Source organism: Heloderma suspectum, chromosome 5 (genome assembly GCF_057233095.1).
Source record: "Heloderma suspectum isolate Gila_16-S chromosome 5, 16-S_ref, whole genome shotgun sequence".
Lineage (NCBI taxonomy): Eukaryota > Metazoa > Chordata > Lepidosauria > Squamata > Helodermatidae > Heloderma > Heloderma suspectum.
In genome coordinates, this window is record NC_139462.1 from 163,051,672 (window position 1) to 163,123,760 (window position 72,089).

Sequence of the window (72,089 nt, forward strand, 5' to 3'; positions counted from 1 at the left end):
CAGCCAGCCACCCCCTGACTATGAAGTATTTTCTTTTAATGCCTGGGCTGGCCCAGGTGCTGATACCAGGCCCGTCTGCTGCTGCCTTGCTCACCTGCCGTTCTCTGGGTGGTCATTTGGGGACTTCCTGTGAGTCCCTGGATGTTGGCTCCAAGGAGCATCCCTAGTTGCTTGCAACAGGTCAGGGCCCATTTATATATGCTTGTGGTGCTACTGCTGGGGGGACATCATTCTCTGGACAGCAGATTGAGGACCAGAAGTACATTTCACTGTTTCACCCAAGCCCTCCACACATGGTCAGTCTGACCTGGCCGTAAGGACTTTGCACTTATAGAGCACATATGCTCGGAACTGACCATGGGATACATTGAGTGGAGGGCCAAAGGCCGCTGGGAGACGGTACCTCCTCCCTCCCAAGAAGAACACAATTAGGGGAAGGAGAAGACCAGCCTGTGGAACTCCCTCCCAGGGGAAGCTGGGTTCGCTCCCTTTTGGCTGTCCTTCTGCCGGCAAGCAAAGACCGCTGTATTCAGGAAGGCCTTTGGCCTGTAGGTGAGTTTGTTGGCTTGAATGCTGTTTTTTATTCTTTATTTTTTTAATTCCCCCGCAGGGTCCTGCGGTGACTATTATGTTTTTATTGTATTTTATTGTATTGTTTATAGTTTTAATCAATTTTAATTAGGTAAGCCACTGTGAGTGCCATTTTTTGGTACAAAGGTGGGGAACTGATGATGATGATGATAAAAAAACCTGCTCCCAGCCATTAGCAGCTGCAGGGAGCTTTGTTTCAGCCTACCCTACCAGGAGGTGAAGGAAAGGACCTCTGTTGCTGGCCAGAGGAGCAATTCTACTAGGAATGAATATAGGAACATAAGAAGTCCTACATGTGATCTTGCTGCAGGTCTTGATTGCTACACAGGCCCCAACAGTCTGTAGGGCAGGGGCATTCAATCTCTTTCAGCTGAAGGCCAAATTCCAATTCTGAGATGCTTTGGGGGCTGCATTCCTGCGATGGTCAGGGCCAAAGGCAAAAAGGTGGGAACAAATACCCCCCAAATACCAGCATATTGTAGCTTAAAGTTCTTCCTGCCAGTAACTAAGCCTTAGGAGAGGCATTTCAACCTTTTAAAATGAGGGGAAAACTGCACAAAAGCTGGGAAAATACCAAATGGCTGGTGGTAGGGCTAAAAGGGATGGGCCCAGGGGAAGGATGCGTGGCCATCTGGGGAACCTCAGAGGGTCTGATTGGTACTCCTGGGACAGTGGAGGCTCCGATGTCAGTGGGGTGGTGAATCCACTCTGGGTTACAGTCAGAACCAGTGAGAATTCTAAAGGAGCTATCCAAGGTGTGAAGAACGTTAGAGTTCGGACTGGTTCTGACTGAAACCTGGAGCGGATTCAACACTGCACTGACATTGGAGCCACCAGCCAACATTGCCCTGGAAGTTGAGGTTCCCTACCCCTGCTATAGAGTGTGGAGCGCACATAAAGGAGCAGCTCTTTGGCATGGAGTCTATGCTGCTCAGAAGCCTCCCAGTGGGTCTTCTAGCATTTTGGAGTGGGGGTGGTGGTTCAAAGAGGAGTGGCAAGGCCTTCCACTTGTTTTTAAATGATTCCTTTGTATTTATTTATTTTACTTCAGAAATTTCTTTGTCACCCATCAATATCAGGGTGTTTTCAGGGTGGTTTACAAATGAAATTAGTTTTTAAATTACATGAATACAAAACATCAGAAAAAAGCCATATTTAAAAAAACTCAGATCTCGCTACTGCAGCTCCATCGCTGCAAACAGCTATGGAGCGATAAGTAAAAGAAAGAATAAACACCAAAACAGCTACTGCTGCTGCTGCCGCTTGTCACAGCAAGGCCCGTCCCCCAGGGCCTGAAAAGTGTTGGAATTTCTCCCGTGCCTCAGGAACATCCCTGAAAATGACACTCCACGGTTGCAGCCTGAGAATGAATGGGGCCTTGTGACTACAACAGCGTTTTTGGCTCAGGTATGTGACCCAGAATGGCTACTGTCACATCTAGTTTGATCCTCAGTTGGATGACTCTGTCCCTTGTCGCAACAACTTATCTACTTCCTTTATTTATATACTTATTTAAAAGATTTATAAGCCAGCTTTTAGGGTAAACCATAAACCCTCCCAAGGCAGCATACAACAAAAGTCCTGACTCAATGATAGGCCAAGATAAACAGGTGCATCTCTAGGACCAGTATGAAGGCCTGTAATAATGGGGCCTGGTGGATATAAATTGGTATAGAACAAAAAAATAGGGCCACAGTTGTAGAGAACCAAACTATAGAACTGCAATTAGCGCACAACTGAAAACTGGTCTAGGTATAATAATCAAATAATATAACAATAGAAACACACTTACAGTCGTTTATAACATTTGCAGATTTATCTTTTAGTGAAAATAATTAGTGCTTAAACAGAGATAATATAAATGTGAAAAAACAATGTAAATGTAATATTATACATACAATAGTAGAAAATTTCAACATCTATTTTAAAAAGTATATTCAACGAAGTCTTTCTGAAAATCTTTTTCCAGGAATCTAGGGCCACTACTAAGAAGGCCCTATCCCTTCTGCCCACCAGCCTAGTTTCTCTCACAGGCAGGCACACAAGTAGGGCCTCCGATGCTAATCACAGAGTGAGGGCAGATTAGTATGGATTAAGCCAGACAGTCCTTCAAGTAACTGGGGCCCAAACCACTTAGGGCTGTCCCTGGTCCTGCAGATTCTCCTTCTGACCCTGCCTCTGTCTTAGCAGTTTGCTGCAATGCATCTTATTCTCTGAACAACCCATCATTTGCTCTCAAAACTTGTGTCCAGCTATGTGATACTGTGGCTGGCCATCCTCCTGGCTGTGGTAGCCCATCCCCTTAGGGCTCTGTCCAGTGTCTCAGTGGCACTGCAGCCTACTGGAACAGGACAGGGCGGGATGATCAAGTTACTTTTTGCTGCTGCTTGATGTGTGTGAGGAAAAGAGACAGAGCTGGGAACTATTTGTCCATGTATGTTAACTACTTGAATAGTGTTATACTTTGAAATGTTATGCTACATCCAAATATGTATGCATGTATGTATGTATGCATTCAATAAAAAGGTGTACCTAAATATTTGCAGATAATTACTGATAATATTCACTGATAATTACAGATAATTACTTTCAGTTTATATACCCTATTTTGGGGGGAATACCTTTTGGATAAAGCAAGCTCAATCAGGATATGGCTGATTCTTTATATTTTCATTTCCCGCTCCCCTCATCATTTGAAATATCCTGCCATGTTACTATGGTAACAACTATTGCCAAGATTTTCTGCAAATGAAAGGGAGGGACAGGGGAGAGGAGAGGCAAAGTAGCCATAAAATGGATGCTGTTCATATGTATACTTGCCCTAGAGGCAGTACTATCTCAGCTATCTATGAGACCTGACATACACATTGCTGCATTATATACATGGCAGAAATGTTGAAATAACTGTGTGCCAGCCTCTGGACAATTGGATTAAGTATTAGATTACAAAAATATTTCAGAACATTTCACAGTGGAGAAGTTGTGGCCAATTTAATCATTTCTCTTGCTTTACTTATGTCACATGATTGAACATCCCCTCTCCTCTTTAAACAAAAAACAATCCCCCCCATATCGAAATCTAGACAAAAGCCTTCTGGTTAGGGTGGCCAGTTATGCATTGCCAAAAAAAGATGACACAATTTGTATAAAAGTTGCATATGCTCATTTATATGTATATATGCACATTTAGGAAGAATTACTATAATTGAAATTGAAATAAAATATAGACTGTGACTAAGTGATATGTGTGTCTGCTCAGTCTGCTGTCCAAGTGCCAAGTGGGCAACTTCAAGGCCCAGCTCTCCTTTCTTATGGTTCTTTATCTTCAAACAGAGGATGGTTCTCTGACAGCCGTTTAAAGAGAGGACTATCATCTGTAAAGCAGGGGACATGGCCATCCTACTTCTGATTTTCTATGTGGAGGGAAAGTTTTGCATGACTTTAATCATGCGAGCCCACCCCTGCATTTTCATGTGGTACAGCCCAGACAGAGGCATGCCGCCTTAGCAAGAGGACTAGGCCATGGAGCCATGCAGGAAGCAGCAACCAGAAGAATCGGTTATAAGAACAGTTTACAAGACTATAGTTTCAGAATTTATCATTACAGAAAGACACAGCAAGCTGTGTATTAGAATTAGGGGAATGGATTATTGAGAATTTGATTGCAATTAAGTTTAGCAGAAGTACTTAAGAAATTGCTCAAGTAACATACTGATAGTATGATTGGCTGACCAACTGTTTATGCAAATATACTTGTTTGTGATAGAAACTGTAATGAAAATGGATCTTTGAGATCACAGGGTTGACCTTTGCAAACATGAGGTAAACATCTCCTTCTGTTTGCCTGCATGGAAGGAAAACCTAACATCTGTAGCTTCCAAAACAAGAGCTGAACCTTTTTCTATCCACTAATTGTTGTGATTGCTTTTCCATGCAAGAGGGATATGGAGGCAGTCCTGAGCTTATAGGCAGCCCATCTGCAACCCCACATCCGTCAATGAGGAGTCAGGCACTGTAGTAAAAAGAAATCAGAGCCCTTGCGCTGACAGAGTAAGAAAGACTTACTTAGCTGTTAGCTACATCTTCAAAGTAATGTGTAGCTTGGCCTCAGTCATTTGCACCACATGAATGGCTGTGGGGACTGTTGGATTGCCCCCAGAGAGGCAATGCATCACAACAGAAGAGGACAGCAATTCGCATAGCATTTGCCTGTGCTAATTTATGTGTATAAATGCAAAGTTAGAAATAATAATGATCATTTAAATAGAAATACAGTACATCTCTCCATAGTGTGGAAGACTGTGACCAGGTCACCAGTGCACCTGCCTCTTCAGCCTGCTGTCCAGGTGCTAATTGCTGATGGGCAACAGCTCTTATGATTCTTTATTTTAAACTGGACTTAGACTGGACAGCCCTTCAAACAGAGGATGACTTCAAACAGAGGACAGTGTTCTGGCAGCCCTTCAAATGGAGGACTGTCCTCTGTAAAACAGGACACCTGGCCATCCTAGCTGGGATGAGGATGAATGGACCTAACTGCTCCGGGCATGAGCAGGCTGCATAGGCTGTCAAGAGGGGATTTGGGTCACTGGATCCTTACTAGCAATGAATGGACAGGGGTTGGATGTGCAGTGATTTGCTGCATTGGGCTATGCCTCACAGGGGGGTGTCTGTGTTTTACACATGAACACACCCACACGCATGCTCCTCTGAAGCATATTCTGTCTACTACTGCTGGTAATTGCCATGGCAAAACTCCATTGTCTGGGCATACCTGAAGCCCTGATATGCTTCCGTTTTCAGTGGGGATGAGGATGCCCTTTCTTGGCTCAGGATAGGGATGTTTGAGAAATACCCAATGGATTCAAATGAATTTACTATGAATTCAATCTGCAGATTCTGCAACAGACTGGCTTTTTCCAAATCAGGCAGATTCCATGGACTTGTGGACTGTTTTTTCACTTTGGGAGGGGTTTGTACTAATTCTCATTAGCGCTAATGCACATTAGCACAAGTATGCATTTGCACTAATGCAATTTAGCACTAATGTGAATTAGCGCAAGTAGAACGAAATTCTGGTTAAAAAAGTCTGATTCCATCAATGAGCGCATGATGAAATGAAAAATGCCTGATAATCCTTGAAACACAGATGGAACAGATATAACAAAATCTGTACACCTCTAGCTCAGGACCCTGGTAAGAGGAGGATCTCTTTCTGCTGCTTGATGGTGGGCTGTCTGAAGTGCCTCGTGGGTCCCCTCCCCCTTTCCTTTTTTTGGTGTGAGTTTAGGGTGGATGAAATATCTTATTGTTCAGTCTCCTAATATGAACTGTTTAGTGAATTGTTTAATGTTTAATCTTTGTAACCTGTCCAGAGAGCTTCGGCTATTGGGCGGTATAGAAACATTAATAATAATAATAATAATAATAATAATGCAAATATAATGTTGATATAATTGGTACTGGATATGGTTAACCGACCTATTGGTATGTCTTGTGCTTATTTAAATGTTTGATGTGTTGAAATGAATGGTCACTGAGTTAATATTGTATTATAATTATAGCTATTGTATATGTTTTTGTTGAAGTGCTTTGAGCACAATGTATTGTGGCTCATGCAGTATACAAATAAATGGACTGTGACTATGCAAGGAGCCAGTGAGCACCCTGCCCAGTGAAGGCGGGTGGGATCATGGCCTTCCTTCCAAGTAAAGGCACTTAGACTACCCAGTAAATACATGCAAAGACAACTGCTCTTCAAAGAAGACATTTCATAGTCCAATTTATAGTGGAGGTTGCTGGGCTCGAGAATCCCACCAAGAAAGAATGGAGACTAACTCTCACCCATTTTTCCTTTCTTCAGAACATGCCCCTGACTGTAAGGCTTCAGCATGAAACATTTGCGTCAAACAGTGTGAAAAAATAATTATTCCATTCATTTCAAGGGAAGGATAATTCTCTGAGTTTGCCATCTTGCATTGCCAAGTTTCCTCAGTGGAGGAAAGCTGACTGACTGCTGTTTTGAAACTGCACCAGCTTTAAAGTCCTTTTTATGACTCTTCCCACCACCCATGATTTATTAAAGTTTCATTACAGAAGGGGGGGGGGATCTACTGATTTATGGCAATTTTTAGAGTTATGATTGGAATGTTCAAATTCATGAACAAGAAAAATGCTCAAGCTGTGCAAAAACATATTGCTTTCCAAGGAATTATTAATAATACATCTGTTGATGCTGAGATCTGCTGTACCTTTGGAGAGAGAGGATATGGCTGTAATATGCTTACAAGGATGGCTGATAAAAATCACACCAGTATATTCTCCATGCTGTAATGCTAAACTTCTGAAGTTGCCTGACAGGTCCAAAAACTCTGATGATCACTCAATGATTTCAGCAGACATCATATTGTCCACACACACCCATCAGAACAGTGGTTTCAGAGGTCTACAACCATGATTTTCAAACATTTCTGGGGGAACTTATTTATCCCTTTTCTGTATTTTATTTAGAGACCTGATTTCCCACCTCCCACTCCTCAAAGTGGCTTACAAATTGAGATCTGAAATAGACATGTCTAAGACATAAAAAAATTAATATATACAAAAGCAAACAAGAAATTAAAAAAAAACTGTATGAAAGCAGCATAAAATAGGAAGAGCAGTACTAAAAATAAATCGCCATCCAGTTAAAAGCACAAACAAATATAATCAGTTAATTAAGAGAGCAATCCCATGTCCCCTAGACAGCGTGGGGCGGGGGAGAGGATAGGTTGGATTCCTGGATTGAGGTCAGAGACAGCACTCCGACCTTGGACCCAGGAGTCTGAGTTCCCCTCCCCCTCTTGCTCACAGTCAGTGCAGAAAAACACGGCACCAGCAGCCTCTCCAAGGCTGCAAAAGCGACCTCGGAGAGGAGGAAAAGGGTGCGATTCTGTGGGCTGGGAGGTGAGGGGACAGGGGGAGTGGGGATATGAGCTATCCCCAGCCCTACCAAGCCTCCTCCCCTTCCCCTTCCTCTCAGCAGAGCCCCAGCTAGATGGGCAAAAATGCCTGTCCAGCAAAAATGAAGAGAGAGAGAAGCATGGAGGTGATGATCACCTCCATGCTACTCCCTCTCCACAAAGGATGCCCATCCACCTTTGAGTTTGATGGCTGATGGGCATCTGGACAAGACTGCACCCTATAGCACTTAAAACTAAACAGAGTTGGGCACCAGGCAAACGTCACTTGAGGGAATTCTACAACTGGGGTACCTTCACTGAAAAATGCCTGTCCAACAGTAGCCAACTGCCTTCCCCAGCCTTCCCCAACCTGCTACCCTCCAGATGTTTTGGACTACAGCTCCCAGAGTTCCTGACCATTGGCCATGCTGGCTGAGGTTGATAGGTGTTGAAGTCCAAAACATCTGGAGGGCACCAGGTTTGGGAAAACTGGCCTACGCTCTGAAGGTGGGGGCACCCATATCAGGAGTTCTTTAGGCAGCTGTGCCCAAGCTTCCAGGAAAAACCAAATGCTTGCTCACCAGAACTTATATTCTCCATGCAATGCGCAGCCACAAGGGAATGTTGGGTGCACTCTCAGTAGGGTAGAGATGAAGCCCAACATGCCTAGGTTGTATGAGAATTTCAGTTTGCAAATCTTCTGAACATCCCAGTTTGCAACCTCAGACGTGAGCAGGAGCACATAGTTTTGGAAAAATGTTCGCATATTCCTGAACTTGTGATTGTGTTTGAAAAATTCATGTCTTTTTAATGCACACTTTGAAATGAATATTTTTCAAGAAATATATATTGTCAATGGGGGGAAAGTGTGCACTTCTGAGAAATGCACCCAGAAATGCACACTTAGTTACTCCAGTTGCTGGGGAAATTGGGCGGAACGGTGCTGTTACACTCATGTTCTGCTTTTAGGTTCCCATGGGCAGCAGGTTGGCCACTGTGTGAACAGAATGCTGGACTAGATGGGCCCTGATCCAGCATGGCTCTTCTTATGTTCTTATGTTCTCAAACACTTTTTTTGTTTGAAATGTGTGCTTTTCCCATTTGAAGTGAAGTTCAGAGAATTTTGGCAAGCTCAAACATCTCAGGTTCTCCCATCCCTAAATATGCCTGGGCTTGGCAGCACCTCACATGAACCTCAAATACACTAAAACGAGGCTGTACATCCTTCCCCAGCCTGGTGCCCTCCAGATGCTTTGGACTTCAACTCCCATCAGACCCAAGAGCCAGCATGGCCAATGTTCAAGAATTAAAACAATAATTTTAAATAAGCTGCATGTTTATATGCTGATAAAGATCCCACAGCCCATTCAGTTGGACTTATATTTAATTGTTGATTCTTCTGAAGTAAGTGTTATTGTTTCTTATTACAGAAATCATGATTAGGCGCTCATTGCTTAGCTGGATAATATGCCAATACAGAGACAAGTTGACTTGAAATGCAAATAATTTGCATCATAAAAGCATTAGTGGACATGCATGCAAATTACTTGATGAATGTGACCTTGTTTACTGGCAGCTGAATGTGTCAGCGACTCCATTGAAAAACATTGCACTAGGCGTGATAACAGGAAGATATGAAGTCCCTATCTGGGGCATAATATCTGTGATGGCCCATTCACACATGCAAGTATCACTGTAGCCTTCTTTAGGCATTACAAATACATACCAGTGAAGGGCAGATCAGAACCTAGGGTCCAGCCATGCTCCCTCCACAACCTGTATTGACAGGGAAAGTCTAAAGAAAAAGGGTAACGGCATTCGGCTCAACACGGTTACAGTACACTTTGGGATCAGGAACCCTGCACAATCAGTAGGGATGGTATGGGTGGCTGATTGGGTCCAAGAGTCCGGTGGACTCCCCCCTGCCCATGCCCCTGAGCTGTGCCCACCAGGCCCCTGCCCCTGTTTGATCCCCGTCATGCTCACCGAGCTGCCCGCACTCACCAGGGACCCATCTGCAAGCACTGTGAGTGCCATATTGAAAAAAAAAAAATGATGACCGCGAAATATGCGCACATCTAGACTTCCACTTAATGGCACTGTGAATGCTACATATATCCAAGATCACAGGCATAAATGGCCCATTTTTGGCCATCTTACGTATCTTAATCTTACATATATGGGCCATTCACGGTGACATTTTGCAGAAGTCTAGATGTGCGCATATTTTGCGATGGTCATTTTTTTTTCTCAAAATGGCACTTGCGGATGGGTCCCTGGTGAGCATGGGTGGCTCAGTGAGCATGTTGAGGATGGTTGAGTGTGGGTCCAGAGGTGTATGAGTGGGGACAGGGGCTTGGCAGTGCCCAGAGAACCTGGATGGGTGGGCACATCCATCCCTAACAATCAGGTTTCCCATTAATGTGGCCTCAGACAGCAGATAGTGGGAAGCGGCAGCAAGTTGTGTGAGGAGAGAGAGCTGTGGGCCACATCGCCTGCCCTGTGCCCCCTAAGCTAGCTTGCTGCCTTCATTTGTGGTGGATGATGCTGTCCCATTGCCAGTGTCAAAGAAACATTCAACTGCCAGTCCAATCAGCTTTTCTACATGGAACAGGTGGGGCGCCATCTTGTCCTTTGCCTCAGGCAGCAAAAAGTCATGGGCTAGGCCTGTGGAGTACTGTATTTAGCATTTAGCCAAATGTGGTTACACTTCTTCAGACCTTCCCCCTCAACACAGGGAGGTCAAGGTGGAGGGGTCAGGGATAGAACATGAGTCCCCATCTCCCCTCCACACATTTTATTTCCAAACTCCTGAAGAGGAGCTTTAATGTCACAATCAGCAAGTGTCTATTATGTGGGGCTGTGCGTGGACCCCCTGCTCCGCTTCTGGTGTTGCTTTGGATATTCCTAATATATCCTAAGCTTTCCGTCTCTCACCCCCAAGAGGCTTAGGCAGCGGATAGTGACCTCTATCCACCTCGGACCGATTCGGTCCCCCTCTGCTTCAACTCACATCCGAATCTGAAGCGAGATTTGGATATCCAGATCACCCGTTTTGGGCATTTTCCCATTGACATGCATGGGAAAACACAAACAGCCATACCTTTTTCAGTTTTTAAGATACATACATGAAATTTGGGGACCTTGCAGTCCCCCAGAGGGGACTCCAACTGCCAAATTTCAGACAGTTTGGCCCAGGGGTTTTAGTGGTAGGTGCAAGTGAATTTTGATGTTTTCCACAAAAACTCTCAAAGCAAAGAGCTATAACTTTTCCCTGTTTCTGCAGAAAAGCGTGAAACCTTTGCCCCTCCCAGCCCTCTTTGAGGGCATCTCACCAGCCAAATTCCAGGCAATTTGGCCCATTGGCTTGTGTGCTAGGCATAGGTTGAATGTGATATTCCCAGAAACTCAAACCAAACTCAAAAGGGAAAGTGTGTTGAAGCAGAGCTCGCTATCCCTAATCTCTGCTGCAGGTTTCTCTGAAGTGCAAAACAACCCTTATTCAGAAGAATCACCAGCTCAGTCTCTCTATGGCTGAATACACACATTACCTGGCAGGCAGGCTGGAAGAGGCTATTTTTTATCTGCGTTTGTTTATTTCCAGCACACACTGAATGGGTATTTTGAAGTGGTCGGTACCTAGCCCGGAAAGGCCTCTGATTTTTGAACAATGGAAATAGGGATGGCAGAGAATTCCACCACGGATCTCGATGAGGCCGAATGCCAGTGCATTTGGCCCCCCAAAATCTGTGGCGGAACGGCCTGCCACCCCCCTGTGCCCCCGCGGATCCCCCCCCGGGATGAGAATTACCTGGGGTGGATCTTCTGGGCGGCGGAGGCTCCGGCGGCAGCTTTGGCGGCGGCTGCGGTGGCTGGTCTTCTGACCGGCTGCCGCCATTTGCAGTTTTTTTTTTTTTTTACAGAGACGTGATAGGCTACGTAAGTTTTTATGTAGCCTAAAACGTCTGGGTAAAAAAAAAAAAAAAAGGCGTACTCAAATGGTGGCAGCTACGGCTGCTGCCATTTGCGTTCCTTATTTTGGGCTGTCTTAGTCTATGTAAATATTTACGTAGACTAAGACGGCGAAAATAAGGGGAACGCAAATAGCATCCGCTACGCTATTTGTGTTTCCCTTATTTTTGCCGTCTTAGTCTATGTAAATATTTACGTAGACTAAGATGGCAAAGTAAGGAACGCAAATGGCGGCGGCCGTAGCTGCTGCCATTTGCGTACGCAGCCCCCCCCCCCAGAGCCCTCCGCGGTTGGAAATCTGGCTGCAGACGGCTCTGGCCTGGCTGGCCCTGGCCGGCTGCTCTGCGGAGCTGTTGTGGAGCACAGCTGGCCGTGGAGGATTCTGGGGGGGAGGAATGGAGCGTCTCCCCCCTGTCGAGGATTCTGGGGGAGGGATGGAACGCCTCCCCCCCCATCAACATAATCCGCGAAAGGTAAGTGAGTTTCGTACATCCCTAAATGGAAACCTCCACCTGGTGGACCCATACTTTCCCTACCCCATTTCCTCTGTGGTGGCCTGCCTAAGCCTCTTGGGGGCGAGAGACGGAGAGCTTGCAGGAGTTCTGGAGGCACTACCAGCCTTATGCTTGCCCCTGCTGCCGGCCTGCTGGGACTTGGGGGCCTCTTCCCCAAGCAAGACCCATTGGTGCTGCCTCCTCGAGTGCAGGAGCAGGCTGCTGGTGCTGTAGTGCCCTGGCTGTTTCCCCTGCTCAGAGACGCCTTGCAGTGGCGGCACACAGCAGTGCTGGGATCAGCTCCAACTCAAAGTGGTCCCTCACAATGCTGCCCTGATGTTTCGGGGGAGGTGGAGATGCAGACTGCCTGCCTTGACTTTGAGGGGACACCACACGAATAGGGGAACAATGGAAGAAGGGCCAGGTGCTGGAGCCTCTGCCTGCTGCTCCTCCTCCAACACACCCTGGGGGATCTCCACTGTCCACCACGCTGAGGACATCAGACACCTCTGACCTAATGTCCCGTAGTGGAAGAGCTCCCCTATTCCACTACAGGAGGAGATGCTGCTCCGCCTTGGGCAAGAGTGCGACTACTGCACCTTCCCATGCCAGCCTCCTCGAACAGTGACCTCCGAGCACTGCAACTGGCCTCCGCGCTCTGCTGCCCTGCTGCACTGGGGTGCCCTATCTGGACTAGGGGACAGACAGCTCGCCTAGCAGTGCTGCTAGTGACAGCAGCACCTTGCCCACCTCTGCTCCTGCCAACACTCCAAAGATGCCTCATATTGCACTGGATTGCTTTGCCACACAGTGGAGCGTTATTGGAATAAGAAGGTGATTAATATTTGGATTTGTATAGGGATGGCAGAGAATTCTGCCATGGAATCCAGTGATTCCATGGATTCCTGGGATCCATAGCGGAATGGCCTCCTGCCCCCCCGGGCCCCCGTGGAATCCCCCCGGGACAGCACTTACCTGGGGCGGATGCGGCTGATTCGGCGGTGGCGGCTGGTCTCCTGGCCAGCCGTGGCCGGGCTGCTGCCGCCACCATTGCCATCCTTGCAGCTGTGATAAGCTACGTAAGAATTTACGTAGCCTATCAAAGCTAACCCCCCCCAAAACCCAGCGTATGCAAATGGCGGCAGCTACAGCGGCCGCCATTTGCGTTCCCTATTTTTCGCTGATTTATCTTACGTAAATATTTACGTAAGATAAAACGGGGAAAAAAGGGGAATGCAAAAAGTGTAGTGGGCGCTATTTGCATTCCTTTATTTTTTGCCGTTCTAGCCTACGTAAATATTTACGTAAGATAAATTGGCAAAAAATAGGGAATGCAAATGGCGGCCTCCGTAGCCGCCACCATTTGCGTACGCTGGGTTTTTTTGGGGGGGGTTAGCCGTGATAGGCTACATAAATTCTTACATAGCCTATCACAGCTGCCTGGCTGGATGCAAATGGCGGCCGCTACGGCGGCGGCCATTTGCGTCCGCAGCAGCCCGTCCGCGGCTGGAAATCTGGCTGCGGATGGCTCTGGCCGGCTGCGCCACAGCATGGCCGCAGAGTGGAGCCAGCTGTCGAAGATTCCAGGGGGGAGGACCGGATCGCCTCCCCCCCGTCGAGGATTCCAGGGGGAGGGACGGAGTGCCTTCCCCCCCACCGCGAAAGATTCCGCAAAAAGGTAAGTGAGTTTCGTACATCCCTAGATGTGTAGCATTGGTGGAGCAACAACCTAGCATGCGCACAAAAACACATACACACAGACACACACACACACGGACACAGATACACAAGAGCAAAAGAAAAGCAGAACTACCTAAGCAAATGACGGGTATCTTTAATTTACTGTTTTATATTTCATGTTCTTTTATGGAAGACAGGTTAAGTTCAAGAAATACAGGAGGAAAGCGGAGGCTATAAGATCAGAGCCAAGAGCAAGCAAACAATAAAAATAGAAACCCTTCTGTTTTGGGAGGATCAACACATAGAAGACACAGATGGTTCACTTCAGCATGGGGGGAGGAGGGATCCAAACACTACATGCATAGGTTGCTATAATATGCCTTTCTTTAAGAATTTAGAAAGCAAGAAAAAATGAATTGTGGGGAGAGGGGGAGGAACATGCCCAGGTCAATGTTTGTTTTTAAAACTGAAATATGATTGGGTTTTTAAAAATCTAGAAGAGAAAGAGTTGAAAGACAAAGACAAGGACATAGAATGGAGAAAGCAGAAGTGAGGGTCAACCTTGAAAAACAAACCCAGCCTTTGCTGGAGTCCACAAGTGACATGAACAATGGAATGGTGGAGGATGGGGGAGCGTAGCGGCAATGAGTGAAGAAAAGCTGTTGGTTTGAAAAAATATTGAGAGGAGAGATGAATATACAAAGAACAAATGAATCAGAGGTAGAAAGAAATAGGAGAAGGTGGCTGCAACGGGTGCAAAGACACAGTCCCAAAGGGGCAGCTTGCATGAGGGAACGATCCCACTACAACCTAGCTGTTTGTTTCCTTTTAATTTAAATATTGAGGAGAGCCTAATGGCGATAGAGAATGAAGAAATAGAAGGAGCAACTGCAAGGAATGCACATGCGCACACACATACCAGATCATAACTATACACCAGCCCTCTCCCAAAGACACAGCTAGCGCAATAACCAAACACAGCCTTTTGTTGAAGTATACCCCTTCCTCCACCACTCTCTCTGATTGGAGACTGCTGGCATCAGTTCTGGCTGAGAGTTCCTATTCACCAAAGCACACTCCCTCCTCCACCTATGCTCGCCTTCCCGCCTCCCCCCACCTCCCTCCTCCACTCGCCTTCCCCTTCCCTCCTTCTCCTCCTTCATGTGAGCTTTCAGAAGGTGATACATTTTGAAGACAGCCTGTCTTGACTGCTCAGGCATTAAGTAGAGCTCCAAATATACGAGGTGGAGGAAGTGCTTCATGGGGAGGCGCTTTGCCTCGGGGTGCCTCAGTTCTGCTCTGGCCTGCTTCGTTTCATGAGGAGGCTGCTCCAAATCATCCCGCTTTGCCTTATTATTCAGGCTTCATAACAAGGCGGTGCACAGCCCTACTGTCATGCATGTGTGAACCAGGTCAAGCCTGCTTAGGTCTTGGGCTGTAACATATGATCAACTACTCTTTCCAAAAACATGTTGCTGCTTTTGTAATACCTCTCTGGAAGAGTGAGGCATTATTCCTGTGACTTTTTTCAATGTGGCAAACTTTATGCACATTGTCTTTGTCCAGTGTATTCTTGTACATGCTGAAAGTGTGTGTTTGTGAACAACTGTTCATCACGTGTCTAGATTGCTAGTTGACATCTCTTGAAATAGCTTGCAAAATTGAATTGAGCCAGGACACATTGTGACCCAGTTCTGGTTGTTGTGTGTTGAGCCATTCACAGGATCAGTGCAATGTATGCAAATCCACTGGAAATGTAAGCTCATGGTAAGTTCAGTGGATGTGTTAATCTTGCACAAGACTCTGTGGGAGGAAGAACAGCACCTTAAAAACTATTATTGTAATGTAAGTTTTTATGGGCCAAAGCTCACACACAGATACTCAACGTTCTGTGGCTTTTGGAGACCACTGAGCATACCCAGTCCTCATTGGACAATTTTATGCTGTGTGGGTTTTTTGCTCCCTTCCATTTTTGAAAAAAATATTTTGTATTGTTGCATACCTCGGGACCCATTTTGTCTCTAGTCCTGTTGGCACTCAACCACCTGAGTTTGCTATTAGAGGGAATGATACATAAATGGATACAGACAATGAAGAGAGTGGAATGCTATTACAAAAGGAAGAAGAACAGCATTCTAAGAAGAGGGCAAACCAGCTTCTCTGCTATAATGCAGCAAAGACATTCTACAAGCTAGTTTTGATCTATGAACTATTGGTTGAAAGCCAACAGAAATCTTCAAGATCCTTGTTTAAACTCCTGTAAAAAAGGAGTTTAAAGAGCAAAGAATCAAAGCATGATCTTCTTGATTTCCATTAACAGGTCCTTTGCCTGTTTTGGGCCTTCAAAGTCCTCTGCTCTTCAACATTTTAACAACAATGGCTGCATATTAATCATCAGTACCCTCTGCAATGGGAAGCTCTGTCAGCATGAGCCTGCAGTCACTGCAGAACTCTCAAACAGCCATGGCTTCAAAAACTGTAGAATCTATTGCACAACCGGTGTTATGCCTCCTGCAGGGAACTCAGCTTCAAAGAATGAATCCCACCCCCCCAACAAACACATAGAGAACCAGAAGTTAGAAGCACCAGGAGAGTCTCGGAAATAGACTCCAAGAGCAAGGAGGATTCAGAAAAGCTTGGATTTAAACGGGGAGACTTATAACTTTTCTCAAAATTGTCTTGAGTTTCATGCCGTTTATTGGAGACCTACAGCCTCTAATATTCTTTGAGTTCTTGTGGAAAGTACAAATAAGATGTGACATGAAGTCTTTTGGGAGTGTCGAGTGTGTGAATTTTGAAGTTCTCTCGAGCACTTCTGCAATGATTCATAGCTCCAAATGACTCTTTATATCATGCTGTTTCATCCTATATTCTGAGCAAGGCAGTTGAACACTTGTTAGCAGCATGGGAGACCTCCAGGCTGAAAGTGGCGGTGAGATTCAAGTCTATGGAACTATCTATTAAGAACCATCACAGCAGATGGTTATGAAATTTTGCCTGTAATTGCAGGACACACTTAAAGCCAGATGTGTTCAGAACTGCATGGAGAAAACCCCGAGTTATGCACCATGAAAAAAGGTGAAATGCTGGATTAATAATAACAGAGTGCGCACATCAATACAATCTGTGCAGATTTGCTCATTTTGTGTTGATTTACTCCATTGCTGTACTATTTGAGATTTTGGAACTTTGGGGATGAAGAGAACGCTAAGTGGAGGGTGGTGGAATAATGTGGGATAGCTACACTAGTGACAACAGATGGGGACACTGCAGGGTAACAGAAGCTTACTGATATCTTTCTCTGATTCATTATGCATATAAATCACTCCAGGGCTGGCCCTACCATTAGGCTGAATAAGCTGTCGGACAGCAGATACTGGAAAGTTCTAAGCTGTTAGACAGAGCCCCATCCCTAGTGTTAATGTAAGATTCAATTGCCAGTCTTCTGTACATGGAATGAAGGGGCATTTTGTCCTTTGCCTCAGACAGCAAAATGTCTTGGGACAGCCTTGAATCCTTCCCATATTATGTTTCCTGGCAGCGGAGTAGCTTGTGAGAGCACATTCACTGTCATTAAGTCATTATGTGGGGAGCAGCTCCAATTCCTCTATATATATCACATTCTATATGTGCCCTGTGCAGAATTTCTAACTAGGGATGTCAGAGAAATATGCAATGGAATCAAATGAGTTTGGATTTCTATGAATCCACCCTGCAGATTCCAGAACAGACAGGCTTTTCCTGAGTTGCACAGATTCTGTGGACTTGTGGACCTTTTTTAAAAAAAACTTTCTGGACTTTTACAGAAATTTAGTCATAGAAATGTACATAAAATACAATGAACACCAGCCCATAGGCTAAGCATGAAAATGCACATTTTTTTGGGGGATTCGCACATTGGGGGTGGTTGTGCATTTTCACAAGTTCAAGTTTGCACCAATGCAAATTTGTGCAAATTTGGGAAATTGTGGGGGGGGGGGAATGATTCCGAACAAAAAGCACCTGACAATCTGAAATGCAGACAGAACAGTTTTCACAAAATCTGTACATTCCTAGTTCTAACTGTGTGTAAGCTCTATGTGCAAGGTGGGGGAAGAGGAACGAATGCACTAGCCCCACCCCTCTTCATTGCTGCTTTCATCGCCCTCTGCGCGAGGAGGGCAGCTGTGTGCACTGGAAAGAATCCTCGACCTATGGAAGCTCTCCCTGAGATATAGAACCCTGGAGAATCAGGGCAATGAGAACGGCAACGGAGGAGAGCAGAGCTAGCGTGCTTGGCCCCGCCCCCTTTCATTATGTGTAATGCTTCCACACCATTAGACACTTGCATAGAGCTTATACAGGCGCTTCCTATGGACAGTTACTTATATCTGATAAAACCAATGTGCTGTAGACATCAGTGACTAAGGACATATTTATAGTGAAGCTTATATCCATTTTTGCATTGTCTGCATCCGTCCACACTGGCTGGAATGTGCATTCAATTTTAAAACAGCTCTCCTTCACTTCCTGTTCTGAAGTGATTGCATTCACACATGCAGTGGGAGAGAGGTTCAAAGGTATGAAAATGCCCTCCAGCTACTGCTTATGCAAATCTTACACTGGATAATGCATTTGCACTTATATATCTGGCATAAGATAAATTTATTGTACCGCTATGGTTCCTAGCACAAGGAAGACATATCTGCTGTGGTGAATGCAAGTGTATGGAGAATATTACAGAAAGCTACCGTTTCTCATTAATCTTGAAAGAGCTTTGCTTTGGATCTTTATAAAAGTGAGCATAAATGAGCATAAAAGTGAAGACACTGTCTGTCAAGATAACTATCAAAGTACACTGAGACGCTATGGATAGATGCAGTGGATTTGCCTGTCTGCTGACAAAATGAACCAACACCATCATGTAAGAGTTGATTGGCTTTTAATCCTAAATTCACCAACAGGGTTTTAAAACATTTATTTATTTATTGCATTTATACCCCGCCTTTTTTCCTCTTGCGAGGAACCCAAGGCGGCTTACATTATCCTCCTCCTCTCCATTTTATCCTCACAACAACAACCCTGTAAGGTGGGTTGGGCTGAGAGTGTGTGACTGGCCCAAAGTCACCCAGTGAGCTTCTATGGCCAAGTGGGGACTAGAACCCGGATCTCCCAGCTCCTAGTCCAACACTCTCGCCACTACACCACACTGGCTCTCATGGTCTGCAAATCTGTAGTCTCAGCCCTGTTTTAATAGCCTATTTCTGTGCATATTTTGCCAAGGCTGCAAGAATTGTGATAGCGCTTCTGAAATGCACCTGTGGTTTTAAAGTAATGTTGAAGACAGTTCACAACCATTAAAATCAATTGGGTCTTTTTTGTCAATGGTCGCATTGGGTCTGTATTCTACCCTGTGTCTGTGACCCAGGAGAGTGCATGCACAATATGCCAGATATGTGTACTGCATACATGCATCCTGGCTTTTAATTCTTTTTCTGCATGGCAGCTTACCCCTGCATGCTGCACCATAAGTCATTTTTGATGGTTTTTGGTGCAGTGCAATGCTCAGGAGGCCACTGCTGCACAAAATTAAATAAATAAACAAAGAAACAAGTAAGTAAGTAAGTAAGTAAGTAAATATGTTTAAAGGCTAGCTCTATATTTGTGTAATCTTTTGTCTGCTCATTGTTGTGCGTACACAGGATGTTTCTTTAAAGCTACAGCTCATTTGGTGTAAATGCAATAAAATCATGGAAATTCACGGTCAGATTCACCATTACATTAAGTATGGTATAGAGCAGGGGTAAGCAACCTTTTTGGGCCATGGGCACATTTAGCAATTTCAGAAACTGTCCTGGGCACCACCACAAAATGGCTGCCATGGGAGTATGGGCAAAATCATGGCTGTAAATAGTGCAATCTGCACTAAATTGCACACGTAAATGACCAGGATGCCTGCAATTTTGTGAATGTTGTGCTACTTATGGCTGCAATTTTGTGGAAATCATGATTTCCATAAATATTTATGCCTGTGATTTTGCGCAAATTGCAATTTGCACACATTTTAAAAAGTGGAAACGCATGAGCTTGCCTGACTTGGCACACATCGAATCGGGCCAGCCTAGAGATCCATGAGCTGGAGTCTGGGTGGCTGAGCTGGTGAAGACATGCTGAGCTCTACTCCTCTAACTGTAGTCCTCCAACATCCCTAGTCAGACTGTGGGTCCATCTAGCCCAGTATTGTCAACACTGGCTGGCACTGGCTTCCCAAAGTTTCAGGCAGGATTCTTTTCCAGCTCTATCTGGAGATGCCGGGGATCAAACCTGGGACCTACTGCATGCAAAGCAGGTGCTCTATCACACTGATCTACAGGTCATCCAATGACGCTGACTGACAGGAGATTCAGGACAGATAAAGGAACTACTTCTTCACACAGGACATAATTAATTTACGCAGTTATCTGCCACAAGACATGGTAATGGCCACTAGCTTAGATGGGTTAACACATTCATGGAGGATGGGGCTATCAGTGGCTATCATGGTGGCCATATGCTTCCCCCAGGTTCAGAAGATGATGCCTCTGAATGCCAGTTGCCCAGGACCAACATTGGGGGAGGGATATTTCCCTCACATTCTGCTTGTGACCTTCCCAAAAGGCAACTGATCAACCATTGTGGGAAACAGGATGTGGGATTAGAAAGGCCTTTTATCTGATCCAGCAGGGCTCTTCTTATGTCCTTATGTTGTTTTACCACACAACGATGAAGCTGTGGCCTTGTTTCAATTGTGGGGATAAATTAAAAAAAGGTCCAGGTTACAGACATCTGTGGCAGATTAGAGGAGTGGAACTAGAAAGACAGTAAAAGTGTACAGTCTTGAGTGGCGGCCAAGGAGAGAATGGAATAAGACATCTCTGAAAACTACAACAACATGGACAACATGGCCTTCTTACGTTCTTCAGTCTGGCAATGATCAGATTTTATTCAAACATTTTTCACAAACAGAGTTCAACCATGTGTACATAGCAGGGATATTCATGGATGAAAAACCCTTAGCTAGGAAAGAAGGAAAATATTGTGCTTAATATGGAAACATTTATGGGAAATAGAATATGTCTTGTGAATTAAGGCAAATCCCCTTCTTCAAGGGCAAAGAAATTTGAGATAGCATGCTTTTAATAAATCACCACAACGAATAGGGTGGCCAGGTTTCCTGCGTTACAAAAGACAGTCCTCTATTTGAAGGGCTGTCAGAGGATAGTCCTCTATTTAAAGGACTATGCCCTTTGAAGGACTGTCTAGGCCAAATGTGGTATAAAGATAAAGAACACATAGAAGAGAGAGTAGAAGAGCGAAAGTGGCACTAAAGTTGCTCATCAGAAGTTAGCATCTGGACAAGAGATAGGCACACAGGTCATTGTCTGCTCTACTATGGAGTGATGTATTTTATTTGTAGTAATTATTACAAAATTTGCATCTATACATATACATTAGCAGATGCAATTTTATGCAAACCTGTATCCTCTTTTATCCTCTTTCTGTGATAATGCATTAAGAGGCCACCCTAACAAGTGGAATAGAAGTTTCTTTGCCCCTGGAAAAGGTGATATGCCAAAATGCACCGGATACTTTGCATTTCTCACAAATATTTCTACTTTGAGTACTATTTTGTGGCTTTGACTCAGGGTTGTTGTTGGGTTTTTTGGCTGCCTCCTTTTTCTGTTCAGAAAAAACTCTTAAATACAGCATTGCATTATGAACAACAGGCTTTGAATTCAGATGTGCGACAATCCTAACTCCAAATATTATGCTCATTGAACTGAGGAACAGAAAACTATTATGCATTGCACCCATGGCTGCTTGAAATGCAAAGTATCGGTGGCTTTAAAATCAGACCATTTGAACAAGGAGAGGCATATGCAATTTCACTGAAGTCTAAGGATGACATTTCGCCATCAGTTAAGAAGGCGCAAATCACATTGACTTCATTGGGGCTCATGGATGTGTAACTACACACAGGATTGCAGCCTCGTGCATCATTTTTAAAACCGTTTGCCATCATCAAAAAAAATCTGAAAAGCCAGCTGGATTTTTGCAACAGAACAGTTAAGTAACAACAGCTTAATGACTAACGCTGGGTCATGCACGAGAAGAATTCTGATGCAAAAATTGTGACAGCAAGCAATTCTGATTGGGGCGGAAATTGTCAACAACCATCTTTTCTTGATAGGAGCAGGGATATCCCGTAGCTTTCCAAGAAATGCCTGTCGCATATCTTATACCTTCCTTCCAACCTAGTTCCATCCAAAGGAGCTTTCCACATGGAATGCAGCACCCCCAGGGGCAGAGTCACACTGAAAGCAAAGCGGATGGAATAAGGAGCTAGATATTGGCTGCAACGGCTTCTTTTGCCAAGCATTATACTTTTCTCTCACACAGGAAGCCACAGGACTGCTAATATGGAAACTTCCAAAGAATATATCTAACACAGCAGCCTGAACATATGGATCAAGTGAAAATCGTTAACCCAATTGTCTGTTTTTAATATATAAATATGATATTTATGAGGAGGGGGCTGTCATTCAGTGGTAGAGCTCATGCTTTGCCTGCAGAAGATCCGAGGTTCAATCCAGTGGTATCTCCAAGTAGGGCGAGGAATGAATCCAGCCTGAAGCCCTGGAGAGCTGCTACCAATAAGTGTTGACATTACTGGGCTAGATGGACCAATGATCTGACTTGTTATAAGGAAGCTTCCTATGCTCTTGTGTTCCTAATATTAAAGTCCTTTGAACTTGGCAACAAGAACGTTCAGTGAGCAAGTCATATTATGGGTGGATATAATCCAGGGGTGCTGAGCCTCAGGCCCACAGTGCAAGTCTGGCCCTCTGGAGAGCCACACCTCCTTCCCCTGGCTCCACCCCCTTCCCCCAACCACCATTTGTTGGGAGGTTTCCCAGCGTTTGCACATTTCCCCCCCATTCTAAAAGACTGGGCTTACTAATGGAAGTAAGAGCTTTAGTAAGCCTTTTACTAAGACTTAGTTATGGTCAGTAAGAGCTTTAAGCTAAAATATGCTGGTATTTTTTGTCATTCTGGCCCCATCTCTTTTGCCTTCAGCCCCACCCACCACTGGAATGTGTGTGGCTCCATTGTCAGTGGGGCAGTGAAATGACTCTGGGTTTCAGTCAGAACTCTAAAGGAACTTGGAGTTCTGACTGGTTCTGACTTAAACCTGAAGTGGATTCATTGGCCCACTGACATTGGAGCCACCAGCCTCCACTAGATAAAACTCTCACACCACCTGTTGTCCATTTAGACACAATATTTTTCCATGGAAGACGGCTCACACTTTCCACTGAGATGTGTAAGCAAGTGTACAGTCTTCAAGGCACAAACATACATGTGTAACCCGCCCCTGGGTTTACATGGATTATATTGGGGGTGTTGAACCTCTTTCAGCCTGTGGGCCAAATTCCATTTCAGAGAAGCTCTCAGGGTCCGCCTTTTCAGTAAAGGCTGATTTTGTGTAAATGGCATCCGTAATGAGGCCCATTTATGCAACATTACAGGGTAATGTTCTAAATAGAGTCGGGCAAGTGTGGCTGTCCGTGGACTCCAGTCCAGGGGGCCAAGCTGGCAGTAATCCAGCTGGGCTGCGCTGCCATCCATACTGCAATGCCATACACACCTACCAGGAGTAAGTCCAATTGAACTCAGTGGAGCTTGCTTCTGAGTAGACATGCATAGGATTGCACTCAGTCTGGCCCCAACCCACTTTGTGCAGTTTGGCCCTCAGATCCCCCACATGGCCCCACCACTCAGCTCTACCAAACTCCAAAGACATGTACAGGCATGTTTCTGAATGCTTCATTTTTCTAGGGATGGCAGAGAATTCCACCACAGATCTCGGGGAGGCCGAATGCCAGTGCATTCAGCCCCCCGAAATCTGTGGTGGAACGGCCTGCCCCCCCTGCCCCCCCGCGGATCCCCCCGGGATGAGACTTACTTGGGGCGGATCTTCCGGGCGGCGGTGGCTCCAGCGGTGGCTGCGGTGGCTGTCTTCTGACCGGCTGCTGCCGCCATTTGCAGGTTTTGTTTTTTACACCCACATGATAGGCTACGTAAGTTTTTACGTAGCCTAAAGTGTCTGGGTAAAAAAAAAAAAAAGGAGTACGCAAATGGCAGCGGCTATGGCCGCCGCCATTTGCGTACGCCTTTTTAATTTTTTTTTAACCCAGACGTTTTAGACTATGTAAAAACTTACGTAGCCTAAAATGACTGGGTAAGGAAAAAAAAAAAAGGTGTACGCAAATGGCGGCAGCTATGGCTGCCACCATTTGCGTTCTTTATTTTGGGCCGTCTTAGTCTACGTAAATAATTACGTAGACTAAGATGGCGAAAATAAGGGGAACGCAAATAGTGTCCGCTACGCTATTTGCGTTCCCCTTATTTTCGCTGTGTTAGTCTATGTAAATATTTACATAGATTAAGACGTCAAAAATAAGGAACGCAAATGGTGGCGGCCATATCCGCTGTCATTTGCATACGCGTTTTGTTTTTTTCCCCAGAGCCCTCCACGGCTGGAAATCTGGCTGCGGATGGCTCTGGCCTTGCTGGGCCTGGCCGGCTGCTCCGCAGAGCCGCCATGGAGCACAGCCGGCCAAGGAGGATTCCAGGGGGGAGGAACGGAGCGCCTCCCCCCTGTCCAGGATTCCGGGGGGAGGGACGGAACGCCTCCCCCCCCATAAACATAATCCGCGAACAGGTAAGTGATTTTCGTACATCCCTACATTTTACAGCCATTTCAGTTGTCTTCTTCTGGATTTTTCGCTATTATATATATTCAGCTTCAGCCACCCATGGAGAAAGAAAACATAATAAGCATCTATATTGAATTATTGTGGTTCATGCTACAGGGCTTAAATCACCACATTAGGTTTCCTTTTTTAAAATTCTCTTTGCAAAGCCAACTGCATATGTATCATAATGGAAGTGGCAAATGTTACCCATAATATGTGCTTGGCAGCAAATGGAAGCAAACAGGGGACACATGTTCACTTTAATTGGAGCTTGTCCACTGAAGTCCTCTAGTGATTTCAAGATACTAACAAAGGAATCCACACTGAAATCTTGTATATCCCCCCTCCCCTATTTTTAAACTTTTTGTAAATACAGGATATTTAAACTTAAAACAAATAACCTACACGTTTTTACTGGGGAACTTTTGAAGATCAAGGGATCAAGATCAACAGGAAGGGCTCCTCTGTTTGTGAAAGGTCTCTCTGCCTAATTTTTGGGGATCCCCCATGCCCCCCACACACCACATCTCACCCCATTAAGCAGGGTCTCCTGACTCTGTGTAGCATTTTCAGGCGGCTGGAGGGGCTACTGTGGGAAGGAGGGGGCCGGGAAGTCCACTTCCACCAGTGCAGTTGATCCAGCATAAAGCTGGATCTAGCCCAACGTACAAGTGAAGAGTCACTGAACTCAATGGGAATTATTCACAAATAAGTGTTCATTGATGCATCATTTAAAAAATAAAATAAAAGTAAAGTTACCATTTGACAAATAATAGCAGCGTGATCTTACAGGGCTCTATACACACCTGTTCCTCTGACTGTAACCCCCTGCCTCCTTTCATATCCCTATCCCCATCCTCTTTTAGCCCCTCCATGCTAGTTACTTGTAGGCTCTAGAGCAGTGGTGAACAGAAGGTAGATCTCCAGCTGTTTTTGAATTCAACTCCCAGAAGCTCCTGCCAGCATGGCCAGTGGTCAGGAATGCTGGGAGCTGAATCAAAAACAACTGGAGATCTGCTTTCTGCCCACCCCTGCTCCAGAGGATGAATAACTAGAATAGTGCATGGTGAAAGAGCTGGGGGAGAGGTATGCATAGACTGCATAGACTTGGGGGGGGGGAATGGGGAAAGAAATCATTTTCCTGTTGAGGGCTACATTCCCTCAGGTGTAATCTGTCACAGGCTGTGGGCTGGTGGTGGGTGGGGCCAGAGGCAAAAGCAGATGGCCACACACTTGTCTCTGTTTCTGCCACCCCTTTCTCTCTTCCTTTTCCTCTTCCTAGTGGGCTGCTGTGGGAGAGATAGATTGCTTTGACCAGAGGTCTGAACTGATTGCTTGCAGAGGGCTTTTGAAATTAGGCCAAGGGCCACACCTAGGGATGGATGAATCTGTCATTTTCGGTTTCTCTCCATTTCTCGTTTTTCCAATATTAAGTTCAGTTTGTCTTGAACTTTGAGATTTTCCCCTGTCTTAAGTTTGGTTCATCCTCAACTTTGAGGTTGTTTTTTTTTTAAATGGGCATGAAAATTCTTAAGTTTTTTTGTGCACATTTCTCCTAATTACTGTATGTATTTTTGCCTCATATGCACAGTTTTGGCAAGCAATTTTCCTGATATACTGCATTTCAGAATGTTATTTCCCCTGATACAAGCAATTTTGTAAGCATTTTTCTGATAGGAGAACGCCATTGCAAAATTTGGAGAAGCACGAATTTTGAAGGATAACTGAATTTTGGTTTGCATAGTCATTCAAAAGTGTGAAAATGGGTAAGTTCATATTAAAATATGAACTGAACAAACTTCTCCCCCATCCCTCACCACACCCCTGTCCTATTCCCTGCAGTGTCCCTTTGCGGTCTGCATCCATGCTCTTATGTGTGGAAGGGAGGAAACAAAACCTACAAGATGGGTTATTCTCCCTGCATGAGTGCCATGTCCACACAAAGTCTGAAGCTAGACCCTACTGAGTAGAGAGTTCTGACATCATTCAACATTAGATGTTGATTCCCATGGAAATGTATTTATTTATTATAATTCTATACTGCCAAATAGCCAAAGCTCTCTGGGTGGTTCACAACAATTAAAACCAGAAAATACAACATAAGATACAATATAAAAGTTTAGAAGTTACAAACTACAGTATAAAATAAAAGTAAAAACCAAGATAAAACCTAGCAGCGATGCAAAGATTTAAAATATGTAAATGTGCTCAAGATCATGGGCTAAGATGATCTGTTTGTAGATGTGTGCTGTTGTTTTTAAATAGTTAACCGTGTTACAAAACCCCATAAACATTTATTACTGTGCAATACTGCACCATGTTTTTCTGGAAGAATGTTCTCCTTTGTGCAGTGCATCAGACAACATTGTGTCAGCTTTCTTAGGGTGCAATCCTATGCATGTTTACACAGGGGAAAAACCCCCACAACTCCCACCATTCCCCATCCAGCATGGGTAGCTGTGGAATGCTGGGAGTTGTAGGACTTTTTTTCTGTTTAAACATGCATAGGATTTATCCTTCCAACTCTATTTATATTTATTTATTTTATTTATTTTTATTTATTAAATTTCTTAATCGCCCATCTGGCCAGTCACCCAGCCACTCTGGGCAATGTACAGCAGTACAAACAGTCTAGAACAGTAAAATTAAAATTAAAACATCATATTTCTAAAAGTACCCTAACCCACCCCAAATGCCTGCCTGAACAACCAAGTTTTCAACGCATGGCAGAAGCTCATTAAAGAGGGGGCATGACAGAGTACCCTAGGGAGGGATTTCCACAGAGTGGGGGCCACCACAGAGAAGGCCCTCCCCCTCATCCTCACCAGCCTAGCTGTCCTGGCTGATGGGACAGAGAGGAGACCATCTGATTCAAAACATACTTAGTCTTTAGGAATGTAGCTGGAGTGTGCAGAAAGCAATTGGAAGAAGCCTGTTAAAGTAAAATATCTACCTAGCAGGTAAAAATGAACTGGTTTATTGGGAATGAAACAGACATATAAATTATGCCCTTGCTGTAACAACACCTGCAAACATACTGTACAGATTATTTTTCACTGCTAGCTCTAGTGATACAATTAGATGAGCAAAGGGCTGGATGCACCTGATCTCGTCTGATCTCAGAAGCTAAGCAGGGTCAGCCCTGGTTAGTACTTGGATGGGAGACCGCCTGGGAATCAGGCTTCCTGCATGGAGCAGGGGGTTGGACTCGATGGTCTTGTAGGCCCCTTCCAACCCTATGATTCTATGCTTCTAATTCATAGTGCAGGAAAAACTTTTCTGCTCCATTGTGCAGATCATACAAAGCAACACACCTATTCATTCTTCTTGGACTGAAAGTAACATTTTGGGGATCCATGTTTTAATAATATATTGTGCCACTTGCACTATTTATGTGACACCAGTAACCCCCCCCCCAATTCTAGCCCTCAAAGGGATCATTGTATGTTTGTGATGTTTCTGTTCTCTAAAAGCTTATATAGTAAAATACAAAAGTAAATTTTGCCATTGGGGACATGAATGAAATGGGATTGAAAAATATCCTTCACATTCTGCTTCCAAAGTCTCCAGAAATTTAGAAGCTTGTTTTCAGAAGGCAACACGCAAGAATCCGACTGTTTCAGTCGATCACCTCAGTCTGCACTATGGAATAGTGCTGTGTTGAAAATTTCTCCCAGATTTTTTCGACCATGAGAACAAGGCAGAATACTGGAGGAAACCCTTTTTCATGGAGGAAGAAAACTTTCAGGAAATTGGAGGACAGATTTAGGCACAGCACTAGCTCCACCTCTTTCCCGGGGCTAGGCACAACACTGCCCCCATCTCACCTGCATTGTGGTGGATGCAAAATGGGGGCCAGCTTGCTAACACAGCTGACATTGTTGCCACTTGCAATGGCAACCCAAAGAAACCAAAAACTCTTATGAAAAAAGAAAGAAGCTGTGCTAGAATCCTTGCCAATAGTGAGCCCCACCTGTGAGAAACTGCTGAGAATTTCTCTTCTCACCGGAGAAAGTCAGAGAAATTCCCCACCCCCCAATTTCTCTGCCCACAAATAGGGTGCAGAATTTTGAGGAGCCATTTCTGTACAGCTCTAAGTATGGAGCCGCTCAAATTACTGGGCTACATACCTCACCACAGAACAGCAGCCTGAGCCTGGCTGTTGAGAATTTTGCAGGCTCCACTACAGAGAAGCAGAGAAATTCGGAAGGGATTGCAGGGCATGATGCGTTGCTTATCCCTGCTTACTGCGCTCCTTAATGGCTAATTGTCCTGAGGGGAGGGGAGGGGAGGGGAGGGGAGGGGAGGGGGAATTGTAGTTTTAGTTACATATTAAGTAATGTGTAATGTGTAGTTTGCCTCTTACTCTCTTGCAGCAAAAATAAGAAAGGCTCCTATGCCACCGTAAAGATCAACATATGTATTGTGAGATGCATTTCATAGTCAAGAGCTCACTTTGCCAATAGAATGCATATCAGGTATCAGCTGATGTAGCCTTTGGTTTATGAATGTAAAGACTTTAATGCAGCCTTCGCAACCTGGTGCCCTCCAGATATTTTGCATTACATCTCCCAGCATTCCTGACCATTAATCATGCTCCCCGGGGCTGATGGGAGTTGAAGTCCAAAATATCTGGAGGGCATCAGGTTGGGAAAGGCTGCTTTATGGTGCTTCTTTCTTTGTACTTATTTTACCAAAGTGCCATGATGTTATGTCTCGTAGTAGTTTGTAAATCTTATCCTAAGTGTTTATTTGCTGCTGAAGTAAATTTTAGGCTCATAATGTAAGACCTCTTTATCCAATGCTGAATTAGCATCAAACACTGAGATTTGATATGTATAGGTATGATATTTTAATATTTCCACTAGCTCAAACTCCATGAAATTATCTTTTGGCAATGTGAGTAACAGTAAAACAGTTCTTTGCATGATCTAAAAACCTCTTAATTCATGCTTCTTTCATAAACTGGTTGAAAATGCCCCTGATTAACTAATCTGAAATCCTTTTTTCTGGTATGAGCTTTAAGCTGTAATCCTGGGAGTATCTGACCTCTGTGGGGCTTATTTCTGAGTAGACACATACAGGATTGCACCATAAACCTCTTTAGCAAACAGATGTGCATGTCCTATGTGTCTATTCAGACTGTGTGAATTATGAACCTGTGAGGATAATTTGTAGCCAGACTGTAGCTCCATAAATATATAATCCTCAAATAGCTTACTGCTGACTAGAAACATGCCACCACTGTGTGAAAAATGAACACAAAAGAATTCCTAATAACTACAGCTGTCAAAATACCTAACAGCTTTTAATGAAATTAGAGAGCATGGCACGTAGCTTACAGAAAGCAATTTATTGAAGTAACTTACATTACTCAAGATTTGGCTATAATGTATTTGCATACAATATATAATCAGGAAACAAAAGGAAGTGAGTACATCTGCATCCTCCTTAATTTTATTTGATTTAGATACTTCAAAAATAAACACATTGTTAAATTACACAACTGACAGGGCTGAAAATGCCAACTAGAAAATGCCTCTCCCCCAACTGTTGTCCATCCGCTTGTGGAAGGGGGAAGGAGAGGAAACAGGCCTACTCTGTCAGCTCAGCTGAGAGACAAGCAATTTTTAGCTCCTCCTTTCCACAAACTCTTCCATTCCAGCTAGTCATGAAAAAGATCACCAAAGTCTGGCTGCATTGCAGCCAATACAGCATCACATCTGCATTACAGCTGCTCATTATAGGAACCGTATAACATTAAGAACTAGTGTCTGAGTTTTCTTGTTTTCCTCTCCCCTCCCCAGCCGTTTTTCCTTTTATGTCATGTCTTTTTAGACTGTAAGCCTGAAGGCAGTGACTGTCTTCTTTTCACTGATCTGTAAGCCACTCTGGGCACCTTTCTGGCTGAAGAGCAGAATATAAATGCTTTAAATAAACAAACAAGTAACTACAACCACAGTATGTACTCATTACAACCATGATGGACTACACAGATACTATCTGAGAATTCATGACCAAAAGCATTGAACAAAAAGAGCCACTGTCACAATGCACATCTCACTCCTTCCCCACCTCATCATACTATCTAGTAGAATTTGTCTGCACCCTATATCACAAGGTTCTCTATGTCACTGGTTGCCTTTGGCAGGGAATGGGGAAATGCGGAGCACTAGGACAGAGGTAGGGATGGACAAATCTGTCAATTTCTTGTTTCTCATTTTTTGCAATCTTCAGTTTGGTACATCTTGAACTTTGGGAATTTCTCTAGTCTTAAATTCGGTTTGTCCCAAACTTAAGCATTATTGTGCACGTTTCCTAATGTATGCATTTTGTATGCATTTTTTTTACTGGAAAACTCCATTGCAAATTTCAGAGAAGCACAGAATTCGAAGGTTAATGGAGTTTCAGTTCGCATCGTGGTTCGAAAGTGTGAAAATTGGTGAGTGCGTTAAAATGAGAACTGAACAAATTTCTATCCCATTCCTTGACACAAGTTTTCTTAGACATTAAGGAGGAGAAGGCAGGAATTACATGTGTGGCTGCAGTTTACAGAGGCAGCGGTGCATTCAGTGGCAGCCGTGCCTTTAGCAACATGACCAGATTGTCCCTCAGCAGCAGGTTCATACAACTACTATGTAGGAAATTGGCAGTGATCCAGTTCTGATACATGGGTCTAGTTTGCCATTATGTCTAGCTTACCCTTAAAAAAAAAATGATTCCGCAGCTTAGAAAGCAATCCCATGGTCCCTGGAGAGTGTCCCAGGATTTTTCAAATTCCCCCTCCTGAAGTCATAAATACTGCTACAACTGCAGGAGGGGAACTCCAAAATCTGAGTCCCCCTCCCAAGGCCCGTCTAGAGGAAAACGAACCAACCGGAGGACAGAGGTGAAAATTGACCCCGTTGCTTCTCCTGCCCTGTGGGCAGCAGCCCAGCAGGGCATTGAATACCCAGAAGCCTCCAAGTTTGGAGGCTTTCTTCTAATGGGGGCACAACCCAAAGCACTGTGCCCTTAAACTTTAGCCCTAGAATGATGGGGAGGGGTGGGGAGGAATGGGATAAGGTGGACTACTTGAGACAAATGAAAGGCAAAATCAAATTTAAGTTGATGGCCATTTTAAAAAGAAGAAGCTCAATGATGCCAAGATGGTATCTTTCATATCTGAGATAAGCACATCTAAAATTTAGAGAAAATGACAAAATATTTGGGTGGATGGTGTTTCCTGGCTTTCTGCTCTGCTGCCCTACTAATTTGCATCTAATTGTTTTGAGAGAATCTCCATCTTTGTCACGGTACTGATTTTGTACACTTTGACCTGCCCTCTGGTCAATCAACTTAGTTCTGTATATTTTCTCATGGCACACTATCGCAAACATAAATCCAACAAATACATTATAATAACTATTTTTTTATGATGGGTGAGACAGTTGTGAAACTGAATCTTTATGACTGTCAACTTACTAAGCAGTTGGCAATAGAGGACCTGTAAACTTCTCTTCATGGTATCATCTGCTCCTGCTTGTCCTGCAGTTTATTCATGATTCTCTCTAGGAGACAACGGGGAAAAAGCCAGGTATTAATTAATTATTTTCAAAAAAGAAGACACTCTGGTTTATTGGCCTCTCTGGCCATATCGTCAGAAGCCACTACCGAGCAACACCATCAGGTTGAGAGATTGCCAAATCCTGGCCAGCCTTCTGTACAGGTGGCCAGGAAACCAACAATGAGTTATGAGAAAAACAGGATATATGAAGAAAATTGATTTCATGTGACAAGGGATGGAGCAGACAGGTATTTCTGCTGCTGGGTCTCTTTCTTATCCAGATTGAAAACCATTTATCCAAGTTAGGAAAAAGGAACCTTAGTTTTATTTATGTTTAAATAGGTTATTCAACTTTTAGGGTAACTCGTAAAAGAAAGATAAAGAGAAGACAAATAACTCACAATATCAGTGAATATAAAGGACTGGATCAAAAGGGGCCACAGCATAACAGGAAGCTACTTTCACTCACGCAAGGATGTGTGTATCAACAATTTCTGCTGACTCTCCCTCAGTCTACAGCCCCCCGCCATCAGCCACTTCCTATGCATTGAAGAGGGTCCACCCCAACCCTCAGGACTGGCTTTTGCTGGTGAGGGGATACACAGGAGCTTTAGCAGGATGAGGGATCAGAAAAGCCCCGTTTTGCAAATGACATTTTGCTTACAGTTTGTTGCATCCAAGCCAATGAAAAGGCAAATGATGGAAGGAAGCTCGTAGTGTTTAAAATGAAGCTGTACCACTATATCATGAAAATGTTGGTTCGTTTATTTATATACATCACACCAGATAATTTTCTTCACCTTCTAAGATTTCTTACAGAGGACTAGTATCATCACAAATTCCTTCCTTCCTCTTCCTCTCTCTTTTCCTTCCTTCCTTTCTTCCCATCATGGTAGTTAACATGCATCCACCCAGTTCATAATGATTTAGATTCACATCCAAAAATGGTTAAACTGCACTAAACACCAGTTCCAGATGGTACATAGAAGGTAAATAACCGATGTTATAGGTGATTTGTACATGTAGATCCTTCCCTCCAAAATGCACAGGCCAGGATCCACAGAACCACTGCATGTATCATGAAGGCACAAGGGGTTTAGACTTATATTTCTTGAAAAAGCAAACCATGGGAAATTTGAAAAGCAGCCTGTGATACTGCATGGGGGCCAGCTTTACAAAGAAAAAAGGGTTTAAAAATTAACTGGCTGGAACAAGGCCCTTGCATGAACTTGAGTAGCTCCTTTGAAACCTGGCCATGAACATTCGTCATTGCAAGCAGGTGTGGAACAATTGACCCACAAAGGCTTTGCCAGCATCTATAACAGAGCTATATTGTACACGACCACCTACTGTTTCAGACTGAAGAGCCAGCCCTTGAGGACAGTTAACAATCTTTAGGCACTTGATATCTTATGGTTCTCAGAGGAATTCACCGCCCTTCCAACAACTAAAGGCATTTGCACACTGTTTTAATGCCCCCCACTATATTCCTTCTGAGCTTATTGGAAAGATGAGCTTGAAGGCATCTACGATATCAGCTAAACCAATAAATAGCGCTCCGCTACTGATTAAATGCCAAGGAGTTTATGAAAGCAGAAGGGATGTATTTGATTTGTAGATGGAAGTCTCTTAGGATTGCCACTTTTATTAGCTCCATTTGCCAGCGGAAGAGGCGAGACATTCACTTATGTTATCACTTTACAGCTATTTATACACACCATGACAAAGAATACTCCCATTTGGAGATCTCTTACCCACCGCCATCACCACTTCATTTTAAAATAGGTTGTGAATTTTAAAAAAACACATTCAATATTGCCTAGAGGGAATACACAATTTTCACTTTAATTAATTAATTAATTAATTAATTTTGTTGTTGATCTTATGGATGAAAGCATATCACATGAGGACAAATATAATGACAAAGAACTGCTTTTATTTTAAGGCTGTAATCTTATGCAGCCTTACCTAGGAGTAAGCCCCATCGAACTTAATAGGACTTGCTTCTCATGTGCACATCACATGTATCAATAATCTTTTTTGCCAATATTGCTGTTTTAGTGAGAACTTATTTTTTTGCTTATCCTCATCTACTATGTATTTTGCAGTTTTCTTTGTGGCTTTGTTTTTTTTTTAATTTGATGTTTTAACCTATACTCACCAAGGAGTAAGTCCCATTGAACTAAGTGGGGATTACTTGTGAGTAGACTTGTACAGGACCAGACTAAGTGGCTATTTTTATTTTTTTTACTTATGTGAACTACTTTGAGTTTATCCCATCAAAATAAAACAGGTTATAAAATTTTAAACTAATGAAATAAGCAAGGAGAAAACAGTCCAGTACAGTCGAAGTGTCTAGACATGTGAAGGAGAGGGGATTTGGATTGTGTGATCTAGTCTCACACCTGTTTCCATGCATTGATCAGAAGTTTTGTGCGGGGGCCAATGGTTTTGTGCCCTGATGCATGTAAGTGATCCATTGGGGTGTACGTGCATAGTCCCATGTTCACAAATTCCAATCAACATGAGGAGGGTGGGGGCAGGGCTGATCCCCCCCCCCCAATCACATGTATATTTCTGCATAGTTTTTCCAGGTGTATAGAGGGCTTTCTATAGGGCTTTCTTTTTAACTACTATCAGGTATTCCAGCACTGTGCCAAATCTCTTATTTAATAGTAAATTCCACTGTGCATGGTACGGTATGTCCACTACATGGAGGCATTACAGGTATAAAAAGCGGTGTTGTGCTAATCTATACGAAGCTGCTGATTAACATTCTAGGGGCACAATCCTATGTATGTTTAGACAAAAAAAAAGTCCTACATCTCCCAGCATTCCACAGCCAACATGCATAAGATTGTGCCCTAAAGCTTGAAACAGGCACGTGTTGACTGCCCGCTGTAGGCTGCAGTATAGTAGTTTATTTGGGGAGGCTTATCTTTCCCTGCGTATTCCTGCCACAGATGCCTGATAAAAGAGCATCGTAACACAGCCAATTACTGATCTACATTGCTGTTTTGGCTTTTGCTTCCAAATGACAGAATGATTACTTCTCCAACACTTGCCAATAACCAAGGATACCATTCTATAATAATCACTAGGGATATAAAATCTATATTTAACAGCCTGCTGCCATTTATTTGCATTTATTTATTTACTATTCCCGGTGCATAGCTGCCTTTTGGATTGAAAGGTCTACTGACAATTGCACTATGATGTAGGTAATAATATATATATATATATATTGTGGTGGTGGGTTTGATTGTAGTTAAATGAATGTGGATAATGTATTGATTTCTGAGAGGCAAGAACAGGTTTGTGCAAGAATAAACGTCATATGACATTTTGTTCGTATGTGTTCATTTTTCTTTCATTGATGTCTTAAAAACAAAGACCATTTAATGGTCATGAACCTTACATAAAATTCTACACAATAAATTGAATATGCTTCTTTGGGTCAAATCCCATCTCAGCTTTATAACTTATAAATTTCAAGTGAAGCCAAGCCATCAGGTTGAGCTTGAACAGACTTCGACTCTGGGGGTAAAAAGTTAAAGGTGATGACAGCTTTTTAAGGTAGCAAGGGAAGGACAGAAAAAGAAGAAGCCTACAAGGGGAAGAATACATTAAAATGGATCGAAGCTCTACTACAGCCACATAAAGCTTGCTTTTCTAAACAAAGGATTTGATAATGCTTGGAAGGAGGAATTATGTTTATTTCCTCAAAGGAAGAACTGGTTCTCTATAGCAAGGAAACCTTTCCCTCTAGAAGACTCTATGTCTTCAGGGGAAAATGGTGAGATCTCCACACTGACAGTGGGCGGGGGTCACAGCATACATACTTATGCATACACATCCCATTCACACACACATTCACAAACGTACACACATATACACACATACATTCATACACACATACATATATATGCACACACATACATACCATACACACCCCATTCACTCTCTCACACAGCTCCGTTCACACAGATGCACCCTATTCACACACACGGAATACCCCCCCTAAGGAACTGTCTGATGCCAACATTATGATTTATTAGATGCCAAGTCAAGACATACTTATTTACTCAGGCATTTTAAATTGGTTTCATTACCCCCATCTGCAGTTTCATTGTTTGGTTTCCTCTCAGTTTTCTGAAGGATGAGCATATGCTATTTTTATTATATTGCACTTTTATTATTGTACACTGCCCAGGAGTCCATTAGAATGAAGGGCAGTTTAGACATTTTAAAAATAAATACAATAAATAAACACACAGACACACAAACGTATATTCACACCTCCCCATTCATGCAAACACACGTGCATACAAACACCCCATTCACACACACATCCACCACATTCACTTACGCACATATATACACCATGCGAATGTGGACACACAGCTTGCTCCTTTCTGTGCTGCGCATGAGGAAAAGGAACCCCCTTTTCAGAATGCAGCTGGGAAGCAAAGCAAGCAACCCATGTAGGAAGACCTGGCTCTTAGTTTTCCTGATGCATACTGAAAATGGTGATCCTTTTCTCAGCACAGAGCAAGGAAATGCAGCCTGCCTCCTGGTCAGCATCTTATTCTCTCTCATTCCAGTAAGACAGACAGAAGTGTTGACTGGAAGGCAGGCAGGCACATGCACAATCATGTAGAGCAGTGACTAGAGCGTCTTTAGATGTTCTGAGTGCCACGCTCCGTAGTCAGTTTTCCAGAGTTTGCTTACCTGCCTGCCTCCTGGTCAGCATCTCTGTCCCTCTCAGAATGAGACAGAGAAACACTGACTAGGTGGCAGGCAAGCAAACAAGGGAAAGCTGACCATGGAGTGTTACCAGGTGGAGATCCGGCCTGGGGAGACCTCTGTGGTCCAGATTTGAGGCTTTGAGGTCTGGATCTGGACTGCAGACCAGAGGTTCCCCACCCCAGCTCCACACTTTTCTCACATTGATTCACATTTTCCTCATGCAAATAGTCCTGATTTGCTGAAAACAGGAAACCAGAAATAGGAAGAAAGGAAAAATATGGAGTGGCATTCATCAGTGGGAATGCGTTTGAGAGAGAGAGAGAGAGAGAGAGAGAGAAACAGAGAGAGAGAGACATATGCACAAAAAATAAAAAATAAAGAGAAAAGCCCAGGTGCAACAATTTTGAAAGCATAAATATTTCAGCATTTGGAGTCACTTTGCCCTCTTAGATGGAAAGATAAATTAGCTTTCCAGAACAGCAGTAAAAATGTGGCAACAGTTGTAAAGTAGTAAAACAATAGAATAAAAACTGATCGCCTGTATCAGAAAAAAGGGAATGTCATTTTATGTTCCAGCTCTCTTCACTTCTGGTGGCCCAAAATAAAATCCATCTGAGACTACAGAAACCTTCAAATGAATTAGGTTTCTATGAGCTACAAAACAAAGGTGGAATTCAGGTATAACTGTTTCTATGTGCTACAGAACAAAGGTGCAATTTATCTGAACTCATATAAGGGTGGTTGTGCACAAATGAGAACTACTTCCAACTGATTTTGACTTCCCAGATCAAACAGATCAAGTACATATTTGGAACGAGGATTTAGAATGTGGATATCGAATTGTATTTTGAGCTCAACTGTTGCTTTGTGAAAATGTGTTCAGCTCATCTCTGGGTGAAGAGCAGCTTCCTAATCCTGGGGTTGAGGAGGACCCTTTCTTGCTCAGCTTCTCAAGGATGAGACTATCCAGAGGTGTGGCAGGTAAGTAGGCATTTATTCTTCTAAAGCAAGGATGGGCAGAAGTAGATCAGGATCTACTGGTAGATCTCTGGGTGATTTGCAGTAGATCGACAATAACAGCCTCTTGTAGAAAGGCTGTTATCTACTTTCAGTTTTGTCACAGAATTGAGATCTGAGGACTACATGAGGAGTGGTTCCTTTCTGCTTTTCCACTACATAACCTCTAGGTGGTGCTGTGCTATAGCAGCAATAACACAATTACACAAGCAGGAAAAGACATTTTCTTTTGCCCTCAGAAATAATACTCCATTTTTCCTGCTCCAAAAAAACCCATGACAGTGCTCTTAGAGCTTTTCTACACAAGGCATTAATTGTGTGCTTGTCATTAGCTACTCACAGTTGTTTATAGGTTCTTTAGATGACATCGTGACCCTCCAGTTTTGCCCAATTGCTTAACAGTAGCAACAACAAAATCATCCCTTCGCCCAATTATACAGTACTGCTGAAATGAAGAAAGCTTGGGACAACCAGAAGTAGCTTTACATGTGGAAAGACTGCGACCTCAGTTCAGTTTTGGTACTCAAAACAAATTCCTGTGCTCAGAATTATTTAATTCAAATAATGGCACAATCCTCCACAGTAAGCGCCATCAAGTTCAATAGACCTTACTCCCAGGTAACAGTGTACAGGATTGCTCCTTTAATGTATGTCTTTTGCACCTAACTCTGGCTGATGGATCTTGGAGTCCTAGTAAAAAACAAAACAAAGTAGACCCCACAAGCCTGACATCTGCCCTAAGCCTAAGCAAGTGGCAGAGAAGACTACTGACTACTTCCTGATTCTTCCTGATAAATTCTCTATGAATTTGTCTAATCCCATTTTAAAGCCATCCAAATTGGTGGCTATCACTACATCCTGTGGTAGTGAATTCCATAGTTTAACTATGTGCTGTGTGAAGGAGTCCTTCCTTTTATCTGTTCTGTGTGTGGGACCTTCAAGGATAGTGGTACTGAACAACAATAAAAACCTAATACATCTGCCTAAAATATATACATAGAAAGGCTGTTGATCTTGCAATTCTCTTACAGACTTTCGGAAACATTACCTTAAATGTTCTTTCTAATCTTGGCTGCTACATCTATAGCACATAATGATGCACACGATGATAAATAGATGTGTGAAATCTCCATGCATAGCCAAAGTATTGTCATCCATAGTGTGTGATTTTCACCCTCCATCCCACACTGTACTTCAGCTAAATTAAAGAGGACAACTAAGGCATAATGATGAATAGAAAACAAAAGAGTTCAAAGGAGCTGACAGGTCCCCAGACAGGTCATTCATTATGTCTCAAGGAGGAAAGATGCCCAAAGTGTCCTGGATTGAAGCAAAACAAAAGCAAACAAAAAATCCCTCCACATAGCAAACTTGAGAATAACTAGGCTAGAACCTTGTCCCTGATGTCAACATATGTAGAGGGATATATATATATGGAGGAGCATTCAGGCACATGATGGTAACAACATGAATAGCAATCACATAGTTCTTTTTTTAATTATTATTATTAAATACCAGGTGTGCATGTGGGCACAGGGGGGACATCCAATAGTCATCAGCATTGCAATGCCTGGGGAGGAGGGGTGACATAATGTTTATGTTGGGATGGTGGTGGCTTATGTTGCATCTTCAAGTAAGTGGGTAGAGAAATGCTCGAGCAGGGCTTAATTCTCGAGCAGGGCTTAAAGCTACACTGAGAACTGCTGGCATAGTGTTGAGCATACGTTGTCACAACAAATCCTTCTATTTTATGGTTTATTCTGTTTGCAGTATCCACCTTCTCTGCCTCTGCTGCCACGTTCTCCTCATTGCTGCCGCCACCTTCTCTGCCGCCTCCGGTCCCTTCTCCGCTGCCACCCACCACCACAGCCAGCTCCTGAGGCCTGGACACATGGTGACTTGGCTTCTTGCAGAGAGTCGCCATTTTTAAAATGGCAACCTCCTGGAAGTTCCAGGAAGTTGCCATTTTAAAAATGGCGACTCCCTGCAAGAAGAGTCACTGTGTGTCCAGGCCTCAGGAGCTGGCAGTGGCGATGAAGGCAACAGTGGCAGCAGTGGCAAAAGCAGGAGCGATACGCCGCTGCCACCACGTCCAGGGCTCGGGACATGGTGGCACGGCGGCGGGCAGTGGTGGCGTCGTGGTGGTGGTGGGCAGCGGTGGAGAAGGCGGCTGTGAGGAGAAGGCAGTGGCAGCAGCGGAGAAGGTGGCTCAGATAAGGACCTGGAGGTGCTGGGGGGGGGCTGCGCTGGGGGGGGGCGAAGCTCCAAGCACACCGAGTGCTTTGGAGAGCCCCCGACCCACTCTGGGTCGCTTCGTGCCCCCTCCACTTCACCTCGGAAGGGGCTCAAAGTGACCCGAAGCAGCCCACTTCAACTCAGGGTTTGGGCCTCGGGCTGAAGCGATGCACAGCCCTAATATATATCGATGTAAGTTTATATTGCCATAATGGAATTGGGTGAATAAACTAAAGTGTCATTGGTTTTATATTTTTGCTGGATCCCAGAATTAGAAAATTTGGTCAGACTGAGTAGGGTTCTGAATTTGTATTATTTTTATATTTTTTTATACTAGCTTAACTGTCATGGCTTCTCTCAAAGACTCCTGGGAGCCCTGTTCATAAGTTTACTGAGAATTCTCTGGTTGTGAAACCTGCCCTCCCCTCACAAAACGACCAGTAGGAGGGTTCAGATGGCCCCACACAGACATACATTCGGGAGTCTGCAATGCCACACAGACAACCCTTCCTCCTGCTGCACCCCTTCTGACTGTGCATTTGGCACACATATGAACATAGGAACATCAGAAGAGCCCTGCTGGATCAGACCGAGGGTCCACCTAGTCCAGCATTCTGTTCACGCAGTAGCCAGCCAGCTGCCTGTGAGAAACCCACAAGAAGGACATGAATGCAGTAGCACCCTCCAGCTCATGTTCTCCAGCATCTGGTGTACATAGGCATGCTGTCTTTGATACCGGAGGTAGCATAAAGCTATCAGGACAAGTTGCCATCAATAGCCTTATCCTCCATGAATCTATCCTTTTTATTCTCTATGAATTTGTCTAATCCCATTTTAAAGCCATCCAAATTGGTGGCCATCACTACATCCTGTGGTAGTGAATTCCATAGTTTAACTATGTGCTGTGTGAAGGAGTCCTTCCTTTTATCTGTCCTGAATCTCCCCACAATCAGCTTCATGGGTGGGGTGACCCCGTGTTCTAATATTATGAGAGAGGGAGGAAAATGTCTCTCTAACCACATTCTCCACACCATACATAATTTTGTACACCTCTATGATGTCTCCACTCACTTGCCTTTTTTCTAAGCTAAACAGTCCCAGATGTTGTAAGCTTTCCTCATAGGGGAGATACTCCACCTCCTTGATCGTTTTAGTTGAACTTTTCTGCACTTTTTAAACAATATCATTTTTTGGGTGCAATGACCAGAACTGTACACATTATTCCAAGTGTGATCGCACCATAGATTTGTATAAGGGCAGTATGATATTGGCAGTTTTATCCCTTTCCTAATTATCCCCAACATGGATTTTGCCTTTTTCACAGCAACTGCATGCTAGATCGACATTTTCATCAAGCTCTCTGCCACAACCCCAAGGTCTCTTTCTTGGTCAGTCACCACTAGCTCAGATCCCATCAGCATATACATGTGAAGTTGGGATTTGTTGCCCCAACAACATGCATCATTTTACACTTGCTTACATTGAACTGCATTTGCCTTTTTGAAGCCCATTCTCCCAGTTCAGAGAGGTATTTTTGGACCTCTTCGCAAGCCCTTCTTGTTTTAACCACCCTAAATAATTTGGTGTCAATCAGCAAACTTGGCCATCTCACTGCTCACGACTGATTCCAGATTACAAGTTGAAAAGCATTGATCACAATATAGATCCCTGTGGGACCCCACTGTTTACAAGATGGAGTTCTATATGTTTAGAGCCCCTTCACAAATGTGCAGCCAGTGGGGAGTGTGGCTGCAACTTACATCGGTGTTGGAGGGATGTAGCCTCCAGGTGTGAGCCTGAGCCCTTTCATTGCACAAGGCGCAAGGGGTATTCATAGGAGTACTCCTCGTGTTTTCTGGGGATACACAACTATCATTTTAAAGTTTCAATCCTATCCACATTTACCTGGGAGTAAGCCCCTTTGAACTCAATGGGACTTACTTCTGAGCAGACACGCATAGGATTGCATTGTTAATTTGTGGTGCAGATATGCTCCAAGACTGTTGGTTTTAACATATTTGTCCTGATTTCTAGGAAAAAACATAAATATACAGTAATCAGAAATCATTTCTGCACTACTTAACTGCCTAATGGTGTGATGTTCAAGCATCCCTTTTCCCTTCTGAGTTTTCCATCTTTCACAGACAGCCCCATTCCACTGTAAACAAAGCGGCAAGAGCCGGCCTTGCAAATAACTGGCCCGTGACCCAACACAAGGTTCAAAGCCTTCTCTGTGATTAAATCTAATATATTCAGTGTGTGATAAAACGCTCTGCCTTCAGATGTGACAAATGTGCTCAGGAGCCTTTCATCGTGTTCACTTTAAAGGAACACAGGATCACCCAGCAGCTGTAAAACGTCTCCTTTAGGTAAATAATTCCCTTTTATACTTCAAAATGTATCTTTATGTTTTATGAAGGGGACCCAAGCTGAAAAGCACTGCCACGAAGGAAATGGTGGGGAGGAGAGACAATTTCCAGGTGGGGTTTAAAACTGCCATGTTGCAACGGGGAGCTTCCCCTTTTACCTTTAAATGTACCACTGAATCTGTCTCTTTTACTCCCACTTGGGGAGTTTAAAAGCTATTAAAGCAGAAAAGGAAAGTTCTGAAGCAGGGAAGGAAAAAAAGAGAGAGAAGAGAATTACAGAGGAATGGGAATGAAAAGACTTTGTAATGTTCGCAGTGTTCTCTGGTCTTTAAAAGGAGAGAGGCAGGAAACCTACTCCTGGATCTCTTTCTGGCAGGCCTAAGCCTCCATTCTGACCTTTTCAGTAGGGTGGCTGCTTATGAATCACCAAAACAGAGAACCCAAGAAGAGCCACGCTGGATCAGACCAAGGTCCATCTAGTCCAGCAGTCTGTTTACACAGTGGCCAACCAGAAGTCTGTGGGAAGCCCAAAAGTAGGGATGTATGGATTTTGTAAAATCTGTCTGCATTTCGTTCCATCATCTGGTCATTGACAGAATCAGATTCCCCCCACCAATTTCCCGAATTTGCACAAGTTTGCACTTGCAAAAATGTACAAATCCCTCCATATGTGCAAATCCTCCTAAAATGTGCATACACCCCAAATGAGCATTTTCATGTTTTAGCCTATGAGGGAAATATTTCAGCTTTTTTTTTTAAATTTACATATTTTTCTATGACTAAATCTGTGTAAAATTCTGGAAAGTTAAAAAGAAAAAAGGTCCGCAAGTCTGTGGAATCTATGCAACTCAGCAAAAGCCAGTTGGCTGTAGAATCCACAGGCTGGATTAATAGAAATCCAAACTTATTTGATTCTGTTGTGGATTTCTTCAACATCCCTACCACAAGCAGGACATGAGTGCTACACCACCCTCCCACTCATGTTCTCCAGCAACTGGTGTAACATAGGCACACTGCCTCTGGTACTGGAGGTCACACATAGCCGTCAGGACCAGTAGCCATTGATAGCCTTCTCCTCCAGGAATTTGTCTAACCCCCTTTTAAAGCCATCCAAATTGGTGGCCATCACTACATCCTGTGCTAGCAAATTCTATGCACTGTGAGAAGGAATATTTCCTTTTATTTGTCATGAATCTCCCACCAATCAGCTTCATGGGATAATCCCAGGTTCCAATATTATGAGAGAGGGAGAAAAATGGCTCTTTATCCAAAGAAGAGGGCAAAGGAGGATGGTGATTTCCATAAAATGTGCTAATCTATACATATAGATGCAAACTACAGAAGATTGTTAATCCACTGTAACTTCTTTTGGTTTTGTTGCAGAATTGAGCTACGAGCACTACACAAAGAGCGTCTCCTTTCCTGCTGTTCTGCCATATAACTTCTAGGTGGCACTGTAGTATAGGGGAATAGAGAAAATACAAAAGTGGAAAAGTGCTTTCTTTTGCTTTCACAAATAATACCATATTATTTGTATGCTCTAAAAAAATCACCAAAAGTGCTCTTTAAAAACAGAAGCGAAACTGGAGGGTAACTACATCATCTAAAGAACCCATAAACAACCATGATTAGGGAATGAGAAGTGCACAATAAATGCCTCATATAGGAATTATGCCTCTTAGACATAATTGAAATAGAAATACAGTACATCTCACCATAGTGTGGGACACTGTGACCAGGTGAGGTGTGTGCCTACCTACTCAGTTCAGTCTGCTCTCCAGGTGCTAACTGTTGATAGGGACAACAGTTCTTATGATCCTTTATCTTCAAACTGGAATTGGACAGGGCAGCCCTTCAAGCAGACATGTTCAAACAAAGGATAGTCCTCTGGCAGCCTTTCAAATAGAGGACTGTCCTCTGTAAAAGAGGACACATGGCCACCCTACTTTTCAGAAAATGTTCCAGTCAGCTAAAATCACCAAAGCAACTCCTGGTGGGTTGAAAGGGAGTGCCTTGAAGTGACGTAACTATCCTTCTTCCCACTCTCCTCAATATGTTTCCTAGGACTGGATCTTTTACAGTTTGAATCAACAGCACTGGGCATTATTGATTATTTATTTTGCTCTTAATTAATCACGATTAGCAAATCTTTTTGAACTGATTTCTAGCGGGAGACACATTGGAACATCAATTGCAGTTAAAGTCTTCAGCACTACTCCCCCCCCCCTTCTCCTTCTATGGTGGGTTCCTGCTCATCTGTCTGCAGAATTCCAGACTGTGTCTGAAAATTTCTCCCTTTCATCCGGACACCTGATGGGGCTCCCAGAAGAAGCTGAGAAGCTGTTAGCAGTTTTGCTCACATTATGTTGATTGCCTGCAGATGAATTAATTAAGACTTGCTCACTAACATGTATTAGAGGAAGGGAATAAATTACTCTGTTATAGCTGTGTAAATCCTTTTTATGGGCGTGTAAAACAACTTCTGGATCATTCAATACATTCAGTGCATATATGCAAGCTAAGATAGTCTTCTGTTAATGCTTTCTCCGGTCAGAATAGATTTGCTAGGTTGCTGTAAACAATACTGGGACTTCTGAATAGATCCTTAACTGTGCCAATTTAGAACTGCATTACTCTTTATTCAATGCAGAGCCAGTCAGGGGTCGGGGGGGTAGTATTGCTATTGTATTAGTTGTGGCATGTTGTATTGGTAATATATTGTTGTGGAAAAGGTAGGTTGAAAGTGAATATTATATCATACCTCCCGGGCAGTTGATTTGCTTTGGTTGGAAGTGTTTTTGATTCATATAGCTTAGAGTCAGGATTGCCATGTGTTCTCTTTTACGGTCCTCTATCTGAAGGGCTTCCAGAGGACACTCTTCTATTTTGAAGGTGATGTCTGTTTGAAGGACTGTTCAGGCCATGTCCAGTTTAAAGATTTAAAAACCCTAAGGAGGGAGAGAGCAGAGGCCTTGAAGTTGTTCATCCGTAGTTAGCACCTGGACAACAGACTGAACAGGAACACAACTTCCTGATGGTCAGAGTCTTCCATTCAATGGTGAGATGTACTGTACTTCTGTTTACATTATAGTAACAATTTCTAAATTTGCATTGATTCATATAAATTAGCACATGCAATTTTTATGAAAATTGGCATCCTCTTTTGCCCCTCTTTTTTCGTGATTCAGTAGTGGCCACCCTACTCACTGTAGATTTCTATTTTGCAGTGCCAGTCCTACCAAGCAGCAGGATGAAATGCAACCTGCTTCAGGTGGGGATGGGGATAGATGAAGACAAGAACAGCTGGCTGAATGGTGCAGCGAGATGTAAAGCGTTGACTCTAGTGGGGAAGGCAGCAGGGTGCCATTTCCACTCTTGATCAGGCAACAAAATGTCTTGGAACAGCATTGATATGTTGTCATCTGCTTCTTCAATTTCTTCTGCGTTAGATGTACACTTTTGTTATTTTTGGAATATAAGGTCCTAATGTACAACTACACATGCCCCCCGGTAGACATTCCATTCCATTTCGGAAGAATGAACTTCATGGGGAGATCCATATGGGGAGATCCATACAATTGTATACACTTAGGTTCATTTTTGATGTTCAAATATGTTTGGATAGGTCAAAATAGAGCCCATGGTGCTGCTCCCCCCCCCATGTGACACACATTCATTTGTTCTTCAGCAGCCTTCCCCAGCCTGGTGCCCTCCAGATGTTTTGGATGATACCTCACAGCATTCCTGACCATTGGCCCTGCTGCCTGGGGCTGATGAAAGTTGATATCCACAACATCTGGAGGGGTCCATGTTGGGGAAGCCTGTTCTATATGAATAGGGACTATAATGTGAAAGCTATCTAATAATACAACCATCAAGTGTAAATTGAAGTAGATTTCATTATATCCATTTTTAAACCACCACCACCACAACAGTCTTTCAGTCCTGACAAGGATTTCATATGCCATTGTGACAGTCACATTTGCCTCCCTGTGACAACCCAAATGGATTAAAAAAAAAATCCTTCTAATTGTTCTTTTCATAACAACTATTTATTCTTGGAAAGAAGAACATCAGTCACTTTGAACACTGAGACCATTTCTAGACAATTGTTTTACTGCATGATAGATGTGTAGTTGTTCCTCAGCTGTTGTGGGGGATACAAATGTCTTTCTCTGCAGTGGCTCCCTGTGCGATGGCAAAATGGCATTTGCTTTGCAGTCCAGCAGCAGTATTCATTATTGGGAAAACAGGATCCCCCTCTTCCTTCCAGCTGCTGCTTCATTTGCTGTTTCATTGCTGCTCAAGTGCTGTCATGGGTGTTGATAGGCTAGTTCCTATGGCACCATTAGCAAGAAGAACCACACTAAATCCCCCTGACTGCATCATTTTTAAACCCTTTAAAGGTGCCATCTTAGGCATTTTTAAAGAGAAAAAAATCCTACAGTCCTCCCAGCATTCCCCAGCCAGCAGTGGTGGCCCAAGACCTTTTGCTGCCTGAGGTGAAGAACAAGATGGTGGCCCCTCCCATTCCATGGACAAAAGCCAACTGGATTGGCAGATGGATCTGTCTTCAGCACTGATAATAGGACAGTATCCTCCACTGCCCCTGAAGACTACAGGCTAATTTAGGGGGCACACAGCATGCTGCATGGCCCACAGCTCTCTCCTTTAACACTTTACTGCCATCTCCCAGCATCTGCTGCCTGAGGCAGCTACTTCATCTGGCTAATGGTGGGGCTAGCCCTGCCAGCCAACATGGCTGGCTGGGGAATGCTGGGAGTTGGAGACCTTTTCTCTCTTTAAATATGCATAAGGTTGTACCCTATATTGCTTTAAAAATATTTATTAGACATATTTGAATGCTAAGTAGCACTTGCTGTGTGCTATACTCTTGCAATGGCTTCTGACAGCCAGCAGAGGAGAGTTGTTGCTTCCGCTGACCTGAGGATAAAATCCAAGATCCCCCCCCCCCTTACACACACACACACCCTTGGGACCTTTAAAAAAGTGACACACAAAGAATCAAACAGGAATGCTTGTGGCAAAAAACACACACAAACCAATGAAAGATAATACTTTGCCACACTGGGGCTGTGAATTCACCTGGGGTTTAGTCAGAAGGAGCTATCCAAGGTGCTGAACCCTACCCCCCCCAAGTAGGTTCAGCACTTTGGACAGCTCCTTTAGAGGTCAGGCTGCTGGTGGCTAAAAGCTAGAGTTGATTCACCGCCCCACCGAAATCAGAGCCACCAGCCTCCACTGCTCTGCTATCAGACTTCCCTCCATGCAGCTGTCACCACCAGCCATTCCAGCAGACTGTACAGAGGGAGATGAAAGAAGGATATGAGAGGAGAAGCAAGGCCATTCCACCAGCCCTGAGGAAAGATGACTTATTTTTTCCTCTTCCCTTCCCATTCCTTTTTCCTTAAGTGTTACATCATTTTAGACTGTACGCCTGTGGGCAGAGAACGTCTTGCTTTACTGATGGCATGTTAGCCACTCTGAGACTGAGGAGTAGGATAAACGTATTTTAAATAAATAAATAAAAATGTGCAATGTAAGCATTCATGATGAAAATGAAAACAGCGGAGGGGGACACTGTAATAGCAATGAAGAAAAGGGAGAGACGAGTTCTCAAAAAACAAAAAAATGGCCAACCTGGGCTCAAATAAACCTCATATTAAGAAATTGGCTGATGTCCACCAGGCACAAGGGTCTCATGAGACGTATGCCTGAGAACAGCGTATCAAATTCATATATTATGCATCTATAAATATCAGAATAAAGTTGCCTTGTCTGGAGTGCTGTTCTAAGTATTTACATGTGACTTTTGTGTGAGGCATTCGACGATAATCAAATACATCCTTGGTGAGTGATAGTGGATTAAAGGTTGAAAAAGCACGGAGATAAGCCTTTGGTGTAATTCAGCAGGGCTCTTCTTGTGTTATTCCTTTTCAGAAGCACTAATGTAGCCTTCAAAATTGCTCCCCTCATACACACATGGACCTGGTTTGCACAATCACCACAACCCATGGTGGGTTGCGGTGCCTGTGGGCTCCAGGTTGACAACCCAAGCCCTGCTATGGCGGATTCTTGTTTCACACGAACCTGTCAAGGCAGGGTTGTTGGGGTGGTTGACAAGCCACCCAGAACCCATGAGCAAGCCCGCATGGAGGGTGGGATGTTGTGGGTGGCTTGTCAACCCCCCTACCAATCCACCCATGCCAGGTTTGCAAGTATTGAGAAGCTACGTGCATAGTAAAAGGCAGAGGAAAGAAATGGTGGTTCAGCTATTAAATAAGGATGGCAAAACGATAACATAACAGATGACAAAGAAAAGGCAGAGGTGCTCAATTCCTACTTTGGCTCAGTCTTCCCCCAAAAGAGGGTCTTTGACCCCCCTGGCAAAGGCAAAGTACAGGCTGAAGGGGCAGGATTGCAGCTTGAGATCGATAGGCATATGGTCAAGGAACACCTAATTACTTTGAATGAGTTCAAATCTCCAGGGCCAGATGAACTGCATCCTAGAGTAATAAAGGAACTGGCAGAAGAACTCTCAGAACCGCTGTCTATTCTCTTTGAGAAATCATGGAGGACTGGGGAAGTGCCAAATGACTGGAGGAGGGCTAACGTTGTCCCTATCTTCAAAAAGGGTACAAAGGAAGAACCTGGGAACTACAGACCAGTCAGTCTGACATCAATCCCTGGGAAAATTCTGGAGCAGATGATAAAGCAATCCATCTGGAAGCACCTTGAAAACAATGCTGTGATTACTCGAAGCCAACATGGATTTGTCAAAAACAAGTCCTGCCAGACAAATCTGATCTCATTTTTTGATCAAGTCACCTCCCTTGTAGACCGTGGGAATGCTGTAGACATCATATACCTCGACTTCAGCAAAGCTTTCGACAAAGTGCCCCATGATATCCTGATGAGCAAACTAGCTCGAAGTGGGCTAGATGAAACAATGATCCGGTGGATCCACAGTTGGCTACAGAATCGGACTCAAAGAGTGCTTATCAATGGGACCTTCTCAAACTGGGGAGAGGTAACGAGTGGGGTACCGCAGGTCTCAGTCCTGGGCCCAGGGCTCTTCAACATTTTTATTAATGACTTGGAGGAGGAGGTGCAGGGAATGCTGATCAATTTGCAGATGACACAAAATTGGGCCGGATAGCTAATACTTTGGAAGACAGAAACAAAATTCAAAGTGATCTGGATAGACTGGAGCGCTGGGCAGAAAACAACAGAATGACATTTAACAGGGGTAAATGCCAAGTTCTGCACCTAGGAAAAAGAAACCAAATGCACAGTTACAAGATGGGGGATACGTGGCTCAACCACACTACAAGCGAGAAGGATCTTGGAATTGTTGTCGATCACAAGCTGCATATGAGCCAACAATGTGATGTGGCTGCAAAAAAGGCAAATGCTATTTTGGGCTGCATTAATAGAAGCATAGCTTCCAAATCGTGGGAAGTACTAGTTCCCCTCTACTCAGCACTGGTTAGGTCTCATCTGGAGTACTGTGTCCAGTTCTGGGCACCACACTTTAAGAAGAATGCAGACAAACTGGAGAGGGTTCAGAGGAGGGCAACAAAGATGATCAGGGGACTGGAAACAAAGCCCTATGAAGAAAGACTGAAAGAACTGGGCATGTTTAGCCTTGAGAAGAGAAGACTGAGGGGAGATATGATAGCACTCTTCAAGTACTTGAAAGGTTGTCTCAGAGAAGAAGGCCAGGATCTCTTCTTGATCATCCCAGAGTGATGGGCTCAAGTTATGGAATAATGGGCTCAAGTTACAGGAAGCCAGATTCCGGCTGAACATCATGAAAAACTTCCTGACTGTAAGAGCAATATGACAATGGAACCAATTACCTGGGGAGGTGGTGGGCTCTCCCACACTGGAGGCGTTCAAGACGAGGCTGGACAGCCATTTGTCAGGGATGCTCTGACTTGGATTCCTGCACTGAGCAGGGGGTTGGACTCAATGGCCTTGTAGGCCCCTTCCAACCCTACTATTCTATGATTCTATGATTCTAAGCTACAACGTGCCCCTGCCACACCTGAATATTCAAAATGGCAGCCACTGCCATAGTGAGAAGCCCTGCAGGGAAATTCTCCCATGGTGGCTTCTCATTACATGCGAACTGGGCCATGGAGTAAGGAATCCCAGAAAATCCCCCCACCAGAGCAATGTTTCACCATTTTGTTTCCTTCCTTGTTTCTTACTTTTGTTGTGTGGTGCCCCTCTCCACTCCTCAGTTTTTTAAAAATGGCTTTTTGGAGCCACATGGCTTTTTGGAGCAGGAACAGGGCCATTGGGGGTGGGGGGATGTTTTTGTGTCATCTCCAATGGAAAGGCTGTGATTTTTCCTTCCTGTGAAATGATTACTACCTGTGCTCTGACTACAAGAACTGCAAGCAAGATGGATAGATAGATGAATGCACATATACAACAGTTGTGTCATGGAGATTAAGGTTGTGCCTTGACCTCTGTCTGTCTGGTTAAGCCTCCTTTCAATGGAAGCAATTTGTTGCCTTTCCTATAATCATGCACTCAGTATAGCTAGGAGAAAAATAAAGTGAATTCTGAAATATGAGTTCTTCTGCCTTGGAGGGTCATGATCAACATATACAGAAGACTAGGATATTGTGCTGGTGTATATGTGACATTTCGTATTAAGGTTTATTATGGCTGCCTCTACTTTAAGGGATGCCATTTATTTATCTTGACCTTGAGCTCCAGCAGGGTTAGAATGTCAAAAGAAACAATTCCTCTCTAAAAGGAACAAGGGATCGTAAGTCAGTGGCCTGGTCATAAATAATTCCCCTTTATATAGCACAATATTTTGTACACTGTTAGAAATAAAACAAGAGGAAATAAAGTGAGATCTGTTCGCAGTACCACATGGAAATTCAGGCCAATAAAAACGGGAAGGAAGGCTCCTGGTTCATTCTCCAGTTATAAACATATGGTTTATCTCAGTTATTGCACTTCAAATGCGGTGTTGCATTTTGAAAATATATGTAGATTTTCCCAGATCAACTGGGAGAGTTTCCAAGGAACTGTAAATGTCACGGTCCAGCTTGTCTCCTTGGTTTTACTCAATATAAATTCACTTTCTATGCAACTTTGAATAATACCAGTCCTCTCTGTCAACATGATAAATTAGCTTCAGGTATTTGGAAAGGGCGAAAATAAGGAAGGAGAGGAGTGTGAGGGACTATTTCAACAAAGCTATGCAAATTAAGATTTAGTTCTAAATAATAAGACTTGTGTAGCTATAAGGTGGATTTAGCCCCAGGACTGTTATGTGAGTCCCTGCCTCCGATACCACCCTGTTGCTTTGCTTTATCCATTTAGCAAAGCCTGCTTTGTCTCTTGGCTAAGTGGCTTTGTTTTCTTTCAATAGGCCAGGGCACTGACATATGTAAAAGTACAGCTAGCTAAGCCTGGAGAAATTGCATGCAAAAGGAAATGAGGACTTTCAAACAGCTCTATTAGAATGCATTCCTTGCTGTCAAGCCGGGTTGTGTTAAGGCATCCAGTTCATTTTAATGAGTTAATGAGCTCTCATTTGTTTGCCCAAACCTGGATTTTAATAATCATGGAAAAAATAATAAAGTGCTTTATTTCAATCATTAAAAATATCTGTAAAAATATTAATTTTCAATTGCAAGACATGTGGTCCAGCCTAGAATGGAGGAGGCTGCTCTATCTGAGGTAAGACCCAAAGCCTAATGAAAAGCTAAAACTTTAAAAAATGCTCCAATTTAAAGAAAGTCCCGATTAGAGCCACACACTTTGCTACACTGTTTTAATTGCTACGCTGTTTAACAGCTGGGATTGTTTAACTTGGAAAAAAGGAGGGTAAGGGGAGACATGATAGAGGTGTATAGAATTATGCATGGTGTGGAGAATGTGGATAGGGAGACATTTTTCTCCGCCTCTCATAATACTGGTATTCGGGGTCATCCCATGAAGCTGATTAGTGGGTGATTCAGGACAGATAAAAGCAAGTACTTCTTCACACAGCACATACTTAAACTATGGAATTTGCTACCACAGGATGTACTGATGGCCACCAATTTGGATGGCTTTAAAAGAGAGTTAGACAAATTCCTGGAGGAGAAGGCTATCAATGGCTACTAGTCTCGATGGCTATGTGTGACCTCCAGTACCAGAGGCTGTGAGCCTATGTACACCAGTTGCTGGAGAACATGAGTGGGAGGGTGGCGTAGCACTCATGTCCTGCTTGTGGGTTCCTGATCAACAGCTGACTGGCCGCCGTGTGAACAGAATACTGGACTAGATGGACCTTGGTCTGATCCAGCATGGGTCTTCTTATGTTCTTATCAACCTGATGCTCTAATTTCTTCACTGTTACGTGCTGATGTATGATGCTACTCACTTGTAGAGATGGCGGAAAATTCCGCCACGGAATCCAGTGAGGCTGGATTCTTTAGAATCCAGCCCCCCGGATTCCATGGCGCAAGGGACTGCTCCCCCACCACCCCGTGAAGTCCCCATGGAACGAATCCTACCTGCCTCTGATGGGTCCGGATCCGGCTGCTGCAGTCTCCTGCTCCAGTGTGCGGCCATGAATGGCGTCCTGCATAGGGGACGCCATTTGCGTCCCTCCTTTAGCCGTGATTGGCTATGTAAATATTTACGTAGCCTATCACGGCAAAGAGCAGGGACGCAAATGGCGTCTGCTATGCCATTTGCATCCCTGCTTTAGCCGTGATAGGCTACATAAATATTTACGTAGCCTATCACGGCTACAGGGTGGACACAAATGGCGTCCCCTACGCAGGACACCATTTGTGGCTGCAGCAGCCCAGCAGTGGATGGAGGTCCGGCTGTGGATGGGCCCAGCCGGTGGCTCTGTGGAGTTGCCGCAGAGCGGTGTCGGCCGGGGAGGATTCTGGGTGGTGGTGGAATGGATCACCTCCCCCCCCGGCAGACCCGCCACGGATGCAGGTGAGTGAGGTTTCGCACACCCCTACTCACTTGTTGGCTGAACAGTTTCAGTCATGGCTATTTCACTATGTTTTGCTTATTCCTGTAATAACCACTTTTTCATCTAGCCAACACCAATACCTCTTTCATTTGTTAACCAGACTTATCACATTATGTAAAATCTGAAAAGAGAAATCTTGAAGTAAAAAAGAAAGGAACTTAGCTGTTTTCATCTGGCTTTATTGTAATATTCCAGTAGTGTAAGACCTGGTCTACCACCAACCTCATTATCTAGTAAAATATTTCTTTAAGAAGGTACCTTTCACATGGCAGCCATCTGACCTTGAATAGCATATATCTCTATATCCTATGTCTTGTGCTTCTCTTGATCACTGAATTGCCATTATACCCTGAAATACATTCCCAAATGTCAGCTGAGATATTATCTGTACAAACATTGTCTTTTGTGTACAGATTTCCAAATGTGATTAATTTCCCGATTCAATAGGGATGTACGAAAGTTACTTACCTTTTCGCAGGGGTGATTTTCGCATCTGGAGCCTGCGGACGCAAATGGCGGCGGCTACAGTGGCCGCCATTTGCGTTCATGTTTTTGGCCGTGATAGGCTACGTAAATATTTATGTAGCCTATCACGGTGAAAGACAGGGCCGCAAATGGCAGCCGCCATTTGCGTTCATGTTTTTGGCTGTGATAGGCTACGTAAATATTTACGTAGCCTATCATGGAAAAAAACCCCCAGGAATGCAAACGGCGGGGGCTACGGCAGCCGCCATATGCATTCGCTTTTTTTGCCGTGATAGGCTATGTAAATATTTATGTAGCCTATCACAGCAAAAAAAACAGGAATGCAAATGGCGGCTACGGCGGCTGCCATTTGCATTCCCTTTTTTAAATACTTACGTAGCCTATCATGGCCCCCACCGGGATGCAAATGGCATCTCTGCATTAGCCATGATAGACTACGTAAGTATTTACGTAGCCTATCACGGCCTAAATGGGGAAGCGAATGGTGGCTGCAGACGCGGCCGTCATTCGCAAAGCAGCGTGAATGGTACCAGGTAAGTGATCCGTTTTGCGCACCTTTCGCGGGGTGGTGGGGCGGGGGGCTTCGTTCCGCCATGGATTTCGGGGGGCCAAATGCACTGGCATTCGGCTTCACTGAGATCTGTGGTGGAATTCTCGGACATCCCTATAATTCAAGCATCTTGCCTCCAGCTCCTCCACAGGTTGTTTTCAAATGTTGTTTTCAAAAAAGATGCTCAAATGCCATTGACTTCATTCCTTACCTCTCAGCTGTTACTCATAGTTTCCATAAACTAGCAACTCAGCCTAGGAACCCATAATCTTAACTTCTTTTCCCCCACCAACAGAAATCAATCATCTATATCTATATCCATATCTATACCTCACTAGATCTTCTCTAGTTTCTGTCTCTGAAGTAGAAGGATGCAATGTGTTCAGGAATTGAGACATATGACCTCTAAGCCCCCAACCATGTGGTACATTTGTAGTCGCTTCTTCACAACTCAGCTGACTTTGTATGATGTGATAATCCCAGTGCGCTAAAGGGAGGAAGAAGTTGCCATTGCCCAAAGTGGGTGGAACTCCCCCATGACAGAACTGTCCACATGCCACACACAATGCAATTAAGGAAACTCTCTGACAGATGAAGGAAAAGGGTTTGACAGAGGTTACACATGGCCTCTTGCATGAGGGGTAGAGTACACAGGACATAGAAAGCTGCCTTATACCAAGTCAATGCTATTTATTTTATTTTATTTTATTTATTTTATTTCTATATTGCCCAATAGCCGAAGCTCTCTGGGTAGTTAAAAAAATTAAAACTACAGAGTGCGGCATAAAAACAATATAAAATATAAAAGCTTAAAACCACAATATAGCAGTAGAACCAGAATAAAACCTAGCAGCAATGCAGAAATTTAAAATACAGATTTTAAACACCAGAGCTAAAAGATTAGGAAGCTAAAATGCTAAAATACTGGGAGAATAAAAAGATCTTGACCTGGCACTGGAAGGAAAGCAATGTAGGTGCCATTCAAGCCTCCCTAGGGAGCTCATTCCACAGCTGGGGGGAGGGGGGCACAGCAGAAAAGACCCTCTTCCTGGTAGAAAAGACCCAAATCACTGGTTCATCCAGAGTAACATTATCTACACTGGCTGGCAGCAGCAAGTAGCTAGGGTTTCAGATGGGAGTCTTTCCCAGCTCTGCTTGGTTATGCCAGGGGTTGAACATGGGTCCTTTTGCATGCAATCAAAGCAATTTGAATCAGCAAGAAACAAATAATTGATCTGAATTATTAAAATTGAAATACTTGATTGAAACCTTGTTTCCTGTTGATACTATGTTAATTTACACCTAAATAGAGTTAGTATTTACACTGTTATTTTATTCTTTCAACCAGTCCTTGTATCTGTTGTGCACTTTATTGTTTTACCTGTAGAGGGAATGTCTTTAAAATATTCCCATAATAGGGTCTTTCTTACGACAAGCAGCCATCATCAGAGTTGTGAGGTTGGCAAAGCAATCTCAGGTGACCTGAGGGGGCAGGATCTACTGCGGCATCCAGAGCTCTGACTGATAGGTTGAAGTAAAGACTGATAGCTGCTAAAGCAGTTTATTTCCATCAGGTAAAAATGAAATGCTTGTGTTTGTAGGTAGAGTAAAAATATTCATATTTGAGAAATGATCAAATTGGTTCTTCATCTACATAGGGAAGCCACCTCTAATTCAATGTACCTGGTAGAGGCATTGATTCAGTTTAGAGATTAACTGTAGGGCTATCATGCTTATATCCATATTATTTAATATTAATCCAGTTATTTTTTAAAGAGAAACTTAGTATTTACATTTTAAAAAATGGGATAAAATCTGATTTAATATTTTTTTTTACAAAATCTGTTCTTAAGTTAAAAAACCCCCAAGATGTCTACCTACCCTGCATAAATGTATTTTGCACTAATGGATTCTACTGGATTTGTGTTTAATGCAATTTTATGTCCTTTTATTAATTATTGTTTTCTTATGCATGCAACTCAAGAAAGAAAAGCCGACCTTGATGAAGCACTATACATTCATATCCTGATAAGTTACAAGAGCTACTGTAACAGAGTTCTTGATACAATTTAAAAAAAAAATCCAAAAAACAAAAACAGATGAATGACAAGTGAAAAGGAAAACCCTTTTAAGAGGACGATTACTTAAAAGAAATTAGTTAAAACATATGTTCAGTGATTTTGTTAAGACTTTGCAACAAATGCATTAATTATATGTAAACTGCACTAAGCCTAAATTAGTGCTCCTTTGGGGAGCAATTATTAATGCATTGCTTTAATTGCAAAATGTAATTTGTCGAAAGAAGTGAAAAGGAACCTGTATAATTGGTGGCCCTGATACTAAGAATTCATTGTGACCATGAATGAAGATAATGAACATTAAAAAAAATATCTTTCCTTTGTTTCTAGTACAGCTGTTTGGATTTTTCCTATTGTTATTCAACTAGCTAATCACAGTCCTTTGTTCAGTACAACTGTGCTTTTACTCATCTGGGCTAATCTAAGATGCCATCTGTTATTTAATAGGTAACTGGCTCTTTTAAGTCCCAAAGGCCTGTGAGGCATCTTGGGAGAATGAAAAGTAGACACATCTGCTACTGCCAGGTATATCAAGAACCTGGTCGTGATGTTAAAAAGCACATGCGTTTGACATAGCACACTAGCATACTTGAGCTTTAAGACTGAGTGATGTTCAAAGGCTTGTATGAAATGCAGAACAGAAGCACTGTAACTGGAGTTTTATTGCAGAATGGTGAAAGGGAGATTGACAAGAGCTGCCATGCTACTTTAGATAAGACTCAAATCTAATATTTTGGGGTCTGAGATCTGCTTCGGAGGCAGTCTGGGGCTGTTTGATGCTCTCTCTTCTAAATGTCAGAGAATTCCGCCATGGATTCCAGTGAGGGATGTCAGAGAATTCCCCTGGAATCCATGGCAGAACGGCCTCCCCCCACCGCCACCCAGCGGAATCCCCCCAGGACGGAGCTTACCTGGCGGCGGATGTGGCAGCGGTGGCGGCTCCAGCAGCAGATGCGGCGGCTCTGGCTGGTCTCCCGGCCGGCTGTTGCTGGGCTGCTGCAGCTGCAAATGGCGGCCGTCGTAGCGGCCACCATTTGCATCCTTGCAGTCAGCCATGATAGGCTACGCAAGTATTTACGTATCCTTTCACGGCAAAGGCAGCCATGCAAATGGTGTAGCGGCCGCCATTTGCGTCCCTACTCTTTGCCGTGATAGGCTACATAAATACTTACGTAGCCTGTCACGGCTGACTGCAAGGACACAAATGGCAGCCACTACGACGGCCACCATTTGCGGCCGCAGCAGCCTGGCCACGGCTGGAACTCCGGCTGCGACTGGCCCTGGCTGGCGGCTCTGTGGAGCTGCCACTGAGTGAAGCCGGCTGGGGAGGATTCCGGGGGGAGGGATGGAGTGCCTCCCCCACCACCGCAGATTGCCCAGTGTGAAGCCAGGTAAGACTTTTGTACATCCCTACTTCTAAACCCACATGAGTTCAGAGCAGGTTAGCTCAAGGACGCCAGTGCTCCTACAGTAGATTCTGTTGCCCATTGATAGTTTATCTTTGTTTTGAAGTTGAAAGCTGAGCTGATGTCTCCCTGCTGCAGTAGGTTCTATGTCTAGGTTTTGAGTGGCTCAACTAACTCCACATGCGAATTAATTTTGTTCTTCCTAGAAAGTCAGTTGATGAATTACACCAGTGTTTGCTGGACAGAAGGACTGGAATTCTGGAGAATACCCAGCCACAGAATGGAGAGGTGTAAAGAGGAGCTGCTGAAAAATTATGCAACACATCTCAGAAGGAGGTTGGATCATTGAAGGTGAAAGATGGATGGGAAGAAATCTTGTGGTGCGGACACATCTTGGTTAGGGTTGCTGATTTTTTCCCTGGACAGCTCCTGTGCTCAGAACACCTACAGAACAGGCAAAGGTTTCCCCAGCATTGCATCTCTAGGCCAAGAAAAAGTTCGGTGGCTGAATGTTTCACCTCTCATAAAGCTGGGGTTGTAGATTTTAAGGGTGAGGACAATTCTTTGTTGGAGACTCCAACCCTGTTCATGAAACTACAGCTCCTTGACTGGGATCTATTTAACAAGGCAGTCCTATAGACTAGACACCCAAATGATAGAGGGCTCCAATGTTGGATCCCTCCATCTATCCTCAGCCCTGCCAGCAGGGCAGAAGGAGTGACAAAGGCTATTTTTGCCTCTCTGTCTTCTGACAAGGCTATGCTCGACGGGCCTCTGAGTCTGTTTAATTCTTCCATTGTGTCACGGGTGGGGACAATGCCTGTTGGATCCAGCAGATCCATAGTGTCTTCCCTCTCTGCCTGCTGGTCTGCCCCAACACTCCCCTTTCATCCTTTCCTGAGATCAGAAAGAGTGCCTTGGGTGCTGGTGGTGTGGAGATCTGCAGCTGAATGTCTTACTCCAAGCTCGGAGCTTAGAAGAAGAGATCTGCTGTATTCTGTAGTCCCTGTGATGCTGTCTAGGGGCTATAGGACTGATCTGTAAATCAGTTTAAATAGGATACTCGAGGCTTGAGCAGGCACCAAATGTTTACCAGGGGAGGAAAGCTTTCATATATCACAAAAACTCACATGTAAAGAACAACAGGGCACAATCCACTAGTGCGTTCTCTTCCGTAAGCCCCACTGAAACAAAAGGGAATGATCAACGACATGGACACTTGACGAGTGGGTTGTCCCATGTTTAGCACAGCCTCAACCAACCACTGCCAAATTTGTTTTCTCTCAAAAATAACCTAAAATAATCATAGAAAGAAAGCCAAATCTTCATGCTTGGCCTTATTCCCTTAAAATAATAATAATGATGATGTATACTATCTGAGTCTTTGGCTCAAAATTCCTGATTAGCTATGGGTATGTAAGCCAAATGATGTCAACCCTTTATAGGATGGGAAGGAAAAGCAATAAGAAGGAAGAAGATGGGCTAAACAGATTAGACCATTTCATTTTGGGGAGAACTGACAAGCTGCCTATCACATTTCAGCAATATCTCATTTTAAATAGTCAAGATATTAATCCCCTCAAGAGATTCTGAATTAGGGTATTAGTAGACACAACCATATTAAATAGGTATCGGCCATCTGCTCCCGTTGCATTTGCAATATGGCGTGACTACAAAAAGTGGGTTGGTGGGAACTGTTTTGTAATTGAGTTTATTTTAAAAGAATTAAAAACCAATCTACCAACCTCCAAATTCACCAAGACATTTTCTTGGCTTGTTTCTTGTGCTTAAGACTGATGCACAGCTCTGTCCATTTGTGTTAGCTGGGGATGACGGAGCTGAGAGACTCCATGTAGAAATGCTACTTAATATAACAATAAATCTTGGGGCGGGAGGGGGGCAGGGAAATATGAACAGCTACAGACAAAGCATTTTCCCTATGGGGAGAAATAGGGATGACAGCCACAATGTTGGGCAACTTGCTGTAGGTGTAACAGCAGATGACAAACATCAGAATTGTGATAAGAAACATGCTTTGAATGAGAGGTGTGCACTAACCACAAAATTTGAGTCAGTCCCCAATTTAGCACTTTGGAAAATGGTCCGATTCTGCTTGGACTGATTCAGAGACTGATTCACTTTGACTTGGGCAATGAATCTGAGCTGAGATTTGGAAATCCAAGGCTTCATGCCTCCCATTGACTATCATGGGAAATGTTTAAAATGGCTATGACTTTTTTTCTCTTTGTCAGAATTACATGAACTCTGCAGGCATCATATCACTTTAGGAGGGATTAGGCTTGCCAAATTTCAGAAAAAATATGTGCAGGGTTTTTTTGTGTGTGCTATGAAACTTTACATTTTTAGTTTTAAAAAGGAAACTGCCAATAATATTTTAATTTCTTTGCATAAGTGGATTACATTTGCAAGGGTAGTTGTCCATTCTGAGAGGATCAAGCCTCCCAAGTTCAAGATGAATAAGTACAGGGATTTGGGTATAAGAACAGCCTTCATATTTTGAGAATATCCAAAGAAGGGCACACTTATCCCCCTATGTTCCTTGCAAACCATTGTTCTGAAAATGACAGGTATCCTAGAAGTAGCTCTAAGAAAGAACCCTGAAAAAGTTTCAGAAGGGTGGGTGCAGCAGGTTATGTGGAAGGGGAGTCTTCCCATTTGGAGGGGGAGTGATTTGCTTCCCCTTCCCTCCCTTCGTGGATGTCTGGGCAATTTGTATGAAAATGGCACATATCATAGAAGTGTCCCCAAGCATGGAACATAAACAGTTTCAGAAAGACAGGTGTATGAAACTCCCAGGGGCTAGGCAGTTGTGATGATTGACATCCAGTTGGAGGCTTTAAAAAAAACAGTGGAGCCTGGTGGCATTGGAAAGAAAGATTTTTCACTGCAGGAAAAAAAATCTGAGAGAAGGGTTGATTTAATCGCTGAGAAAAGGAAAGAAAACAATTTTGAAATCATGGACAAACAGAACTTAAAGTCACCCCAACCCCAGCACAGGACCTCTGACATCCTACTTGCTAGGAAAGCCCCTGGTAAAAGATGCCCATCAGTCACTCAACCACATTCGCCCACTTGATCATTCACCCCCATCATCAGCATTTAGAGAGAAACAAAACCCAAAGATGCTATTTTTGGAGACAGACTGTCTGTCTTTCCAAAGCCTGAATTACACACAAAGCTTTGTACAGCATCCAGCTTTGGTTTTGGTCATTTCAGAGGGAAGCCTGCTTTGCCTTGGAAAGCATCGGAAATGGTCCAAAGGGCTCAATTCAGCTTGGATTTTAGACAAATCCAATGCACATATCTAATGTAAATGTATTATGTAACAGGCTCTTGACTTGCATCTGTCTATTACAAACTGGGCCACATGGTATCTGGATTTTCTTGCTGTCTCTAAGGCAGTATTGGGCACATCCATAACCCCTGACCGTTTGTCTTCATTCTCCACTTGGAGAACGAAAAGACCGGCCTGCAACAGCACTGAAAATCTGCAGGAGAATGAGAAAGCAACTCCAGAGTTCTTAAGTCCCAATCAAAGTTAGCCCATTAGCTACACTATTCTCCATCCTTAAAAGTTGTTGTTCAGTCGTTCAGTCGTGTCCGACTCTTCGTGACTCCATGGACCATAGCACGCCAGGCCTTCCTGTCCTCCGCTCTCTCCCAGAGTGTGCTCAAGTTCATATTCATTGCATCGGTGATGCTATCTAGCCATCTCATCCTCTGCCGTCCCCTTCTCCTTTTGCCGTCAGTCTTTCCTAGCATCAGGGTCTTTTCCAGTGACTTTTCTCTTTGCATTAGGTGGCCAAAATATTTCAGCTTCAGCTTCAGTATCTGTCCTTCCAATGAGCAGTCAGGGTTGATTTCCTTTAGGATGGACTGATTTGACCTCCTTGCAGTCCAGGGGACTCGTAAGAGTCTTCTCCAGCATCACAGCTCGAAAGCATCAATTCTTCGGCGCTCAGTCTTCCTTATAGTCCAGCTCTCACAGCCATACGTTACTACTGTGAAAACCATAGCTTTGATTATGTGGACCTTTGTCAGCAAGGTGATGTCTCTGCTTCTTACTATGCTGTCTAGGTTGGCCATAGCTTTCCTCCCAAGGAGCAAGCATCTTTTAATTTCATGGCTACAGTCACCGTCTGCAGTGATCTTGGAGCCCAAGAAAATAAAATCTGTCACTGCTTCCATTTCTTCCCCTTCTATATGCCAGGAAGTGATGGGGCCAGACGCCATGATCTTAGTTTTTTTAATGTTGAGTTTCAAACCAGCTTTTGCACTCTCTACTTTCACCCTCAACAAGAGGTTCTTTAGATCCTCTTCGTTTTCTGCCATTAGGATGGTATCGTCTGCGTATCTGAGGTTGTTGATAATTTTCCCAGCAATCTTAATTCCGACTTGTGATTCATCCAACCCAGCGTTTCTCATGATGTACTCTTAGGGATGTCAGAGAATTCTGCCACGAATCTCAGGGAGGCCAAATGCCAGAGCATTTGGCCCCCCAAAATCGGTGGTGGAACAGTCTGCCCCCCCCGGGACAGGACTTACCTTGGGCGGATCTTCCTGGTGGCAGTGGCTGTGGCGGTAGTTGGGCGGCGGTGGCTGCGGCGGCCAGTCTTCTGACTGGCTGCCGCCACCGCCATTTCCAGTTAAAAAAAACAAAAAACAAAAAAACGTGATAGGCTACGTAAAGATTTATGTAGCCTATCACGGCTAGATTTTTAAAAAACACCATGATAGGCTACGTAAATGTTTACGTAGCCTATCACGGCTGATTTAAAAAAAAATAAAAAAATGCATGTACACAAATGGCGGTGCCCATGGGCGCCGCCATACGCGTTCCTTATTTTGGCTCGTCTTAGTCTACATAAACATTTATGTAGAAGACGGTGAAAATAAGGGGAACGCAAATAGTTCCCCTTATTTTCGCCCTCTTAGTCTACGTAAATGTTTACGTAGACTAAGACATGACAAAAGACTTGCTAAAACCGCCATTTGCGTACGCGCGGTTTTTTTTTTCTTTTAAATCAGCCGTGATAGGCTACGTAAACATTTTCGTAGCCTATCACGGCTGACTGCAGGGACGCAAACAGCGGCGGCTATGGCCGCTGCCATTTGCGTCCCTGCTAGCCAGCCGGCGGCTCCACAGAATCCCTCCAGAGCGGAGCCGGCCAGCCAGAATTTCAGGGGGGAGGGACGGAGCACCTCCCCTCCCGGCCAGAATTTCGGGGGGAGGGACGGAGCGCCTCCCCCTCCCCACGAATGTCACCCTTCAAAAAGGTAAGTGACTTTCGTACATCCCTATGTACTCTGCATATAAGTTAAATAAGCAGGGCGACAATATACAGCCTTGTCGTACTCCTTTCCCAATTTTGAACCAATCAGTTGTTCCATGTCCGGTTCTTACTGTTGCTTCTTGACTCTCGTACTCAGGAGACAGGTAAGGTGGTCTGGTACTCCCATCTCTTCCAGAATTTGCCACAGTTTGTTGTGATCCACACAATCAAAGGCTTTAGCATAGTCAATGAAGCAGAAATAGATGCTTTTCTGGAATTCTCTTGCTTTCTCCATGATTCAGCGAATGTTGGTGATTTGATCTCTAGTTCCTCTGCCTCTTCGGAACCCAGCTTGTACTTCTGGTAGTTCTCGGTTCACATACTGCTGAAACCTAGTTTGTAGGATTTTGAGCATAACCTTGCTGGCATGTGAAATGAGCGCAATTGTACGGTAGTTTGAACACTCTTTGGCATTGCCCTTCTTTGGAATTGGAATGTAAACTGACCTTTTCCAGTCTTGTGGCCACTGTTGAGTGTTCCAGATATGTTGGCATATTGAGTGCAGCACTTTAACAGCATCATCTTTTAGGATTTTAAATAGCTCAGCTGGAATACTGTGATCTCCGCTAGCTTTGTTGTTAGTAATGCTTCCTAAGGCCCACTTGACTTCACTCTCTAGGATGTAGGGATGTACGAAACTCACTTAGCTTTTCGTGGAATCTTTCACAGTGGGGGGGATGGGGGGAGGCGCTCCATCCCTCCCCCCGGAATCCTCGACGGGGGGGAGGTGATCCGGTCCTCCCCCCTGAAATCCTTGATAGCCGGCTCCACTCCACGGCCAGGCGGCAGAGCAGCTGGCCAGGGCCATCTGCAGCCGGATTTCCGGCAGCGGACAGGCTGCTGTGGATGCAAACGCTGTGGCCGGGCTGCTGCCACCTCCATTGCCATCCTTGCAGCCATGATAGGCTCTGTAAGAATTTATGTAGCCTATCACGGCTACCCCCCAAAAAAGCCCCATTGTACGCAAATGGCAGCGGCTACGGCGGCCGCCATTTGCGTTCTCTATTTTTCGCCGATTTATCTTACGTAAATATTTACGTAAGATAAGACGGCGAAAAAAAGGGGAATGCAAATAGAGTAGTGGGCGCTATTTGCGTTCCTTTATTTTTCGCCGTTCTAGCCTACATAAATATTTAGGTAGGCTAGAACAGCGAAAAATAAAGGAACGCAAATAGTGCCCACTATGCTATTTGTATTCCCCTTTTTTCCCTGCTGTAATTGCCTACGTAAATATTTACGTAGGCTAGAACGGCGAAAAATAGGGAAGGCAAATGGCGGCCACCGTAGCCACCGCCATTTGCATACGCTGGGTTTTTTTGGGGGGGGGTTAGCCGTGATAGGCTACGTAAATTCTTACGTAGCCTATCACGGCTGCAAGGACGGCAATGGAGGTGGCAGCAGCCCAGCCACGGCCGGCCAGGAGACCAGCTGCCAGAGCCGGCACCAGAACCACTGCCGCTGCCGAATCCGCCACATCTGCCGCATCCGCCCCAGGTAGGGATGGCGGAGAATTTCTCCCCGAAACTTCTGGGGGCCGAGTGCCAATGTGTTCGGCCCCCCGAACAAGTTTCGGGGAGAAATTCTCCGCACCACCCCGCCCCCCGCCCCCCCTGGGACGGGACTTACCTTTGCCGAATGTCCCTCCTGGCGGCGGGTCCGGCCGGCGGTTTGGCGGGTGTTCGTCCTGGGTGGGGGCAGCAGCCGATCTTTCGACCGGCTGCCGCCGCCGCCATTGCAATAAAAGAAAAAAAAAACGCCCCCGTGATAGGCTACGTGACGATTAATGTAGCCTATCACGGCTAGATTTGCAAAGTCAGCTGTGATAGGCTACGTAAATCGTCACGTAGCCTATCACGGGTGACTTAAAAAAAAAAAAAGCGCATACGGATAATGGCGGCCCCCATAGGGACCCGCCATTCCCGTTCCTTATTTGGTTGCTGTAGTCTACGTAAGGATTTACGTAGACTACGGCGAAAATAAGGGCAACGCTATTTTAAATCTATTCCTCATCTCCACTGTATATTCATAAGGGATATGATTTAGGACATACCTGAATGGTTTAGTGGTTTTCCCTACGTTCTTCAATTTAAGCCGAAATTTTGCAGCAAGAAGCTCATGATCTGAGCCACAGTCAGCTCCAGGTCTTGTTTTTACTGACTGTATAGAGCTTCTCCATCTTTGGCTGCAAAGTACATAATCTATCTGATTTCGATATTGACCATCTGGTGATGTCCATGTGTAGAGTTGCCTCTTGTGCTATCTTCCCCTTTCTCCCTTGCTTTTCGCTTCCCTTCTTTTTCGATATTGACCATCTGATGATGTCCATGTGTAGGGATATACGAAAGTCACTTACCTTTTCGAAAGGTGACATTCGCAGTGGGGGGGAGGCGCTGCATCCCTCCCCCCGAAATTCTCTCCGGCTGGCTCCGCGGAGCCCCCGGCCGGGGCCACCCGCAGCCGGACATCTGGCCACTGGGCAGCCTGCAGGGACGCAAATGGCGGCTGCCGCAGCCGCTGCCATTTGCGTCCCTGTATTTTGCCATGATAGGCTATGTAAATATTTACATAGCCTATCACAGCAAAAAACCCACAAAAAAACAGCGAACGCAAATGGCGGCGGCTACGGCTGCCGCCATTTGCATTCCCTTTTTTTTTGCCGTGATAGGTTATGTAAATATTTACGTAGCCTACGGCAAAAACAAACAAAAAAAAGGGAACGCAAATGGTGGCCACTACGCCATTTGCGTTCTTCTTCTTCTTTTGCCGCAATAGCCTATGTAAATATTTATGTAGGCTATTGCGGCAAAAAAAAAAGGGAATGCAAATGGCAGCCGCCATAGCCACTGCCATTTGTGTTCCCTTTTTTTTTTGCTGTGATAGGCTATGTAAATACTTACGCAGCCTATCACGGCTTCCGCAGGGATGCAAATGGCGTCCCTGCATTAGCCGTGATAGGCTACGTAAGTATTTACGTAGCCTATCATGGCTATATGGAAGAAGTGAATGGCGGCCGCAGACAGCAGCAGGTAGGTGCTCCGTTCCGGGCCCATTTCGCGGGGCGGGCAGGGGGCTTCGTTCCGCTACGGATTTCAGGGGGCCGAATGCACTGGCACTCGGCCTCACCGCGAACTGTGGCGGAATTCTCTGACATCCCTATCCATGTCTTGAGTCGCCTCTTGTGCTGTTGGAAAAGAGTGTTTGCTATGATCAGCGTGTTCTCTTGGCAAAACTCTATTAGCCTTTGTCCTGCTTTGTTTTGTACACCAAGGCCATGCTTGCCTGTTATCCTGGTGATTTCTTGACTTCCTACTTTAGCATTCCAATCCCCTATGATGAAGAGGACATCTCTTTTTTTTTGGTGTTAATTCTAGAAAGTGTTGTAGGTCTTCATAGAACCGATCAAACTCAGCTTCTTCAGCCTCAGTGGTTGGGGCATAGACTTGAATTACTGTGATGTTGAATGGTTTGCCTTAGATTCGTACTGAGATCATTCTATCGTTTTTGAGATTGTACCCCAGTACTGCTTTTCCCACCCTTTTGTTGACTATGAGTGCTACTCCATTTCTTCTAAGGGATTCTTGCCCACAGTAGTAGATATAATGGTCACCTGAATTAAATTCGCCCATGCTTGTCCATTTTAGTTCGCTGATTCCCAAGATGTCGATGTTCAATCTTGCCATCTCATGTTTGACCACCTCCAGCTTACTTTGATTCATTGATCTTACATTCCAGGTTCCTAAACAATATTGTTCTTTACAGCATCGGATTTTCTTTTCACCACCAGACACATCCACAGCTGAGTGTCCTTTCAGCTTTGGCCCAGCCGCTTCACTCTTTCTGGCGCTACTTGGAAATTCCCTCTGCTCTTCTCCAGTAGTATCTTGGACACCTTCCGACCTGAGAGGCTCATCTTCCAGCGTCATCTCTTTTAGCCTTGTGATACGTTCCATGGGGTTTTCTTGGCAAGAATACTGGAGTGGGTTGCCATTTCCTTCTCCAGTGGACCACATTTTGTCAGAACTCTCCGCCATGACCTGTCCATCTTGGGTGGCCCTGCATGGCATAGCTTATGACTTCACTGAGTTACGCAAGCCCCTTCGCCACAACAAGGCAGTGATCCATGAAGGGGGCAAAAAGGTAAGGGGAGCCAATAACTCCCATATGTGGAACTCACTGTGACTTGAAGAAGTGTTGGGGCGGGGAGGACACTGACAAGTGTCAGTTCAAGGTGTAATAGGGAGAAGCTGACATTGGCAAGTGGGAGTTATTGCACACACACACACACACACACACACACACGCACACACTTTGGTGCTCCTTTTCGGAGCACGTACTTCACTTGCATTTCCCCCCTTTTTTGGTGCTTCTGAATTGTACAAATGGGTTCTTAGTATTAGTATTATTTTATCTCAGTATTATTTTCTCTTAGTATTATTTTCCCCCTGGTCCTTCACAAGTGTGCACAGAGCACAGATTAGCTTAGATGCAGTCTTGCCTTGTCAATTTCCTTGTATTTTCAGCCCTCCCTTTGACACTTGTATACATATTGGACAGCTGAATCTGCACTCTTGTGTACTTGCAAAAGACTGAGAAATAATAATAATAATAATAATAATAATACCCTATTTGCACACTTCCGCGGTACCAGATTTTTTTTTTTTTTTAAGTTGGCAAACAAACTAAGTGCTCTGGAAAGTGTAGTGATTGGAGCAAGGAGGGGGCTGGGACGAGGAGACAAGATGAGTTGCCATATGAAGGACACTGGGATACATGCAAGGAGCAAGCTGGAGGCCTGAGGGGGACTGAGCAGGAAAGAAACCATGCCAAGCTGCCACATGCCTGATCCTCTGTTGGGAGTAATGTGAGATGGTGAATGAACAATGAACCCACAGTGGCTTATCCTCTAGGGTGGCTTAATGTTACATGTGAACCCACCCAGTAGCTTTGGAGTGCCAGTGTGGTATAGTGGTTAGAATACTGGACTGGAACTCAGGAGATCAAGGTTCTAGTCCCCACTTGGCCATAAGTTCACTGGGTGATTTTGGACCAATCACTGTCCCCCAGCCTAACCTACCTCATAGGGTTGTTGTGAGGATAAAATGGAGAGGGGGACATGTAAGCTACCGTGGGTTCCTTGCAAGAGGAAAAAAGGCAGGATATAAATGCAATAATAAATAAATACATATATTGCTCCTCTTCACCACCACCATTGTCTGGGCCAGAATGAAAGGCAGGTGAACTAGCAGGTTGCAGTGGTGGAGAGGAGGAACAAGGGCTCCTGTTAGTGGGCCTGCTGGGGTATGGGCTCTTGGCAAGTGCCCAACCATACCTACCCTTAATGCTGGCCCTGAGTGCAGCTAGTTCTATGCACCCATGAAAGCTTTATATTCCTCAGGTAGTCATTTGTAATCCACCTGGCAAATCAATCTTGAAACAACATGGACTTTCAAAGTTTCTTCTGACACTGCACAGGAGGTCTACAGTTCAAAGAAAAAAGAGGCAAGGCATCAATCTCACTCGCTGCATGTGCCCAAGCCACTGGACATGCCTAAAGTAGCTCTTTGGATCCTTGCCCTTGATTTGGAGGGTTTTGAGTAAGTGCCTATGAAATATTGCATTCATTTTATTGCATTATGAACAGCTGTTGACAAATGAGAGAAAGCTCAAAGGCAAATATGATTAAGAGGACGGAAGACTGGGTTTATGAAGAAAGATAAGGACAGGCAAGTTGCCAAGTTTGGAAAACCTAGGGAGGAGCTGTGAAGAGAGGAGTGCAAATATCAGATGGAGCGGCAGGGAAGTGAAAAGATAAAATTAAACAAGCGAACACCCAGGATAAGAGTCTTGAAGAAATAAATCATGTTGGTTGTTGTTGGTCATGGAATTACTACTAAGGGAAGAGTCGTGGTGGGCAGTGCGGGGCTAGTTTAGCAATGTTTAAATTCGCGTAAAGTGACTGCAAAACGTTGTGCTGGGAGAAATATGTTCTTTCCTTATAATTTTTACACTCAGTGAAATCTTTCTCCCTCCCTCCCTCCCTCCCTCCCTCCCTCTTTTCTCATGATTGCTTCCATGTTCAATTTTTAATGAAACAGGAAGCCCTCTGCAAATCACTCCTGTGTCTGAAAATTTCTTGTTGGAATAATGAATACTTGAAACTATTTCTGGGACAGATATGTGTATTGCAGAGTGTGCTAAATTCACTTAAAGCGCAATCCTATCCATGTTTAGAAAGAAAAAAGTTCTACAACATGCCCCAGCCAGCCATACCGGCTGGGAGTTGTAGGACTTTTTCTGTCTAAACATGCATAGGATTGTGCCCTAAACTGTCTAAACATGCATAGGATTGCCCCTTAGAGAGCAATCCTAACCGAGGGTGAGGGTGGGGAGTGAAGTGGTAGATATCCTGCTACTTTCAAAGCCCAGCCAGCTCACACTGGACAGAGAAAGAGATGGGGACAGCTTTATCAGGCTTTTTAGTCCAGCAAATCTTCATTTTTTGGAATTTCCACCAATTCAAACCAAAATTAGCTACACCAGCTCCAAGCTGGCATAGCTGAGATGTCTGATCTGTAGGGCTGGCATCCATGGTAGGCATAGCTGGGTACTTTCTGAGGGCCTGCACCCCAGCATGGGCCCACTGACAAGAGCCCTCTGGAGTTGTTCCTCTTCTTCATTGCGCCCTGCTGGTTCACCTACCTCTTGCTCTGACCCAGACAATGGTCATGGAGAGGAGGAAGAGCAGTAGATGTCACTGTCTACATGCTCCCTGGCTCTCTGCCTGTCAAGCAAGTGGGTGACAGCAGTTATGAGAAAGGGTATGAGGAGCAATAGCAGCTGGTGACAATGGTGGTGAGAAGGTAGACTCACTGAGGGAGGGGGCCCACTGAGACTGTCTTGCCCAAAGGCCTTCAAAAACCTGGAGCTGGCACCGCTGACCTGGGCCTCTGTTAGGGGAATGGATACAGTGTTAGGGGAATGGATGCCTTGGATGCAGTGGATCCAAAACTGTCTCCACCCTGACCTAGAACACTGTGTTTTGGGGCCTACTGCCAGCAGAAACACCGTCAGTAGTACATTTATGCCTATGGGCATAACTGGGGCCTCTGGGGCACACATTCTCCTCCTCACTCCCCACAATACCAATAGAGGTCCTCCCTGCCAGTGGAACAGTGTCCCTGCCCACCATCTCACAACTGGTTACATGTGTTATTTATCTGCCATGCTCTTCTTCAGAGATGGAAGTGACTTCCTGGTGGTGCTCCTGTGTCTATAACTAAAAGGCCACATTTTAGGGTAACCTCACCCCCCAAGGCAGCTTCCAATGTATGATTTCTATATTGTGCCTATTTATAATAAGTGAAGAGACCTCAAAATAATCTGACTGGTGCTATATATTGTAAATTAAAATTATGTAAAAATATATTCAATATAATTGTTTATCTGTTTTTGAACATGTATATTTAACAGTTGAAAATAAAGGGTTTGTTTCGATGTTACTGCAGCAAATCATGAGTTAATTAACCCATGTGCCACCAACATTTTGAATATGTAACCTCCAGTCGGAGGTTGCTCCATGACGTCTGAACCCAGACACTATGGGTTAATCATGCGTTAAACAACCCCAAGTTTATCTACAATTAGTTGTTAGGTTAACTCTGGGTTGTGATGAACCCATAGTGTCCAGGTTCAGACATCACGGAGCAACCTCTGAACTGGCTGATCGGAGTACATTTAAAAAGAGAGCAGCACATGCCCGGGCCAGGATGCACTGTGGCAAATCTTTGGTTAATTAACCCATATTTGCTGCCATTATGTGTGAACCAGGTCAAAGAGTGGAAACGAAGAATAGAATCCTATGTATTCTACTCTGAAGGAAGTTCCACTGAGTTCAATGGAGCTTACTCTCAGGAAAGTTTCCATAGAATTGCAGCCGAAATCACTAAGTTTTACATTTCTAACATTCAGTCTAACTTAGCACCATAATCCAGAGTCACACACAACAGGCAGTAATGAAAATAAAACCTGGAGACCCCATATACATTTACAAAGAGAGCCCAATTAGCATTTGCCAGTGTCTTATTCATTACCTTTCTTTTTCCTGATCTTTGGGATACCCTTTAGTGTCAGACTGACTTATAGGAGTATTAGCTATGGCAATGATATGTCAGGTAGCCACATTATTCCACTCCATTTTACCAGAGTAATTGTGTTTCAAAGATTGATCCTACTAACCATCTCAAAGTGTTAACAAGCAAGTAAAAAACTGAAATATAGAGCTAAGTCTACAGAATGTCCACTTTCGATTACAGATGAAAGGCATCTTCAGTCAAATCATTAACATTCAAACAAGATGATACAGTAAAAACAACATTAAGAGCAGAATGAATTGGGGATAAGTACTGAAAAGCACCATGTATGAGGGAGATGCTACACATAAATAACAGCAGTAATGCTAAAGAGATTAACATATTACTGCTTTCCCCCAGTTTCCCCACACAATTATTTGACTAAACAACAAAACCTGTGCAATTATAAAGTGCAGTTATATCTGACCCCTTATTTAGTTATCTATTGTTAGAATATACTTGTGAGATGCCAAGAAAAGAAATGTTCCTAATTGGTTGTCATTATGTGTTTGACCTTTCACCACTGAATAAAATATAATAGGGAAGAGATTCCTTTGGGCGCACAAGGAATATGAGAAATCTGTCATATACCATTACAATTAACTGTTGAAAGAATGTAAACTGTTTCAGTGGCTGGTACTACACAAGCATTGAACAAGGCACTCTGAGTTTGAGAGAGCGA